The sequence below is a fragment of the Diabrotica undecimpunctata genome, chromosome 7 (genome assembly GCF_040954645.1).
Source record: "Diabrotica undecimpunctata isolate CICGRU chromosome 7, icDiaUnde3, whole genome shotgun sequence".
NCBI classification, from domain to species: domain Eukaryota; kingdom Metazoa; phylum Arthropoda; class Insecta; order Coleoptera; family Chrysomelidae; genus Diabrotica; species Diabrotica undecimpunctata.
Window position 1 is genome coordinate 66,067,535 of NC_092809.1, and position 72,089 is coordinate 66,139,623.

General features: G+C 33.8%; 1 protein-coding gene across 1 annotated transcript; it reads left to right on the forward strand.

The window, feature by feature from the left end:
- Positions 1-1,275: 1,275 nt before the first annotated feature.
- On the forward strand, positions 1,276-34,344 carry LOC140446808 (microfibril-associated glycoprotein 4-like). The gene is made up of 6 exons (XM_072539400.1): positions 1,276-1,406; positions 5,997-6,132; positions 16,635-16,856; positions 25,557-25,778; positions 29,164-29,397; positions 34,082-34,344. Exons 1-6 carry the CDS (start codon positions 1,338-1,340, stop codon positions 34,249-34,251), a joined length of 1,053 nt encoding a protein of 350 aa, XP_072395501.1. The 5' UTR covers positions 1,276-1,337; the 3' UTR covers positions 34,252-34,344.
- The last annotated feature ends 37,745 nt before the right edge of the window (positions 34,345-72,089 follow it).

Consider the following 72,089-nt stretch of genomic DNA (forward strand, 5'->3'; position numbering starts at 1 on the left):
AGACGATACAGTAATAATGAGGGATAACAACAATGATTTACAGAACGTAATGCAACGCCTTATTGAACGCTGTCATGAGTACGGACTGAAGATAAATTTAAAGAAAACTAAATGCATGATCATGACTAAATATGCACATGCAAATATCCAATTGACTATTGAAGATACTGCAATTGAGAGTGCTAATAACTATAAATACTTAGGAACATGGATAACCTCAGATGTAGACCAAACCAAAGAAATTATTACACGCATTGAAATAGCACGTGCATCATTTTTTAAACTTAAAAAGTTTCTTTGTTGTAGGGATATAAGGTTAGAACTACGCCTGAAAATGCTTCGATGTTACGTGTTGTCTACTCTTGTTTATGGCTTGGAAGCGTGGACACTAAAACAAGTCCATCTGAATAAGTTGGCCGCCTTTGAATTTTGGTGTTACAGAAGAATCCTACGAATATCATGGATTCAAAGAATGTCAAACGTGGAAGTAACTAGAATGATAGGAAATGGGGCGGAAATAATATTAACTATCAAAAGACGAAAACTTGAGTACTTAGGACATGTCATGAGAGGGCAAAAATACGCATTATTACAACTTATTATGCAAGGCAAAATCCGAGGAAAGCGAAATGTGGGAAGACGAAGAATATCCTGGCTTAAAAACTTATAGGAATGGTTTGAATGCAGTAGTGCAGAACTTTTTAGGGCGGCAGTCAACAGAGTCCGCATGGCCATGATGATTTCCAACCTTCGATAGAAGATGGAACTTAAAGAAGAAGAATAGAGAGGTCGAACGGTTGAGGAATTGTTTCATCTAGCTTCCGACCGAAAAGTATTTCAACAGCTTGTTAATATGACGATAGGCAACGTTTGAAAACATGCATACAAAGAAGAAGTTATAACCGAGCAATAGTTTAATAGTTTAATAGTTTAAGCAGACAAAGAGGTTTTCAGATTTACAATACAGCAGATGCCAAATTTAGACTAGAAATAGACTTCTCGACTATTTTTTAAATTAAAATGAAAAATTACTCATAAAAACGTTAAAAATTAACTTTTCATTAGTTCCACCAATTTTTTAATCACTGGATATCCGTCGACTACTCTTTTAAAGCAGATAATGACCAGACAAATAATGTCGCAAAATTAATCATATTTTAGAAACACAACAGTAAATTGTAGTTCCCGCATTTTTGCCAGATAAGAGAAACCCAGAATTTTTTGTTAGTGGGTGTTATCAACTGATAGAGTGTTACATTGTGATTTGTGATACGGTTTTCCTGTCTGTAGAATATTATAAATAGTTCATCAGTTTGATTTTATTAGAAAAAATAAAAATGATTTTCTTGGTGTTAGTTGCGTTAGTGTGTGTTGCGATAAGCAAAAATGCAATGTTCTTTGCTGGGGTAAGCATGGTGTTTTTATTTAGGTCTATTTCTGCTTAACGCATTCACCATTTTTTGAATATTTCTGCCAATATTTTCTATAATACTCATGTCGGGCTCAATAATAATTTTCTATCAAACTGTTGTTCAATGTATTTTATTGTTTTCCTCATTCTTTTAAATTTTTTATTTTAATCGAATTAAATCCGACTAAATATTTTACCTTTCATTTCAGATGTGATGTTTGTTTTGTGTGATTTGCTTTCTTCATTTTCCTTTATCTAATCTCTTATTCTTTTTTCTTAACGACAATAAGTTCAAATTTATAAATATGTACTCTAGAGCAACTTAACTGTAGGTACAAAAAATTGTAGGTAATATGTACATGTTCCCTCCCAATTATCCTTGTCAGTGGAAATATATAGAATTTTCATTTAAAGATTGCACAATTTACATCGTGGAACAACTTTTAAATTATCGAATAATTAATTACCGAAAATTATTTTAATGAATATTGTAGTTTGTTAAATCCTACAATATTGCCCACAAAAATGGCCGTTTGCTTCAAGTGTTGTTTCTGAAAGAACAGTTCATTCTAAACAAAACGTGCTAATAAACATTTTTATTCAAGATTATGTCACATTTTCTTGTTGAAATATTTTTTTCTACCGTGTACAGATTTTTGGTAAATCGCTGTTTTCCGTTTTCACCTCTCCCTATGAGGGACGGTGTTGGATAGAAGCCCAGGGGAAGGAGTGGCAAACTCTTTTGCTTTTTTTTTCGATGTCTCAAAATTGACATTCTCAGCAATATTCATGTTGTTTGTGTGCTTTTTAGAGGTTCAGTGGCATTTTGGCCTCTGATGACTGCGACTGGAATATTATTTTCCTGTTTTATAAGTATATACAAATCGTTGCAAGCATCACAATTTGACGAACCATATCTTGATTAGTGTAAGTTCTAGAATATTTTACAATAGACTATTTTAAAGTAAAGAAAATAAGCTTTCTGCTTTATTTTGTTCATATTTAAAATGTACAAAAAAAATAGTTATAATTAATAAGTAATAATTAAGTTATAAAGAAATTTAAAAAAATAGTCGTTAAACTTCGCTAAAAATCGTTAAAAATAAAACACCTTAAAGAACCGTATATTACCTAAAATTAGCTCTGGAGCCCTCTATTGTAGACCATTTTAAAGTTAATTGATTTTTGTTTTAACTAATTTTACCAATGCATATATCTAAAACTGCGTAGAAAAAAGTTATGAAAGAATGTTTACGAAAAAATAGGGAAAATCGACAAAAAATGGTTGCGAACTTTGAAAAATCAGTCTGTAATACTGTAAATCACAAATACTTTTTCCAACCGTCAGATATTTTATATAATTAACCATAGAAAATTTAATTTTAACCCTAAACGGCGTGGTGAATATTTTGTGCGTAAACGGCGTTCTGACGTATCGGGGATCGCGTATGTAACAATTAAAAATATGCATTATTGAAGAAGAAAAGCTAGTTTTTTATTTTTAGTATATTATGTTAAATATAATTAACCATTGTATACAAAAACTTTTCAGGACAAAAGATTGTTTTCAAAATTTCTCTTAAAATATATTTTCTGAAAATGTTGCCATGAAAAAAACGCGAGCAGACATTACTTCAAATAAATCAATAATAATAAGAAAAATTAATCAAAATTCATACATAAACAAAATGTTGAATGGCAAATGAACATAAAAATGCTACTTATGAAATAAAAACTAAATAAACTAAAAAACGTGCACACGTAATTTATTACACAAATCTAGGCAAAATTTTTTAAAACACTCTAAAAAATAGGTCTTTTGCAAGAAAAACACAGATATAAAGTTTTCCTCTTCTTTTTTGGTGGAAATAAGGAGCAAATTTTTCGATTTTCTCGTATTAGTTTGTCGGATGAACCAACATTAGTTTCATCATATGCCATATTTTTCTCCCCTAGTATACGACCGATTAACATTCGAAGTTCACGTGGTAGTCTTATATTATGAAACCATTCTCTCACATATGGTTCAATCAACTGTTTAGCAACAATCTTCATAAATTCCATCATAGTAAGAATATCTCTATCACGGTGTGATTGATGTATAATAAATGAATTTGTTGTACTCATGTCAAGAATTCGGAAAAAGATTGCCATTGTCCAACGACGGGTTTGGCGACTCGAAGAATAAACAGTACGTTTTTGATCCATTGAATCAACGCCACCTTTAGTGTTGTTATAAAATACATTTATTTCATCTTTCTCAGTAAACGGATCTGTTTCTATCGCATGATGACTTGTTTTTCGTCGGCACGTGTGAAAAAATTGTATAAAACTAAACTAAAATTGTATTTAGTATATCCATAAAGTAAAGAACTCACGTTTTTATTACGTGAGAGTAAAAATTCATTAAAAACTTCCCCATTATTTTTTTTAACGTTACGGTTACTGCCAAATGTTAGTTTGCACAATTTAATAACAGCTTGGGTAGGTATACCAAATTTTTTTTTGCTTCAGAGAGTCCAATACTATCACTACCCTTACCACAATATAGATATTATGTGTTATAAATATAACGCGTTGTGGCGTCAGCAAGAAATTGCAATTTTAATCCATATTTAGCCTGTTTTGATGGCATATACATTTTGAAGCTGCAATTGCCACGAAATGCTATTAGCATTTCATCAACAATTGTATTAGACCCTAAAGAAAATGAGGTTTGTGAGCTTAGATTAAATCTTTCGAGTAATTCCGTTATTCCAGCACCTGGGTCAGTTTTTTTCTGTTCTTATCGATTAACTGGATCATCGAATCTCAAATAGTTGATAAAAGCGGAAAATCTTTTTGCAGACAAAGAATGTCTAAAAATATCTTGTCCTGTTCCGTCTGTTGCAAACAAGGTGGCTATATCCTCATGGTTTGATTTAAACACAGCTGTATAAATCAGTAAACCTAGAAAGCAATTCATTTCTTCAATTATTATGACATTGCGGAGTTCCGTTCTTGAGGGATTTGAATACTTAGATCTGACATTTTCAAGTTTTTTATTTGTCTACTTAATAAGCTCTTATGTAATATCTGCTGTAAATATAGATTTCCAGGCAACAATAGGCTTTACTTTTGCTGCTACTAAAGTGGAAGTTGGTATTTTTATGAGATTATGAGCTGGTCTTCGTATATTTTTGTTAAGTGCAGTTGCCGACCGTTTGAATCTATTTTGGCCATAAAAGTATTTTGGTTATTTTCGGTCTTCAACATTTTCAGTATCAGAAGATGATTCCTTAAAAGTTTGAATTATACCTACTTCAACTGGTTCCTCGTCAGCAGATTCCTCTGAGTCGGTTTCGTGGTCACTGAGTATATAGTCAGCATCCTCCTAATCAGACAATTCCACATCAGAGTCAAGCGAATCAAATATTTCCATTACTGTCTTTTTAAAATTAGGATCATCGTATCTAACTCGTTTTGAAACAGGGTGTTTTGACATGTTTGACTACAAAAAATAAACAAAATTATTTTATTGAATATCCGATATAATTGTAGTTTGTAACATACCCACCCTCGTGATGTCCAGAGAACCACAAGCACAGCGTAACTTGAAAACTAAAAGGAACGGAATGATTACACGCCACCGTAAGGTTGACAACAGACTAACTTAAAGGTACTGGGAAGCGCAAATCTAAATGACCAGTAGTGGATGGGGTACTATCCACACACCTAAGTCGCAGCAGTCCGTGGGATGTAACAACGCCTGTTAAGGGTTAAATAACTTTTCTCCCGATTTATATGTACTAAAACTGCATAGAATTCACCCAGATGCACCCTAGTGCATAAGGGCAAATTCACGCTTTGCTAAAAAACGCAACCCTTTAAATGGTATCACTCAGTGATTTTTCATATTTGGCAGTCCATTTACCATATGAAATAATAAAATTTCTATAACGTTGCAGTTCCTTTTTGCCCTATTTTTTGAACATAGTCAATAGCCTTTGTTATGAGCAACGGATAAAACGTAACCACTGGTACGAAGAAATTCGTCTTGAATATTTGAAGGCTTTTATACCTTCAAAGAAAAGATCCAAAGATTTGCTAGATATAAATAGGAATAATCTGCAAATTATCGTAGGTCTTTAACAGGAGACTGTCACCTCAAGTGATACATGAATTAAATTAAAATGACAGAAACTGCGATTTGCAGATTTTTTTAGGCTAAAGACAAGACATTGAAATACTTTCTGTGCAACTGCAACTGCTTAGAGTTGGACATAACATGGCTCAATATACTTTATCATTATCATCGCGAGCCCTACGACTTCGTAGAAATATCACCAAATTCGTGATATATCTTCTTTGCTAGTGCAGGCTTAATGCCAAGATTTAATGACAGTCTTTTTGTATTGAATTTAACTTTTAAAATGCGTTCGTTAATCGGCATATTCCACTCCATATTATTACATTACTCTTGAAGTCTGCCATTCGTTTAAGTTTTGTCTTGGTTTCAGTTAAACCTAGGATATTTAATAATTATCGGAATCATTGGCAGCAGAATTTTGATCTTTTCTGTGATACGTACGTATTTAATTTCTAGGCATTCAATTCTGAAAATGATCCGATAAACATGAAGTTAACAAAATTGCTTGATGTAAAAATCGAAAGCAAATCTGATTATTGGAAGAATGATTTAAGCAGACTTCTTCAATCGCAAGCTGAGGAAAATAGTATAGGTATTGTATAGAAAACAAAGTTTTTAAATTATTTTAAATAAATAAATAAATTTATTTATTTATATCAAATAAAAATCTTTTTTTCATATATACATGGGAGAAACATTGTTCAGTTACTTCTATAATGTATGTATGTAATAAACTTAATTTTAGACGAAAAATTTAAAAGATTACATCCAATTTTGGTATAGATTCAAACCAAATATCTCCATATATTATTAGCCTATACTAATTCTAGAAAATTGTATTCAAATAATTTCTTCACAGTCTTTATTTATATTCGTAGTTTCTTTATTCTGATCGAAATTATTCCATACTTACTTACTTGACACAAGGTGACAACTTTGATAAAGAAACTATAAAGAAATTAAAGATATATAGGTCAACAACGTCTTTCCCGTCTCAATTTCCTTAACCTTTCTCTTACTAGCATTGTACGTCTATATTAATTGTCTTTTTACAAGCCGAAACTTATCGTTTATATGAGCCGTTGAAAACCAGAGTGGTCTAAGTCAGAAATGCTGGTATTCTGGAAACGATGACTTAAAGTTAACATGTTGGCTTTAAATAGGAACATAGAGACTGACTATGATCAGGATGGTTTTTAATAAAAAAAAGCTTAAACTTAAACAATTCCAGCGGAACAATGAGTCAGCATTCGAAATTTATAAATTGTTTTAATAGTTTGACTTTTTTTTTTTTTGGACTGAGGTGGAAACATTCTAAACGGACTAGGGAAGGTGTCCCTAGTACTGTTGGACTCGATCCAGAAGGGACACATGCTAACGCACGCTACCCAGTGTAGGGCCTCGTGCCCCGCATGCCCCCCTGGCCGGTCGCCTACCAACTAAAACCACCCCTTCTTCGACCCAGAATACCCCCGGACGAGTTCCTTAGAGAACGAAACATGGGAGTATCCTGCGCTGTCTGTACGGAATGTGCAGGACTATGCCAAGATTATCGTACAATTTACCTATGCTGCTATCCTGATAACGGGTAGCAGATAGGGAAGGTTCGGTTTCCTTACAGGCGAGGAAGATGTAATATAATACTTGTCGTTGTTAACCGGGAGTAGTGATGGTGTACACAGACTAATGAGAGAGAGAGAGAGAGAGAAAAGGAAAAAAGAAAATATAGTAGGGTACGTGCTTAATGGCTAGTAGGGCCATCACTTTTTTTAGAACCTTTATTATCAATACATAGCCCAGTTTATGCGTTATCACGTACTTACGTTATTATGTTACGCGGCGATTTTCGAAGATTGCGCAGCACGTGCCGATAAAGTGTAAGGTGCGGGAAGACACCTCCCTCATCTTGCTTGTTCAGCTCTTTCTATTATGGTCTTTCTTTTCATTATCTTTGTGATGTGGTCTATTATGTACTCAAAATTCTGTTTATTAAGCATCGCGATCTGCATTATGTTATTGGGCGTTATCGCTCCTAGCCTGTTCAGCAGCCTATTTTGTTCGGGTGCAAAGACATTACATTGGAAAATGCAATGCTCCGCGTCATCCTTTACGTCGCATGTTGAGCACCTATCATCGTTGGATTTTTTGATAGTATGTGTGTAAGACCTGAAAGATCCATGTCCAGTCAAAAACTGTGTAAAGTAGTAATTCACTCGTTTAAACTTACATTGGTACCACGCCACCACATCAGGGATGAGCGTTTTGGTCCATTGAGCTTTCGTCGTCTGTGCCTCCCATTCCGTTTGCCATTCTGTAAGCATTTGTTCCCTTATGGTAGCTCTAGTCTGTGGGATGTGGCCGTTTTGGTTTTCATAGAGCAACTGCCGCTCTCTGACCAGAAGGTGAATGGGGAGTGTACCCGCGATTGTCTGTAGGGCCACCGTGGACGTGGTTCTGTACGCACTCGTGACCTTAAGAAGAGGTTTTCTCTGTGCTCTTGTTAACAAATCTTTATACTTTTTATATCTAAGGACATCGATCCAGACGGGGGTTCCATATAGGAGGGTCGACTGCACAATATGTAGGTAAAGTCTTCTTTTATTGCTGCTTGGCCCTCCTAAGTTTGGTATTATTCGCTGGATGGCTGCTGTCTGTGCTTCCGCCTTCTTGGTCACTCTTGAGAGATGGCTTGAGAAACGCAAGCCTCTGTCCAAATCTATACCTAAATATTTAGCACAGTTGGTTCCTTTAAGCTCATTGCTACCTATCCGGAAGATCAATTCCGGTCCGTCTCTCGGGGCTTTAAGGATGACCGGTTCGGTCTTTTCACCCGACAATTCTAAGTCATTATTCATCATCCACCTATTTACTTTATCAAAGCAGTTGTTTACTGCATCGACGACTTCCAAATAATTGTCACCCGTTGTTAAAATGGCTAAATCGTCAGCATAGGCTATTGCCATGCTATTTCTACCGTAGTCTATGTCTAGTACCCCATTATATAACACATTCCATAACGTTGGACCTAGTACGGATCCTTGCGGTACACCGGCTGTCAGACTGATTTCTACATTTTTTGCCACAATTAGGTATCTATCACTTAGATATCTTTTTATGATATTTACCAGGTATGCCGACACCTCGGCGATCTCTAGTCTATTAATGATGTGAGCCCAGTTTGCGGAATTAAACGCGTTCTTCACATCAAACATTGTTAGAACAGCCCATCTTCTTCTTGTGTTTTTTTACGGTGTCTGTAATGTGTTTGACCGCATCTATCGCCGACCTTGATTTCCTAAATCCGTACTGTCTAGTCGAGATGATGCCTTTTTCACTCAACTCCTCTTCAAGGCGATTTTTAATAATGTTTTTGTATAGTTTCCCCATGCAGTCTAAGAGACAAATCGGCCGATAAGAGTTGGCTTCGTCCGGATCTTTGCCGGGTTTCGGTATGAGTGTCAGTCTCGCACGTTTGAGGTCTTCGGGAAACTCTTGTCTCACAAGCAGCTGATTAAAGATGCGTATTACCGTTTCTGGTTTTAGCATTGTGATTAATTTGATCGCCTCTGGTGGCACACGATCTGGTCCAGGGGATTTACCTATCTTAATGGACTCTGCCGCTCTGGTGAATTCTGCGGTACTAATGCCTGCCGGACAGATCTGTTCATTCTGTATGAAAGGTGTAATCTGTTTTGTGGGAAAGAGGGTACACACAATTTCCGGATCTCCGGAGCTGAGATCTCGGATCTCAGCGTTTTTGTGGCTATTTTGTACGCTTGGCCCCATACATCGTTTTCCAGCGTCTCGCACAGGTTCTTCCAACAGGTACGCTTGGCTCTTTTTATCATTTTGTTTAATTCTTGTTTGGCGCTTTTGTATTCCTCCTTGGTCTGCTGAGTCCTCTCTCTTTGTGCGATCCGCCTGATTCTCAGGCATTCTGCCCGTTTTAGTTGTATTTCGTCGTTCCACCAGTACGGTACGGTATATGTGACATATTTACTCTTACTGCTTAGTCTCTGTGCTCTAATAATCGCGTTTCTAAAGGTGGGAAAATCAGTAGCTTCTTCTTGTAAGTTTCTTACATTTTCAGTAAATCTTACTTTATTGAAAACGAGTGTCCTTCGGCCATTTCCTGGTGTGACCTTAGTGCCAATCTCGAAGGTGATGTATTTGTGGAACGTGAAAATATTATCCTCTAATACATCCCAGTTGTTTATTTTGTTGGCGTAATGATTTGATGCTAGGGTAACGTCTATATGACTCCGTGATACTCCTCTTTCAAAAGTATGTTTACCATTATTCAACACTACTAAATCAGCCGTAGAAATCCATTCATTCCATATTTCCCCTTTATTGTCATTCCGTGGGGACCCCCAAAGAATGGATTTGGCGTTTATATCACCAACGATTATAAAGTGTTTCTCTGTAGGTGACGCCTCAATGATATTGTCTACCTTCTCTCGGTATAGTGTAATGTTAATGTTAGGTGAGATATAACAGGCTATTATTGATACGTCGTTCATGTTTACCTTAACGAAACCTTCTTTCTTCGTTATCTTCCTGATTTGCACACGTTTGTTCAATAAGTAGATGGCAACATCTGACCGTGTATCGGTAATCCAACCAAATTTCTTAACGATATTCACATTTGGTTCGGGGACTATTATAAGATCTGCATTTATTGCTAAGGCTTTAGCGTAAATTAGGTCGTGTGCCACCTTGGCCCTACCGATGTTCACTTGCAGGATCTTAAGTGTCTTCAACCTGTTCGAAGCCATTTTGGAGTCTATACCACTAGCCGTTTAGGTCACTTGATGAGGGGGGTTTCTTCAACCTATCCGCACCGGTCAATGACCGCGCTCGCCTGAGGGGTTGGAGAGGTAGGGGCAATTGAGTCCCTATCCGAGGGGGGAGGAGGGAGGGAGTTCGAACGCGAGCGCGAAGATACCTTAACACGTGTGAGTTCTTCCGCCGTGTCCTCACATAATGAGTTAAATTCCTCCATTAACGAGGAGAAAGCAGCGCCGTTAAATACATCATCGTCCATTTTTCCCCGCTCCTCTCCAGAGGTGGATGGTTCTTCCTGAACGATACGGCGCAGTATGCTGCGCCTGTAATAAGGGGGCCTCCGTATCCCTATTCTGGGAACCGAGCTTCGCCCTCTACAGAGCCTTCCTAAAGGATCCACATTTCCCGCTTCCAATGCGGTGCTTTTCATTGCAGACCACACAGTGCTCCTCCTCTTTGCATTGCTCAAAGGTATGTCCTCCCTTTCCGCATCTGTGGCACATACCGCTACGGTCCGGGCCGGTACATCTGGTCGCTTCATGCTGATACGACCAGCATCTCTGACACCTTTTGACGACGTACCTTCTTTCCACTTCACATCTTACCAGACCCACCTTTAAATATCCCAGATCTAAAATCTTCTTAGCCGCTTGCGCCGTGAGGATGACAGTTGCAGCCTTAGTATAATTTCTCATTGGCCTAATTTGCTTTACAGAGAAGCTCGGCTCCCATCTACCGATCTCACGCTGAATGGCCGTCTTAATGTGTTCTTCCTCAACATTAGCGGTCATACCTCTAACATGTATAATCACGTTTCTTTCATTTCCTACCAGTTTCGCGGTAAGCCCATTCTCAGTTTTCGTGATGGCCTCTCTGATTTTCGTGGCAGCTCCCTGATCTTTATCTATTGTGATAAGTAGCTTTCCGTCGCAAGTGCTGCGCATGCTACGGATAGACTCTTTAGCCTCTGAGTTCCCGACGGCTTTCTCGACTCCCTCCAACAGTTGGGAGTAGGTAGAGTCACTCTTAGAGACGATAAAACCGTACGTTGGTCGTTCTCGTCGCGTGGCCGTCGTAAATATCTGAACAGTCGTGCCTCGGGTCTGTGCAAAGATAATCTCCGCCATTTTGCGAAGTTCCACTACTGGTATGTAGCTCACGTGGTGTAATGCCACGGAGTCCTCCGGCGAGGCCTCATCCCTGACACGCTCAAGTGCGTGCCAGAGTTCCTCCGCCGACTTAGGTCTTATTTTAATGACCATTTCTTTCTTGGAAATAGTTTATTAATAGTTTGACTTAGACCACTCTGGTTTTCAATACGTTTAATGTTGTGGAGTAAAGCAAAAAAAAAATAGAATTACAAACGATGGTGTATTTCTATGTATGATATACAAGATTAAATTCTTATTCATAAAGAATATCGTCGTCTAAAAGTCTTGATGAATGGGCGGTATAAATGCCAAAAGATCTTCCATATCCTTCTTTTTCTTAGTAGTAACTGGTATTGGAGCTTCATAAAGTTTTGAAAATTCAATATTTTGAAAATTGGCAATACGTCCTTTTCGTACAGGTTGCAAGTTTATGGCATCAAAAGGAAACTCCTCATCAAGTGTTTCTTTATAAAATATTTTATGGGGGTAACTTTTTCAAAATTGTAGCCATTGGATTTTCAGCCATGACACTGGCGCGTTATCTACATTTTTCTTTTGTCTGGTAACAGCTGCTTCTAGGTTTTGTGAGGATACAAAATTATTTCTGTCCATCTTGCAAACAAAATACGGTTTCTTTGTGCGACACTTCTTAAACACTATATACCAGTCGTCAGGAACATGCTTCACTCTATTCTTTGCGTATTGTACGATAACGCCAAAATCGCGATCATTCGGGAGAAAGGAATGTCCGGATACCTTAAATTTATGGTCGGTCTACTATTTCTAAATTATCGGAATCTGCACTCAGTTTCAACCAAAACAAACACTGTTTAAAGTTTCTATTCTGTCCCCCACATGCATCACTAAATGCAGTGATGTATCTTGCGTCCTTTGCGTGTTCTAGAACATGTTTTCAAATACAAGATCCTATTTTTTGTGCTCATCGAGAGGCTGTAGTTTCATCCCAGGCATAAAGAAACACCTTGTCTTCGTCCCTAAACTCGTGAATACCCAAATTATACACATACACGTTTCTTTTATAGTAGGCTACGGAGCAGGTCAAAGTTGGAAACGGTAAGTCTTTTTCCAAACCAAACGTGAATCCATGCACTCTCCCTTTTTCACGCATGTTTGTAATTTTAGCTTCTTTCAAAACCTTTCTAGCCTTTTCACCAGGCCTTAAATGCCGTTTATGTTGTGGTTGAAGCACTTTCTTTATATTTTTGTCTATTTCCTGGCTCACCTGATTTTTGTTTGTCACGCTTTACACACGTATCTCGTAATGGTACGTGAAAGTGAAGATTAAAGTCGCGATGGAAAATTTGTCTGTATACACTTTCTAACACAAGAAGAGCGTTGCTGCTACACATTTCTCTTCATACAAGTTATACATTGTACGTACATTGAGTTGTGGATCTAAAAACTTGTAAGTGGCAGGTTTAGACAATTTAACAATATCACATAGAAAAGCATTTTGTGCTGAACAATTAGCCATGTTCCAGAAATTTGTAAACATAGCTTTCCTTTCTTCCTAAGAAATTTTTTGACTGCATTTGCCCTGGCATGGATACTCCCTGTTATGAAGCTCTTTCGCCTTTATCAACTTTTAAATGTAGCAACATATTGTTCTCCACAGTTTCTTTTTTGTTTTCGAACATTTTTAATGTGTTTACTTGGCTCTCTAGTTCGATTTCTGTCGACATGCTTGGTAGTTGATCCCAGTATCAACTTCGGATGTTTTTTAGCTGAAACAAACGTGCAAATAAAATATTGCTATTCACGCATTTAAGGTTTTGAAAGAAAAATAGATATATGTATTCTCACCAAGACCAAGAAAAAAGGGAAAAGGAAATGAAGAGATAGGAGAATATATACATATCTACAGTTCAGTGAGTAAAGTGAGTAAAGATAACAGAGCTAACAGAGAAGTCTTTGTTGCCATTCAAAAAAATCTTAAAAATAATATTAAATCGTGAAATACAAAACAATGGGCACAACATCGTAATTGTCGAAGTGTATGCCCCAAATGAAGATGCAGATTCAAAAAATAAAGACGATTTCTACAACAAGATGAATAAAATATTCTCTGAAGTTAAAGAAAACTGTGACATCTTTGTACTAGGAGATTTAAACGGCAGAGTAGGGAGAGAAGAAAATAACAGAGTCGTAGAAAGATACGGGAACAAATAAGTAATGACAACGAAATGCGTCTTAGAGATTTTTGTCAAACAATGTCTCTTAAAATTAGAAATGGATTTTTTCAACATAGAGACATCCACAAATGTACATGGATACCACCTACTAGGAATCTGCGCTTGATAATCGTGGATCAGAATGTGGATTCGACCATCGTTTACTTATGGCCAACGTGATAGTTAATTATCCTAAAAACAATAACACTTAGGTACAGAATAAAGAAAAGGGACAAAAAGTAACATACCCTAAATATAACCTAGGTAGCTTAAAAGAAAATTCAACGAAATTTCTTTACAAATTACGATTGGCCACAAAATTACAAAATGTGGATCGAAAAAATATATCAGCAAAAGAATTATACCAGCAACTTAAAAAATGTATTCATGAGGCTACAAGTGAAGCTTTGGGGTATAAAGACAAACATGAAACAGAAAATCAAGAATGGTGGTTGGAGAATATGCAAACGTTAATAAACAAGAAAAAAATTGCTTATCAGAAATGGATGTCAACGGTAAAGAAGGAAAAATATAAGATATATAAAAAATTAAATCGAGATGTAAAAAAGAGAAGTAGTGAAAAGTAAAATAATGAGATGTGGGATCGAAGATGTGTATACTGCACTGATGGTATATTCGTTCTGCAGCAAGTAATCGAAAAACAATAGGCAAGAAATCTATCTACCCACCTATTACTTGTAGATTTAGAGAAGACGATACTGTTCCTTTAAAACTGTTTCACACATTGACGAAAGTAGGTCTCAGTAGAAAGTATGTGGATGTTATCACAAATATATACAAAAATTCAAGAAGTGTCGTTAAAGAAGGAAACTTTATATCTGAATTGAAGAATGTTGTCTCTCTTCGACCTTATTTAAAATATATATTTAATCATCGCTAAAGCAGTGGAGGAAACAAATATCCGAAATAGGAATAGATACAGGCGGTGGCAAATGTCTAACAATTTAATTTTTCGCAAATGATAAGGTAGTCGTAGCGAAGGATGAGGAAGACATGGACTACATGTATGGAAAAATAAAGAAAAAATATAAAAAATGGGACCTTAATATGAATATGTCAAAGAGAGAGTATCTTAAAATAGGAGATGATGATGGATTTTCTAAGGTGAGCATGTGGTGTATCCTAAAGAGATCATATCTAGAATAAAGATATTAGAAGGAGAATAAATACTGTATGTTCCCGTTTAGACAGAATTGAAACAGGACAACTAGTGTGGTATGGTCACGTGAAGCAAGTGAATGAAGATAAATGGCCAAAGAAAGCTTTAAATTACATACCACAACAAAGAAGACAATGGAAATGCCTTCAGTTGCCTGGGAAGAAAATATACTGCACATAAGGAGAGATAGAGCTATCAAAGAAGAAGAATGGATGGACAGAAAACGATGGCGGTCGAAATGCGAGAAGCGGTAGAGGGCTGTAGGAACCTCGCCCATTTGTAATATATATATATATATATATATATATATATATATATATATATATATATATATATATATATATAGTTAGTATGTTAGTTATGTTTCAACTTTTTTTTAAGTCACGTTCAATCAGACTACTATATTAATCTACCTACTACAATCAGACCTCTTGCATAAGGTGGATTAGGAGATTTCAGCTAAAGTTCCTGTTAAGGGTGGCGTCAGATAGCGATGTGCTATGACACCGATAATATTTAATATCTACTCTAAATTATTGTTGGAAATAACATTAAACAATCGTAGCGACGATGTTAAATTTTAGTAAACAAAAAGAGAGATCCAACAGACCTCAAGAATTATCGATCAATAAGCCTATTAACACCCTTTACAAGCTTTTCACAAAAAAAATAACAAATACACTGGTAACAAAATTAGATTTTTACCAACCTATGAGGGAATAAGCAGATTTAGGAAAAACTTTGGCACCAACGACGACCTCCACTGAATAAAAGAGATTATAGAAAACTTCATCGAATACAATTTTATTTACCAGATTATATGGATCTATGTTTCTTCGTTGTCTTTTTAGATAGTATACCTGTAGGATATATTTTTTACGAATGGTTTTTTTCTTATTTTTTTGGGTTAAAATAATTTTATTTATATCTACTTTTAAAAACCTGATGGCGCTTTGACGGTTTGCTTTGTTTGAATTTTAATTTAATAATAGAATTTCAATTTTATATTTATTTATGTGCAATAAATATAAAGCACGTGGTGTTCGTGTGTATTGAGGTATAAAAAATGCTTATTAAAAGCTTAAAATTTTATGAAATATAATTTTTAATAACTTTTCTGAATTATATCATTCCATCATCAGTTTACTAAAAGAGAGAGTAAAAATAGCAATATTAAAAAACAAGTAAGTCAAAATTTAAATATATAGAAAGAACACGTTGGTTTTTTACTACTTACATAAAAAGATACATAAAAAGTTTAGTAAACTGATAATGGAATGATTTAATTCCGAAAAGATCTTCTTTAAAATAAAAATTTTAAGCTTTTAATAAGCATTTTTTATACCTCAATACACACGAACACCACGTACTTTGTATTCAACAGGTATACTAGCCACTCCTGGATATTTCCACTTCATGGTTTGTTCCAGTTTCACTTTTATTTTTGCAATAAATATGATTATTTAATATTTTGGTTTATTTCTCAAAGCCAAACTTCTTTTTTACATTACTTCTAAGAGAAGACGTTTTCACACCTGAGAGACTGGGCTAAACGATGCCCAACTATTGGCTCCCAAAGAAAGGTATGAGTACTATTGTTCTACATTGGTTCTCAATAATTTTCGAAGGTAGTTATATTGTTACAAGTTTAAACTATTATTTTTATTCGTTTTTTAAACACTAAATATAAATATTCTAATGCAAATAAATATGTCATATTTAATAAATTTAATACTTTTAAATTTATTATTTAGTAAATATTTAGAACTTTGTGATATTTTAGGAAAAAACGAAGAATATGTACAAGTTCCTCTAAAACTGTCTTTTGGAATTGAAAGATTAAATAATAAACATTCTTTTGAGGAAGGAATAGAAAGTATTTTTAAGACTTGTGGATCTTTAGTTGGAAGAAGTCAGTTACCATTCTGCCGCTTTAATCCGTTTAAAGGCCACGAAGATAACTCCAATTCATATCCAAGGAGTTGTAGAGAAATACTAGAGAGCGGTAAGTTAGCTATATATAACATCTATCAGAGCAATAACGCAAAAACTATGATGTAATCGCTAATTAAATTTACGTCGAAATTATTTAGTTAATTTTTATATTTACGTGTTCTCGTCTATTACTGGATTTAAGTTCTTAATGTCCCTTAACTAATCGGAACTGCCTGACATTGTACTTTAGCCGAAAAGAGTTTAACTAGTTTATTAAAATAAAAAATATAAGCACAATGTTTATAAAGTAAAAATGTTTACTAAAAATGCTTAAAATGATAGATGTTTAAACTTTTAAAATACATATTTTAAAGAATTACGTTTCGAAACGAGAAACGTGTAACTTTGATTGCTTTTTGTTTTTTATTGTCATTTATTTCTTTTTTTTTATCGTCATTAAATATTCTGACACAATAAATGCTATATTTTCTTTATTCTTTAACCTTCTATAACTCAAACCTCAAAATATTACGCCATTAGATTTTATCTAAAATATTGATATAGGTCAAATAAATGAGTTATCAGTACTTTGGTTTATTGGCTCTTATTATTGGTCACAAAAAACGATAAACTAACATTTTATTAAAAAAAACTCAAAAAAATCTTCTTCTTCTAAATGTGCCTATATTATAGAGATGTGGGCGACTACATTGGCCCATCTTATTCTATTCGCAGCAGCTCGAAATAGTTCAGTTAACGTTAGACCAGTCCACTTCCTACGAGTGGCCAGCCAGGATTTACGTCTACGTCCAGGGCCTCTCTTTCCAAATACAAAATACAATTTACAGCATTCTACTATGATTTTGGCACCTTTTGCTGTTGCTCTTAACCCAGTTAATATATATATATATATATATATATATATATATATATATATATATATATATATATATATATATATATATATATATATTGCCTAGGTAAATATATTACAGGCTTTGGTCTTACTTTTTAAAATGTGTGGCTTATGTTTTAACCATGGTATTTTATATTTGCCACAAAATCTTGAAAAATCATAATCTTGACCACTTCCTTCCATGGTCTCATCTGGATCACTGAGTAGATCTTGTGCGGTCTGCTCAGGATCTGTATCGTGGATATTGTGTTGAGATCAAACAACTATTAAGTCTTGATCAGCAATTAGTGGTGCCACATCGCTATCTACCCCTTCATACTATTTTATTGACGGGTTCTTCATTTTCTTGTCCATATTTACCTGCAATAAACCAAAAAGGGCATAAAAATACTCAGCGCTTATAATACAGTATGTTCAACAATCCATATTTAACTAAAAATCTTACCTTTTATGATAAGATTACAACTTTTCTTAAGTGATCTTTTAAAAAATCAACACACGCTAACACTTGCGAAGTTAGACTTTTCTAACGTTCCGACGACCAACCGCTGTCGGCTATAAGTTAATAGATATTTTCAACACTATTTAACATAGTCTTACCAAAGTACATTGCTCAAGAATTTTTTTTTTTTTTTATTTAAAATTAACGTGTCTCGACAGCTTATGGTCATTGACACGGGTACAGTAGTTTACAACATATTTTATATAGGTATAGGTACAAGAATTTAATATGAACATTTTTTTTTATAGAAAGTTTAGAACAATAAAGCTTATCACTATGCACTGTTTATATTAGCTGAAATAAACTTGTTTCTTTTAAAAATCTAAGAACACTGTCAAAACGGTTTGGAACACTGAGAATGTCTTTTAGATTTCCTTTTAGGTTGTGCTTGTTTCTGGAAGAGTCATACTGGCAGCAGTCCACTATCACGTGTTTGATGGTCAGGACGTTATTTCAGTAGTGGCATACTGGAGGGTTTTCTGATGCCATAAGGTATCCATGTGTGAGACGTGTATGCCCTATTCGTAGTCGGTGAATAACTGATTTTTCTTTCCTGTTCATAGAGGAGATATTGACGCGAGATAAGCTGGGCTGAACTTCATGCAGCTTAGTTTTTGTTTTACTCCACAGGTCCGCCCATGAGCTGAGGATTTTTTGTTTTACCAATATTTTAAGATCCGTATGGATTTGGACCTCTTGGAAGGCTATGTCAGAAGAACATGCTGCTTTAGCGGCTTGGTCTGCTTTTTCGTTTCCCAATATACCAACATGACATGGAGTCCAGATCATTATGACTTTTATGTTAGCAGAATATAGTTGGTTACAGATAGTGTGGATTTCCTAGTGTGCATCTTATTGAATAAATCGAGGAAAGAGAATCAGTGCAAATGGCGATTTTTATGCTTTCATTTGAAGTAGGACGGATTGAAGTCTTTAATGCTTGGAGTATTCCATATAATTCTGCGGTATAGATACTACAACTTTTAGGCAATCGCACAGAGCTTATTGTCGTCGTCAGTGTGGACACAGCGGAGCCACAACAGTCTTCATTCTTGGACGCATCGGTATATAAAATTTCATCAAATTGTGTTAAGTTAAGGATGTTTTGGAAGGATTTTCTAAGGATTAAGTTTGGGGTTTCTGTTTTGTCGAATCTGCATAAATCAGTATTGAAAATTGGAAGATTGTGCATCCATGGAGCTGTCTTGTGGGTATAAATAGAAGTAGTATTGGAGAGGTTGATGGAATCTAATAAAGGAGATAATATTTGTGGTAATGTGAGAGACTGATTGGAAGCGTTTACTGGGGGAGGTTCTATGGGATTGATTAGATTTATTACCGGGTTACTTGGGTTTGCTGGTATTCTTACAAAGTATGAAAGTAGAAGCTGCTGCCTTCTTAGATGGAGTGGTGGCTCTGAAGATTCAACGCACAGACTTTCAGCGGAGCTTGATTTGAAAACACCGAGGCATAGTCGTAGGGATGTATTTTGAATCGTGTTTAGAGACTTTAGTAGGGAGCTACTAAATGTCATATAAAGAATACTGCCATAATCTAGCTTAGAGCGAATTAACGCTCTATATATTTTAAGAAGAGATTCTTCGTCAGCTCCCCAAGAGAAGCTAGCAAGAGATTTAAGTAAATTAATTCTTTGGGTACAGTTTCCTTTAAGTTTCTGAATATGCTGTCTCCAGATAAGCTTTTTATCAACGGTAATACCAAGAAGTGTCAAATAATTAACTGTTTGTAAACGAAGTCCGTTTAGAGTTATAGAAGGTGGATTAGGTCTATGCTTTTTGATAAAGTGAATTACTTTGGATTTAGGAGCTGAAAACACAAATCCAGCACGCGTAGACCAGGTGTCTATTTTGTTTATTGTGTTTTGTAGCAAAGTGCTGGTGGTAGCTGTGACTCTGCCTCGGCAGTATAATATAATATCATCAGCATATATCGAGTACCTGACTGGTGGTTCTATATATGAGGAAAAGTCAATAATGCTAAGTAAAAATAAGGTAGTGCTTAAGACTGAGCCCTGAGGCAAACCGTTGTCCAAAGCATGTGGTTTTGATATTTTTCCATTTGTTAATACTCTAAAATATCGACTTGTTAAAAAATTTTTTAAAAATAAATAAATGTTACCAGTTAAATTATATTCCGTTAATTTTCTTAGAATTAGAGGTCTTTGTACAGTGTCGAAGGCACTTTGGATATCTAAAGTTACTGCTATGACTTCGCTTCTATTCGAAAATGCATTAACAATGTCAGTATGAAGTGTGACCAGGTTATCCATTGTACTTCGATTTGATCTGAAACCTGTTTGGAATGGGTCAAGAATATTATTTCTTTCTAGATACCATAGTAAGCGTTTATTGACCATCTTTTCTAACAGTTTACATAGTGAACAAGTGAAAGAAATTTTTCTATATGATTTTAGAAGATTTGGAGGTGAGTCATTCTTTTTAATAGGAATTGTAGTTGCTTGTCGCCATAACGTTGGGAACTGGTTTTGAGACCAGATCTTATTATACAACTCTAGCAGTTTGAGATGAATGTGTGTCTGGATGGAGATTTTTTAAGAATATTGATGGGATATCGTCAGGACCGGCTGCTGAGTTTTTCAATGAAGATATTGCTTCGTTTAATTCTAGGAGATTAAAAGGAAGATTCATAGAGCTGGTGTTAGAAAATATTTTGGGGCTGGAAATGTTGGTATCTGAGTTATTGGGAAGATTCGGAATATTTGACTTATCTGAAAAGTGAGAGGCAAAGATATCTGCAATATGTTGATCATCGGTAACTGTATGATCCTGCAGGGAGATGGCGGCTATTTTGCTGGATGTATTATGACCTTTCATACGTCTTATCTTTGACCACATTTGCGCAGGAGAAGTATCTTTTGTGATTGAACTAACGTACTGATTCCATGAGGCTTTCTTACTTTTTTTTTAAAATACGCCTAGAATTGGCCGTAAGTTTTTTAAAATTTATTAAATCCGTGGTGGTACGGGTCTTCTGGAATTTATTTAATGCTTTTTTGCATTGTTTGACAGCTATTTTGCACGACTCATTCCACCACGGAACAGGTTTCTGGGAAGGATCAATCGCGCATTTACCAATACATTCCTCAGCAGATTCAGTTAAACAGTTATTTAATAGTTTTACATCTGTATCTATATCATTGTTAAAAAGTAATTCATCGGTTTTTCTCTTAACAGTGGTTTTGAAAAGATCCCAGTTTGCTTGAGTAATTTTCCATTTTGTTATAATTCTTGAGGGCATTTTTGACTGGTCAGAGATAAGAATAGGAAAATGATTACTATCATAGAGACTGTTTAATGTGTACCATGAAAGTAAAGGAAATATTCCGGGATTACAGAAAGATAAATCTATGGAAGAGAAACTACCTGATTGGATGTGAAAGTATGTACTACTTCCTGAATTTAGTAAGTTTATATTTACGTTATTTAGGAAATTTTCAATTGTTTTACCTCTTCCAAATGTGTTTTCGGATCCCCACATAGTATTATGTGCATTAAAGTCGCCTACTAAGATAAAAGGTGTAGGAAGCTGAGAAGTTAAATCTTCAAGATCGGAACTTATTAAACAGTAGTTTGGAGGGATGTATATGCAACAAATTGTAATTTTGTAAGGACACCAAGCTGTAACGGCTATAGCTTCGAGGTTTGTGTTTAGCGAAAATTCTTTATGGAAAATATCAGTGGAAATAAAAATTGATGCTCCGCCACTAGCATGAAGTTGGGTAGTTCGAATATAGTGGTAACCTGTAAAATTTTTAAGTTGTCCGGAATATTTATCAGTAAAGTTTGTTTCTTGTAGGCATAGAAAGTCAGGAGAAGACTCAGATATGAGCTGTTCAAGGCGTCGACGACGGGGATAAAATCCGTCACAATTCCATTGTATCAATGTGAAGGTTGAAATTAATATGTAGAGTGTTTGGATGTTTGCGAGGTTTGTGAACTATCAGACAGGTATTCTTTATCACAAGCATCCTGGGAATTATCAAGACTGTTTATACTTTCAGAATCATCTGTTGCAGAATGTATTTTAGTTTTAATTTTTTAAATTAAGCGTGTAATTCTGATTTTTGTAGACCTATCTTTAAAATTAGGGTTTATTGATTGCAAAGTTAGAATGAGTGATTTAATATCTGTTGTGAATTTAAATGCTTCTAAGACAGGGTCACAGCTGCCGTAAGCGTTCTCGATAAAGGCAATTATATTATCAGGAGGAACTGCAAAAGCTTGTGGGTTTTGTTTATAGGCGTTGTGTGTTGCTTGCTTGGAATCAGTGGATAGACTGGGGTCGAGAGAAGAACTACGTTTTCGTTTTTTTTTGTGTTGGAGGTGCTAGAGGAGCTAGGAACTGTTTGTTTGGGAGGAAACATAGTTTGTTCTGTTGCAGGGTTGTCCCCAGATTGAAGGTTCTTATCGCTTATAGATGATACAGATGAGCGTGGCCTTTTCTGTGAAAGATGAGAACTTAAACATAGTTTATCTGACTTTTCAGATATTGTATCATTTTCGCAATTCTCTGGGGATGAAGACAAATAAAATAGATTTGTTTGGGAGGGAGATGATTCAGAATGAGATGGAAATTGTGTATTCTGTTGCTGTGACGTTGATTCGGTGGGGGGATTTGGGAGGACATGGGAAACAGTAGGATTTTCAGATGATAAGTTGTCAGATGAAGTATTGGGACAATTAGAAGCAACATGTCCTGATTGTTTGCATAAGAAACATTCCATTTTGTCCGTAGACAGAAAAATTCTATTATCACTGCCTTCAAAAGTGAATTAACAAGGAGGTGTGAAGCTCAAAATTATCAGAGGGAGGAAAAATATATACTTGACGGCGGAAGCTAAGGATGTGGGAGTATTCATCACCTGGAATGCCCGCTTTGAGAAAGGACACGGGGGAGGCTATTTGGAAACAAGACTTTTCACTACATTTTCAGCCAGTTCATGGGGAATGTAAGGAGATATGTTCGAAATTAATATTCTTTTTGTTGGGGAGACAAGTTTACGAATACTTGAAATAAGGCGTCCGATTTAAACGGTTGGATGGCATTTCAGAAGTTGATCAACGAGATTTGAGTTCACTAGATATATGCAGATCCTATTGCTAGATATTCTGGATGCAAAGGAAATAGTTTTTGGTCCGATGATGTCACCAATGGCTTAAACGTAGTCTAGAAGTTTAAGGCTTTCTTCTGCGTGAAGAACTATCGCCTGTTCTTTTTTTGGGAAAGATGGTTTCGGTGTAGATTTTGCAGCGGTTACGTATGAAAGAGATGTAGTTGCTGGAATGTTGTTTGTAGCAGTTTGAAGGGCCATTGTTAAGGTAGAAACTGTAGGAGTATTGTTTATATTTGTACTGTTCATGTAAATACAGACAGTAACCTCGTTTTATTTCTCTTCTTTAACTAATTTTGCTATCCAAATTTGTATTAAAATCCATTGAATTGGATGGCCAGCAAGAACCAGCAGACTGGTAAAACCAGTCTCTGGTATGCACTTTGTATAAATTAAATATAATTTATATGATTTAATAATATAACAAAAGCAATACGTACAAAACTTGTCCAGAAATCACTTTTCGAAATTACACTATTAAATCTAAATTAAACACTAATTACTACCGATAAGGCAAACTGGATTTTAATTTTACTTGGCACACGTCTTACTCGTTCGAGTGCTAGAACAGGAATCTGCTCAAGAATTATTTTAGCATAAAACTGTGGTTTTATACGAGTTTTCATATGAGTATTCCTGGTTGAAGAACCCAAAAAGCAATAGTTTGAAAATTAGCGCAAAATATTTTCAAAATATGTTAGATTTTTTTAACGGTGCGAGTGATCTCTATCTCTCTCTCTCTCTCTCTTGTCATTTTCCCATTACTGAGTATCGTCATTTATTCTAATATTCCTAACAATATTTCTCCATTGGTTTCCATCGTCGGGTGCTCTGAGAGCTTCCCAGAATAAGTTTCCTAATTAATCTCTCCAAACTATCGTCACCTCTGCGAATCACGTGACCAAAAAATTGCAGAATACGTTGCATACAGATTGTGGATAGCCTTTTCACATCTCGAGTTGATTTATAATGGAAACGTTTGTCCTATGAGCTGTCCAAGGTATGCGCAGCATTCTTCTCCAGCACCACATCTCAAAGGCATTAATTTTTGGCGCTTCCATTCGCGAAGTGTCCAAGTCTCTGCCCGTATAGTATTATTGAGAATACCAGGGCATTCAACAGTCTCCACCTATTTTTAAAAATTTTTATGTGTTTTCACTATTATAAATTAATGAGTTTCAGCGCCATTATGTTAAATTAAAATAAGTCGCTAATTATTTTTCGTCGCTATGTCACAATAAATACAATAAATCACACATGGATCCTTGACCTGACTCTAAACTAAACAAACAACATCCGAAGAAAGCCATTCAAAGCGATCAAAGATGCAACCTATCGCCGGTGTATGGCACCGTATTTTGAGACTCGCAAGGAAATATTTTAGTTCACTATTTAAATGATAAAGATACAATCAACAGCGACTACCACATTGTTTTATTGGAGCATGTGATAATCAAAATCGTGTAGAAAAGGTCTCATTTGTTGAAGAGACAATAATTATTGTTGTTTCACCAAGACAAGGCATCGTCACAAGTCGATCAAAACGTTGGCAAAATACACGAATTAGGCTTGAATTGCTTGCGCTACAGATCTGGCCACCAACGACTACCACCTTTTTTCCGATTTAAACAAACTGTTCCATTGCAAAAAACCCTCCGAAGATGAAACAATCGCTAGAACTAAAGCCTATTTTTAAGGCAAAGATAAAACGGTTTACAAGTGCGGCATCGAAAAATTACAAAAGCGTGGGAATTATTGTATCACCGTTAAACGACAGTATTTTAATGAATAAAGAATACGTTTTGCAGAAAAATGTTTTATTGTTATTTAGACCGGGAGTTTATTGAGCGACAACTATGTACTAAATAATAATTATTTTTTATTTGTAAATAAAATTTAAATTATTGTTTGTACTTTTACTACCCTGTTCACAGTGCATAAATCTTCTTAAATGGTAAAACCAATGCATACGCATATTTGGCATATTTAAGCAAATAATTAAACATATTTTTGAGCTTATTTAAAGCATTTCTTATACATTAGAGTCTTAACCTTAATTATAAATAATAACGGATTTAGCAGAACGAAGATAATTTTTCCTATATTCTTTAAAGTTGCTAAACTGGCTGTATAACCAACAGTAAAAAAAACATTACCACTTCTATCGTTATTTAACCCTATATAATAATATTAATTTTAGGTAAAAATCAATCTGGAATATACGTTATTAAACCCAAAACAAGCAGTAAACCATATTCTGTTCTTTGCGATATGCAATCTAGAGGCGGCGGTTGGACTTACATTCAGAATAGATTTGACGGGTCCCAGGATTTTTATCTTCCGTGGAGAGACTATAAGTTTGGTTTTGGAGATCTAGATGGTGAATTCTGGATGGGATTAGAAAACATTTATCATATGACAGGTAAGCTGTATACCAGTTTTTTTCTTTCTACCATTAACTCCTAAAATCACCTAAAATTATCACTCATTATTCCCTTATCTTTGTTAAATTTTTTATTCTTTATGTTCTTTAGTAATTGTTTCTAAATACAATCAAAACAAAATTGTATTGTTTGTATTCTTGGATTTTCCTCCGCATATGCTTAGCGCTCAGACGACGTCCTATTGTGGGGAAAACTAGTAACGGTTTTTAGTAATCTACAACGTAAACTACTAAATGAACTGCATTCAATACTTATCAATGTCGTTATGAATTAAACAAAGTGTCCCAGCAACAAAAATTAAAATTGGTTTTAAAGGCAATTTTTGCATTTTTCGAAACTTTGAAGAACCGTATCCTGCATTAAATAAGTCCTAAAGCCTTCTACTGTATATTATTTTAAAGGTAATTTTTTTTTCTTTTTAAATAATACACCATTGAATATACGTACAACTGCGTAGAAAAAAGTTATACAACAATATTGACAAAAAAATAGGAAAAATTACCCAAAAATATTGTGTCACAAAATTTGACAAATCGTATCTCGGACACTATGAAACCTAAAGCCTTCTGCCAAACGTCATTTTAAATAAAAAGGATAAAGGTTTTTGTTTGTGAAGCAATGATTAAACCTTTACCTACCGGAAGTCAGTTATGAGGCAAAAAAATGCATGTTTTCGTTTTTTTATTGCTTTGTTTTTTGAAGATATTTTTGTCAAAGAAAAACTTATTTTTCACTTTAAACGGTAACATTTAGATAAAAAACTCTGAACTATCGCGATATCCTTGATTTCTGGATAAGCAAAGTAAATTTGTTTTTTTGACGACTTTTTCCCCAAGTATTGAAGTGTGACCTCCTTGTCAGAAATATCTGTAATTTTAGCAGCAAAAAATCAATCTCTTTTGTTCGTAAAAAATTTACCGACAACAAATTCTCCAAGCTGAAAATGTGTATCATCAGAAACCTGGGTGTGTCCTCTAAAATTTCCTCGTCATTTTCCAACTCAGAAAAACTTTGATCGTGTACTTCTAATCCTTGCTTACTTTTAGAACCTTCACTTTCTTGTACAAGGTCTTTATTATAAATACTTTTTCCTGCTGCCTGCTTCATCCTTTTACCTTTCTTTGAATTTTCACTTGAACCTATTCTTAGTTCTCTTAAATGATCGACAATGGTATTCTTCCATATTTGCTTGACACTAGTCTCTTCCTGTTCGCTATTTTCGTTTTCTCCTTTTTTCAAATGTATTTTTTTCAGCACTTGATCTGGGCCCAAAGGCAATATGCCACAAGCTTTAAAGCCTGCTTGGGTGTTTGAGGTTGATTTCAGACCCACTTTTTCAATTGTTTCTTTTAACTATCTTGGAAAAACAGTTTTGGGCAGGACACCCCTGTTTTTGAGTTTCCAAATTGTGAGCACTTTCCTTCAAGCATTCTTTAAAGGTCGAAAATAGGCAACGTCAAGTGGTTGTAATAAATCTGTGGAGTTTGAAAGTAAAAGTATAAACTTTATACCATTATTTTCACATTTCTTGATAATATTGACTGTGAGATGACTAAATAAATTATCCCCTATAATTACTTTAGGGCCTTCTAAGTTTCTGAAGTAGGGCAATGCTATCGATAAAAACCGATCTTCAAAAGTTGTGCTGTCAAAGTAACCATTGATCGTTCTATTATATCGTGCACCAGGAAAGCCTCCATCGGCCCATCCTTCATACATATGCTTTGCCTTGTACATTATATAAGGTGGCAACAGTGTTACATCATCAGCAACTGAAAACATAACGCTAGTGCTCGTTTTCGACGTGTCTATCACTTGATGAGCGTGTTTTGATCCTTTTCTGACCACGACTTTTACAGCTCCTGGATCGTCCGTGAAGTTGGTTTGGTCATAGTTTATCACATTTGACGGTACGACCCCTTTCAAAGACTCTCCAAGATGACGAAAATTCTCTTTATACTGTTCCATAAGTGACTGCAGAACTTACTCTTTTTGTATTTTCTGCCAATTTTACGGTGAGATCCTTATGTCGATCCATAAATTTGAAGAACCAATCTGGTCCTGGTATATTGTCTCTGAATCTTTTTTCTCTTTTTCCTGCTCTGTTAAGAAACTGCTGAACCGTATATCGAATGTCAATACTGTGTAGAGGATATCACCAGTCCGCGCACACTAGTAGACAGTCAACCAGCTTTTTTTCTTCCAGTTCAGAAAGAACTGGTGGCCCTCCAATATTGAGATGTTGCCTCTTTTTTTGAATTTTTCCTTGTAAGATGGTATAAGGTACTCCATAATTCTCAGAAGCCTTTCTTATAGACACACTCCCACTAGCAACAGCTTTCAATGCTCGTTCCATATAAATTTTATTGTACTGTAATTTTCTTCTAAAACAAAAAAATGATATGTTAACATCTTACACCAATTTGAAGAGGAGCTAGGTGATCACCAAACCATCGTCATACTCTGTGCTGCCCATAACGTTCATATCCATAAGAATTAGGTAGGTACCATCTATAAAATAACTAGGGAATTATTGTTGGTCGGTTTTACCCCACAAATTTCAGATTTTACAGAAAAAAATATACCAAAATTAACCCAAAAAGAAAAATCGCATAATTGGCCATGACTAATACTCTCTAAGAATTCCACAACAAAATAACACTTACCAGAAATGTTCTATAGTAATCACTTTTTCTGTAGACGGAAATCTTTTCAAGTTTTGTGAAAAACACCCGAATACGACGTTTTGTTTACTAGTCTACACTGAACCCACGCGACACTTTCAACCTATTACTTTGAGCTCACTATGGCGACTGGCATATCCTCGGACAGGTACGAATGTTGTTTGGCGGTAAATTCACATATACTATTAATCCTGAAAATATTAGTCAAAAAACCCTTAGCGATCGGTTTAACCAAATGTGATTGGTTTTACCCCGTTCGACGGTACCTCTCCTTCGCCAATTTTTACATTGAAGGACGCAGTAGCTAGCGATCTACGCAAAATGGGAATACGGCAATGGGAAAAAGCTGCTGAGGACCGACAACAATGGAGGCAAATTGTAAACGCGGCCAAGACTCACATAGAGTTGTAGAGCCAAATGATGATGGTGATGAATTTTTGCATTCAAATCTTCCAAGACAGAACTAATCTCGTCTTTGATTTGAAATGTTAATAGTCTTTCTAAATCGGTATAACATTTTTCAATGGTCATTGTCTTGTATTTATAAGTATACAAACTTGTAATACATACATTAATTGTGAGCTTTGTACGTGCTATTTTTGGCAACTTTTGCTATCTTTTTCTACTTTACTTTGAAATGATTTTATCACATTTTTAAAACATATTTTCTTGATTTTAGGATTCGAAACAAATGAACTCCTTATTGAATTAACAGATAGAGACATGAAAACCGCGTATGCACAATACAAATCGTTTGCAATTGGACCTGAGAAGGATGGTTATAAAATAAGCACAATAACTGGGTTTTCAGGAGATGCAGGAGATGCTCTGATACAACATTTAAATTTTAAGTTCTCTACTTTTGACGTAGATCAAGATGGACACGCTACAAACAACTGTGCACAAATCTACGGTAAATTTAATATTTTGTGTTACTAGATGGCGCTAAAGCGTGACAATTTTCTCAGTGTCATACTTTGTTTTTTAATATTTTAACAGGTTGACTGCGTTACCGATCCCCTGGTACCGGTGTCCGTTATTATTAAAGTGCGGTATGTGAAAACTGCAAACTTTTAAAAATTGCGAAATGCATATCTTTGTTAATATTCGTGTGTTTAAAATATTAAAAACAACATAATACTTATCTTAAGATTCGAAACATTTTCTTAAAGAAAAAAATTTACCAGGCTTTGGAGGCCTATTGCAATAGCAGGTGTGTTTTTGTTTACGTCCGTGTTTTACTAGCCTAAAAATGTCATCTCGCTTTAAAAAGATTTTGTTTTTAGCTCAAAGAGCTGATACAAACAACAAAAATTAAACAGTGTAAAGAACCGAGTACTTCAGTTAAAAATACAGAAATATAACGAAGATAACTAAAGTATTGTAAATGCGCGCCAAAGTACAACTGATTTCAGAGACCGAGTGCTTGCAGGGTTGCCAAATAGTGTGAATGAAAATAAACGATCTTTTTCATTAAAAACTATGTTCTTTCTTCGGATGAATCGTACAGTAATGTAAGTGTGAGTAATTTATTCAATGATGATAATAAGACAGAAATTAAAAACGAAAACATGGCAGAATCTGAAAACGACGATGAAAATGACGGACATGATATAGATGAGAGTAACAATGAAGCTTGTGAATTGAAACAATATTAAGATATGCCTGTATTACATTTTAAAGTTACCGAAATAAAAAATTCTATAGACACTTACAAGTTATTTGTAACCGATAATCTTTTACAGAATACTGTTACTGAAACAAATAGATTTTCTCGGGAAATATTGTCAAATACGCATCGATCAAAACCGAGTAGAGGTTCCTGGGTTGACTGCGATATAGCCGAGCTTAAAATATTTTTTTCAATATGTATAGTTATGGGCGTACTTGATGATCCTGCAATTAATTTATATTGGTCGAAAGATTCCATGTTCAGAAATGAGTTTATTGCGGATACCATGAGACGAGACAGGTTGCTTTTACTGCTGCGTTGCAATTATTTTTGTAACATTGAAGTTGGGTAAAGTTTTATAAGTATTTAACAAAAATTTTTAAGCTGCATTAACTCCAGGACAAGTTTTGGTAGTCAATGCAAGTAAAGTACTTTATCAAGGAAGACTGCACATGAAGCAATATCTGCCAAATAAAACAAACCCGTATGGAATTATATTATATAAATTATGTACAGTAAATGGATATATGTACGTACAACATAATCGTTTATCGTGGTAAAAATACGACTACTAATGTAAATATTTCTCAGAGTGAGCAATAGTGTATGATCATCTTGAATATGTTGAATGCGAAAAGGGCAACTATCGGTACTTGTAGGCTGATAATTATTATTCAAAAAACAAATAATTTATTGTGGACCCCTGAGGTCTAGCAGCAGAGTCATTCAAAAAACAGTAAACTAAAAAAATGAAAACGGATAAATTTGGGGTACTCAAATAAGAACCATAAAATGGATGGACAAACAGCCAGTTCTGAAGTTAAGTACTGATCCACCCATACAACTACCTAAGAACCAACAGGAAAGCTAAACTGGCAACGTGAGCTTGTATTAAAATCAAAGTCGTATAATGACATTTTTGTACTAGAATTGTTATAGAAATAGTATGCATTGATTAGCATAATTTGAAAAATATGTATGCCTATTTTTTTGTACCACCTCATAGTTTTGTGTTCGCAACTATAATAATTTAACATCTGGTCGTCTAAGTCAATGCCACCTTTGTTTTTGTTATATTCAGCGACTTAACGGGGCTTTTCTTTATCAATTCCTTTCCTAGATATTGTTGGAACCATTTCATGACCAAATTCGAAAGAAACCATTAAAATATCTCGCTTATGTTTCCATTTACACCCACATATCCCTTTATTATTGTAAGCACTTACCCGTTCATTTTGTTTTAATTTTCGAGAAACAACTTCGAGTGGATTTTCCGCTCTCCTGTTCTCAATGTTCCTGTCAGATAAGTTTTAACCGAAAATAGTTTTTTACACAATGGAACACTATTATAAAAATTATCCATATATAAGAAGTGACCAACATTTAGTTTCGAATCCATCAAATTTAGCACTACTTTTTCGGTATGATTACGTCCTCCAACTACGGGGTCACTAGCTCCACTATAAACTAATATGCATTGAATTATTCCAGTACATTCTGTTAAAGTATACAGTTTGACACCATATTTGTGTCGTTTGCCGAGAAATTGAAAAAAACTAAGTCTTCCTCTCCATAAAATCATAGATTCGTCCAGGGCTAATTTTCTTTCTGAATAATAAAGATTCTCCATTTTATTATTACAAAAATCTAACAATGATCTCCATTGTTAGAGTGCTAGTGCTAGTGTTAGTGCACGCAAAATTAACATAAAGCGATTTCGGTTCATGTATTGTCAAAACACTGGAATACTAAATAAATAGTTTGTCTTCCAATAATCATTCATACGATTAATTTTTATGGTTTAGATGTGAAATAACAAACCAATAAAAATTTTAAATTCTTCTACAGTTATATCTTTCCAAGCTGCAATTCTACTTTTCTCAGACTTACTTTGAGAAAGAATATCAACGGTATACAAATTGCTATTTTAAATAATCAGGTCATAGAATAAATCAGATGTCAATAAATTAAAGTAATCAATAGGATTGCTGCCACCCACATAAACTTTCAATCCTGATATTGCTGTAAATGGTAGCACTGTAGGATGTTGAACCTCTGAAGACTATTCAATAATATTTTGAGACTCATCGTCACCATCATCATCTTCAGATTCTTCTGGTAAATCAGGATCGTCTGCCCGATCATCTTCATCCCAATATAAATCTTCATCACTTGCGTCACTTGACTGTGGTCATGTGAATCTTCTAATATGTGTAATAATTCGTCATCTGAGATTGGCTGAGAAGTTTCCCACCTACCTTGTTTAGAAGTCGAAGGTTGGCAATATTCATCACTCATTTTAAAAATAATTTAAAACTGGGGTATTTAGCAAAACACGTGTAATGGCTCACAGTAAAACCAAAAGACATCCAACACCGAAGGCGTAGAAAATATTACTGAATGCATAGCAAAATAAACCGATGGGATTGGATAATGATAATACAACAAATTATTGGAAATGTAATATAATCTAAATAGATCTGGTGATTCTTTCAAAGCTTACCGATGCTTTTACTTTTATTACTTTACAACCATTTATTACAGTTAATTTTGTCGTTTTCGAGCACGTCTAGCATGGATATTTAAAAACTAAGTAATGAAATTGAGGATTTTATATTTTATCATCCAATTTATCAATGGGACAAAAGATATTTGTTATAATTTGTGAAAAATCTGAGGAGATAACATTCATACATTGTCATATACTCAGAATAAAGTTTAACATCAAAATTCGAAAACCAAACACAAACTCCAGTATATGCCAATGTTTCCAAGCGGCCAGCAGATATTTGTTCTTATTCGTGAAAAATCCGCTGAGAAAACGTTCATATATTGTCATATAGTGAAAGACCGCGCGACTCGCGTTGGTGGCCTCTGAGGCTATATTTACTGAACGCGACAGTCGCGTTGTCGGACTTGAACGTTGGACTTTTCGGTAGTGGCTAAATTTGTTGGATATCAAAACAAAGGCTAACAGAATGGGGAACACCCATTTTCATGTACTCATAAAATGCCTCTTCTTGAATGAATCCGCTTTTCAACCAATAGCTGAACCTTTTCAGCAGACCGTGCTGGTGCACCTTTAATTTGTTCTTTGAGAAGGCAGCACGTACTGCAAGTATCGAAGGTGCTCGTACGCACGTAAAACGTTTATTGTTGTGCTTACACTGTACAAAAACCAGGGCTTTTAGGAGCTGCATACCTGGTAATTTGTTCATTTTTCCTTTTTCCTCATGTAACTCTTTGCTGTTTATTTCCTTTATTTTGTTCATCAACACTTATACTTCCATCTGCACCATTCATTCTCCTTTAAATAATAACGTAATTACTACTTATTGCTAAATACGTTGACAATTTAAACAGTAGTAACAAAAACTTTTAATACAAAGCCCTTACATAACCTCCAACTTGCAAGACTCACTGGGTCAGTTGAGTGACAGTTGCAGCGCTTCTATTGATTGGTTGGAAATAAGCTGGTTTGAATGGACCAGTTTTACTTAATGGCCCCTCACATATAGATTTTTGTTACAGAGGTCCATACTACTCAAAACAATTATCGTTTGACTTGCCGGTTCAGTGTTACAAACAGGGTACTTTTTTTGTTTATTTCCCTGGTCTAAAATGGTGAACAATGTACATACTCATAACGCTACCAAGTCACACTATAAAAATATGGAAGAGAATAATTCATATTTTTTAATTAATATTTTTTTTAATATAAAATCTGCTTGTAAAGAATTACCAATTATATCAATTTGTATATGAAAAATATACTAAACTTTTTTTTGAAAAGTAATGTTTTCTAAAATACTATATATTTTAAAAACTAGATAATAATTTAAAGGGAAATATGGATTTTTTATCTTGATTTATTTTGGTAAATATTACTTAAATTAATGTTAAATAACTATATTTTTAAATGTAGAGGGCGGATGGTGGTACACCAATTGCCACTCCAGCAACCTTAATGGAAAACATATGAACAAACCCCTTCCCGATGCCTACAAATTTCATGGACTAAACTGGAATGGATTTAGAGGACATGATTATAATTTAGCTGCTTCAAAAATCATGATACGTCCAGTTGAAGAATAAATAATATACTATATTATATTTACTAAATAACTTTCAAATATTGTACCTTATATTTGTCTTAACCAAATAAATACTTTTATGGTGTTTACCGTTTATTTTGTTTAATTATTATATCGACGGCTCCTAAGTATACTGAGTCAACTAACAAATTAAGGTTTTTTGCATTTTTTGTTGTTATGGACATAACAATCCATTGCCTATAGACAGGTATATAAAAAAATCGAAAATTTAAAAAAATAGCCAAGATAAAGTGGCGTCAATTGGTATAACTGCAGCTTCATTAATTATTTTACGCCATATATCGAGCTAAGTACAGTAGTACCTGTATACGCCGCATCCGGAGGGATTCATCCAAGGTACAAGTGTCTGTTGACTCAGTGTACGATGAACGAAGGTTCGATACGTTATTGGTGTGTTAGTTATTCGTTACTAAAACTATAAATAGTGTTATGCTGTGTTTTATTATTAACTGTGAGTTGAAATAATAAAATGCAGGGTGAAAGGGGTCGAAAAATATTGACTTTACTTAAAAATGATTTTAACAGTATTGATGAAAAACCTAAAAATGTCACCGATATGAACGAAATACAAAATGTCACCGATATCAACGGAAAACCTGAAAATATCACCGATATCAATGTTCAGATTATGGATGACAGCGGTAAGTTACTTGTATTTTTTGTAAGCTCATTTAAAGGTACTTTACTTCGTATACTGGTGTAATTTAAGATACACCAGTATACGAGGGAAGTATTTTTCATAGATTGTACTTGAATCAGTTGAAATAACTAAGTGGGTATATTTGCAGAAGTTTTCTAATGTCTTTTTAAAATTAGGGGAAAAGCTGTAAAAGGAAATTTGTCCAAGTAGTACCTACAGAAAGCTCTGAATGAGAAACTAGACAGATGGTGTGGACATCTTAAAACTTTGTGATAGAATTGTTTTAAAATATTTTGTGTAGCCTGTTACTGCCGAACCAAAAAAGTAATTTATCTCTGTTGTTGAGTGGTTCCTATAAATAAAGAACATTTTTTATTTCCTTTTTTTTTAAATGGAACACCTTAACATTTTTAAATTTAAAATTTTTAATGCGTATTGAAATTACGGGAAAATTTCTGCAAGCTGATTCTATTATTTTATATTATTTTTCATCATTATCATAACTGATGTTTTTTGTTAAAACCGCCACTTAATGGAATCTATTAAAGTTACTTAAAATTAAACGCGAAAATAAAAATAATAATAAAAATTCCACTATATTACTTAAAAAATCTACAATTATTGTTTAACCACTAAAGGTGCATCGTCAAGATTATGACAAAAAATTGACAGATGATTATATACCTGATTTTTATTAATCATTTTTTGAACCAATCACATTATTATGATACTTAAGTACATTTTGATTGGTTAAAAAGTTGTAAAAATATTGTCAATTTTTTCTCATAATCCTAATGATCTCGCTTTAATTGTATAACAAATATAGATTGTTTTAAAAATATAATGAAAATTTTTGCGTTATTTATAAAAGATTACATTTTCCAGATCCAGAGTCTCCTTGGCCTGCTGGTGTACATTTCACGCGAGAGGAGCTATCAATACTAGACGATATTGATCTAAATGATCCTGAATCGTTACTAAAAATTTTACCATATAACTCTGACACTTTTCCGGACGACAACGTTCCTGATTACTCACAGAAACTGGAAAATCATGACGTCCCTCACAATGACGCTAATCGTATAATAAATTACTCACCATTGTCGGTAATAAAACAAACTAAAATTAGTGCATATATCCCACAATACTCGCAATCACCAAATAAAGACATTGAAGGCACTACAACTGTTAATGAACTGCTTAATGAGGAACAAACTAGATGTTCCAAAACACCTGAAAATTGTGACACTACTCCAATGCCATCATCCTATGTTTCATTTTCATCTTCACCTGTTAATGTCGATTTATTGTATAACAATAGTCCTGTGGCATCCACTTCGGTATCCAACTTTGATGACACAGACTCAGCAGTTAGCACTCCTACCTTAAGACGTCGTAAGCGATCATCAGTGGGCAAAAGAGATTAAGGCAGGTTAAGAGAGCGTTTTGAAAAACAATGGAAGGATGAACAACGAAAATATAAAGTTAACAGAGGTCTTGAATATGTTAGTCGAAATAGGAAAGTACATAATAAAAAAACGCTAAAATCACCTTGTGCTCAAACTTGTATTGGTAACCATTCAAGGCAGTGGGATTTTTTAACCAAATATGCTAAAATGGTGCCAAAGAAGAGATTGACTGTGGACCGAGAGAATTCAAAAAGAATTTATACTATTTACTATTACCTACCAAGCGGTGAAGACGAAAGCACTGCAATTGTTAAAATACCAGTCTGCAAAACAATGTTTTTGAGAACTCTCTCGATAAGTTTTAATTTTGTTTACACCGCATTAGAAAAAATAGAAAAAGGAGAAGGATTTGTTGAAATTGATCAACGTGGAAGGCACAGCAGTCATCCAAAAATAATTATAGATGATATGGAACGCAGTGTGATTGATCATGTTGGGGTTTTTGCTCCTATTGAATCCCACTACGCCCGCAAAGAGTCAAATAAAAAGTATCTTGACGCTTCTCTATCTTTTCCAAAAATGTTCAAACTATACAAATAATGGTATGATCCTAATGTCTATCCTTCTAAAGTTAATAATGTAAGACAATATCGAGACATTGTGAACAAAAATTTAAATATTGGTTTTCATAAACCAAAAAAGGATGTTTGCGAAGCGAACCACGATCATCACCTAATAGAGAAAGATAAAGCTAGAAAATTAAAAGCTAAAGATAAAGAATCAGCGGAGCAGGATGGATACATCCTTTCAGCAGTTTATGATCTCCAGAAATGCTTAAACGTGCCTCATGGAAACGTAAGTACCTTTTACTATAAGAGAAAACTTACTTTATACAACTTTACTATATTTGATCTGGCATCACGACAGGGTCACTGCTTCTCAAGGCACCAGCAAACAGCGAAAAGAGGAGCGAATGAGATTGCTAGCTGTATATATAAATTGGTAGAAGACACAGTAGGTGCAGGTATCAAAGATTATCGATTCTGGTCCGATAACTGTGGAGGTCAAAACAGGAACAGGATCGTTTTCTTAATGTACATGACAGCTTGCTCTAAGTTTAACATCGACATTAGGCATCGCTTTTTGATAGTTGGTCATACTCAAAATGAAGGTGACAGTATGCATGCGTTAAAAGAAAGATAGACCAAGAACAAAATATTATATACTCCTGACCAATGGTACACGGCTTTCAGATTTGCTAAAACAGATGATAAGCCGTACAAAGTCACAGAGATATCACAAGATTTAATTAAAAACTTTAAAGCAGAACTGAAAGGAATTAATAACTGGACAACTACAGGTGATGGATCTAAAATGCAATGGAATAAAGTATGTCAAATAAAAATTGAAGCTGCAAATCCTTACAAATGCTGCTGCAAATACTTACAAATGGATAGATTGCGTGAACAACACTAAAGCTACACGAAAAAGAAAAGAGTTTAATTTTGATGTTAATGACATAAAAACCTGTTACGACAAACCTATTCCCATCGACAAAAATAAACATAAAGATCTAATGGATCTTTGTAAAAATTTGGTAATTCGTAAAGAATACCATTTATTTTTTAACCATTTATTAGTAACAAATTCTAATAGAGAGGAAAGTGATGAAGACTAATTAAGTTCTGAGGTTGATGCTTTGTAGATGTTACATTGTTTAACTTATGCTAAAGAATTATTTTTAATTTTTTTTTATTATACCAACTTGTTGCAATAAACCAAGTTTCTACTTAACCTAAAAATAATAATTAGTTTAGGGTCTTTTTTTGTTAAAAATTGTTGATTTTTGTTTATAACTGCATTTGGACTTCTATTGTTTATTGTAAAGAAATATTGTAATAAACTTTTAAGTTTTTATTAAAGCCAAAAGTAATACTATTTTTTTATTTTTACTTTTAGACCAGTATCCAAATTTTAACATTATAAGATTATTTACCTCGTATAGTAAGTTAAGTTTTAAACAAAATCGTATAAATAACTTGGCAACAGCCCTACTTATTTTAAAATATTATGAAAAGGTAAGAAAATTTCTAGCCAGTGTAAAATAATTATCTTATTCATTTTAAACCACATTTACTAAAAACGGCGTATATAAATGTAACTGGTAGTTGATCCAATATTCATTATAATAATACGATGTATACTGGTGTATATGCATGATCTTTTTATTAAGTAAATAATTTAAAATAATTTTTACACACATAAAAAGGTCTTATATCATTATATTTACACAGAAAAAAATCTATATGTTTGCTTAAAAACAAATCGAAATATCGTAATTGTTATCAAAATTGCTCTTCTCCATCAATTACTATTCTAGCAGTTGACTCAGTATACTTAGGAGCCGTCGATATTACGATTGTAGAAAAAAACCTATTGTAGAAATCAAATACGAAAAATACCGGAATATGACAGAATAACAATCAACATGATAAAAAAATAGGATAAAAAGAACAGAATTATTACTACAGATATTTAATATTGGAAAGAAGAACAGATACCAACTGAATGACAGAAGGTTCAGATATACCAATTTATAAAAAGGGTGATAGAAGAAATTACAACAATTACGGAGGAATAACACTGTTAATAACTGTTAAAACTGTTAAACTGTTAAAAAATATTGAACAAGAGAATAACCAGAAAAATTGACAGCACACTTAAGGAACCACAAAGCGGATTTAAAAAAAAAAACAGAAGCACTCATGCTCATCGTACGTTAAGTTTTGGATTAGATATTTCAAACTACATAAAGCGCTAAAATTGGTAATATTGCCTCGTACGAGGTAAATTCTCCTATCCCCCCTACACCTAGACTCCTAGACAGAAAACGTGAAAACAGTTTAGTAACACATAACAACGCATGGTATATGTATCATCGTCCGTCGATTTTTATTTTTCTTACGTGTACCCGGTTCATTTCTTATAACATGAACTCGATAAAAATACACTGACCTTTATAACGCGGTGCAGTTGTATCGATTTTTCGTAATGTGTTTAACAATTTTATGTAGTTAAAATAAAAATAATAGCGCATTACTTTAAAAAGATAAAACAAGAAATATACTTTTATTGAAAATAGAAAATAATTCCTAATAAAATAAGAAATAGTTCTTTATGTCCCATAAAAATGATTCAAATATCTGACTTTTTAAGGTTGAACAGTATCCCAATCTGTCATAAAAAATTTATAAAACTTGTCATAAAAACTTCTGCTGTAACACAATTGGAGACTTCTCTTATTCAGTTTTTTAATTCATCTAAATGTTGGCCTCTAGCCTGAGAATGATCATAGACGATACTTTTTAAATGTCCTTAAAAAAAGGAAGTCCGTGAGTGTAAGATCTGGAGATCGCGCAGGTCACTTAATATCGTCTGTTCCACTAACAACTCGATTTGGGAAAGTATTGTTTAAATACTGCCTAATAATTCGAGCGTTGTGAACTGAACAGCCATCTTGATGGAACCAAACATTCTCCAGATTTACATCAGGAAGATTGTGATTTTATAAGTACTCGATGAAGAAGACAAGTTAATACAGATATAAGCATAAGAGAGTCTGCATGCAAAGTGTACATCTTTGAAAGTAACAATACTACCTTATCTTTTTCTTCACGTGCCATGTTAGAGTTATCGTACGTTGAAGATCACCATTGCGAAGGCTTTTCGATCTTCTGTCACATGAAATAATTGTCCTGCATTAGATATCTCAGTCCATTCCAGTTCGTACTACCTAATGGTTTATTAAACTCAGTGAGTACAGTGTTAGTCAAAGAAAGCATGATAGTCGCTTGGTCTCAAGAAAATACAAGGAGAGGCAATTTTTGCAGAGCTAGCAGCTTCATAAGATCAGGAAGCAAGATTGTTATTTGTATTATTTATATTAGATCGTTTATCGGAAGGTGATGGCAGGAAAATTGTGTACAATTATTTTATTTACTGAATATATGATCATATAATTTTATAGATATGCGTTTGTTCTATTATTATATTACTTTAATTAAAAGTTAGCTAGTTTTCATAGTGATCCATTAATATATAGAAAAAAACTTATAAATTAAAAAAAAGTTTTTGAATATTGTTAAATTTGTTTACTAGAAACTTAAGAAATACACAACAAAACAAAAGTAATGAGTAATTTCAACAAATAAAAAAAATAAGAATTATTAATATTATCATTTTCATAACATAAAATACATTTTGTGAATATTTGGCAATAATATTTTGTTCTCCTATTTTCGCCAATCACAAACAGCACAGCGCCCTAGAGTCTCAGGTGTTATGACTGGTACTTGTTCCGCTGGCAAGTCACATATCTCCCTAAGTCTCACACTGGTGGTTCTGGGTAAGTTGGTAGACATAGCCCGAAATTTTTGATAGTTCCTGGTTAGTAACATCAAGAGTTGAAGTAAAAATTCGTTACGTGGTGTTTTAGATTCTTCATTAAGACTATTATAAACTGCAAAAGAGTTAGCCAAAGTAATGCCATCGTCTTGTTGGCACGAGCGGAATTATATTGCGCGCAAAATTTATCCATCACATCTACTCCGCTGTACCTTCGGTACAGCAATAATAGAGACTCCAGTAAACCGCCCATTGTTTGAACTTAATACAATTAATATTGTGCCTTAAATTGTGAAATTTCTGGTGTTCTCACAGCAATATAGTTTATTGAAACACCTACCATACGAGTGTCAATAGCGGGGGATATCCCCTGATCCCAAAAAACCCACAAAACCAGCTATGTCTGAAAATATATTCGAGAATCAAAGTGATGCCAAAATGGGCCTTTTTCTTAGTATTCCAATTCCAATCAATTTGATAAATGATGAACAAAAAGTAACAAAACAGGTAAGGCAATCATTTTTATTCATTAGTAATGGTCAAGACCCATATCATGTATATACCGAGAATAGCTCGACTGAGTTAAAAGGTAAACTAAGCCCTTTAAAGATTGGTAAAATTATTTTGTCTAACATTTTTGTAACAGACAATATGATTTCAAGTATAGACACCATTGGCCGAATTAGAATTAGAGTCAAATGCAAAGATTATAAAACTGCTAATAACCTCAATAAAAACAAAACTCTAGAAATATTTCGTTTAGATAATTTAGATCTGTATATTCCAAAATTTATTTTACACAGACAAGTAGTTATTGGGGATATAGACACAGATTTATGAAAAGAGTATATTAAAAATAGAATTAAACAGTATGATAGTCATTGCAAACGTTAAAAGAAATACGCGTAAAGTAGAAAAAATTGTTAATGAGCAAAAAATTGTCGAATATGTCCCTACTAAGTCTTGTACTGTGACATTTAAATCGCAAACTTTACTTAAATATATAGTCATCAATAAGGTTATTAAAGAACTTAAAATATATCAACAGAAAGTTTTATTATGCTTTAACAGTCTTAGAGACGGTCCCTAAAGGAGAACTAAAAAATATATACCTTTGGTAGAAAGCGACCTAAGTACGGTAAAATATAACGATATTTTCTATAAAAGCCAAATTTCGCTCTACTATGGTGAAATCACAAAAACACTATTTTCTAGAAAATTTAGGATATGTTACTTAAACTCACATTTACTCCCAAACATATTTTATATAATTATTAAAATAATGGACAAATTATCAGTACATTTTTACTGATGGGTCAAAAAATGCAAATGGAACGGGCTGGGCTGTGTAATGTTCCAAGAAAATAAAAATTACCATCACCAGTATAGCTGATTCAGTGAATGATCAATATAGGTACACAGCAGAAATGATATTTGCTCGTCAGTATGTAGTACTGAATACGACTAGCAACTACGTTATATTTACTGAAAGTAAAAACGTGGTCGGCAGATTTAACAACATTCAAACAGTCAAACAAATAAACCACGTCAGAACCACATCAAAAACCACAGAATTTTCAGTTAAAAAAATTCCTTAAATTCTTTATGAAACTATACAATTAGGATTAAATGTAAAAATTACACGGATCAAGGGCCATTCGGGAATAAAAGGCAATGAGATCGTTGACAATTTAGCAAAATCAGCATATATGCTTGGAGAAAATGTAAACAAAAATTTAATTCCCGCGACAGATTTTGACACCGTTAGTAGACAAAAACTTAAAAATAATTGGCATTTACATTACAGAGAATGTAAGACTGGTTTAAACTTTTATCATTGTAACACTAGAATACCCTCAAGAAGATGGTTCTACACAGAATCTAATCGACATTTTATAAAGACCATTAATCGGCTGAGAGCAAGTCTTGCTCTTACGCCATCTTACATGCACGGAATCGGCTTATCAAATACTCCCAATTGTACTTGGGGCAAAATAGGCAATCTAACACATTCTTTAGGAGAATGTGATTAACAAGTTAATAATATAAACGAACGTTAGAAGAAATGAATAAATTCCAAGTGTTGTTTTCCAATAAACCTTTTAATAAATCCAATAAATCTTTTAATAATTTTTAAATAATATGGAAATTCTTCATTGCATTAGAAAACAAGTTAAAATATATGTAAATACAAGTTGTAAACAGTATATAGGCATAATCTGTTAATATGGTTTGAAAAAAAAAACAAAAAAAAGTATACCACAAATTAATAAAAAAAACATAAAAGAATTAAAAAAATAGAAAGAGAACAAAAAACAAACAAAAAGTAAAAAACAAAAAAAGCAATAAAACAAAAAAACAAAACAAAAAAAAACAAGAAGATAGTAAAAGAATAAAAAAACGAAATAAAAATATATCGTAACAAAATTTATGTATCCATAAAAATATTAGGTATATGTAGTACCTACTAACATTGATAACTGATAACAAGAAAATTTTGACTCTGAATCTGCAATCAATAATAATTAAAATACAGTCGATTTTAATAATAAACACAAACAAGTCTGGCTAATTGGCTCTGCCAAAGCCATTTTCCAGAAAAAAAAATACTCGGCTCTTCGTCTCAGTATATGTAATTATTATCTCAGGTTTATTTGTGGTAGCATCAATATCATCTCCATGGTGCATTGTAGAGATGAGTAGGACGTTTCGATTTTTTTTTTCGATTATGCTAAATTAATGTTATTCTGTCGTAAAAATATTAAAGAATCATTTGGCATCGGAATTTTTTTTTTATTATAACTAATAAATTAACAATCAGAATAAAACAATGTATTCTATAAGTTAATGTGATGAGTTTAGGTCCTGTCCCTTGGTTTTGGCGTGATGTGGTCCCCTCCAGTGAGAGAATCACGGGTCCATGTTACTGGTCTGTTGGCAGAGATGGGCATCGACACGTCGACTTTAACTGTCGACACAGACGTGTCGACAATGTCGAGAACGTGTCAACAATGTCGACAATGTCGACAATGTCAGCAACGTGTCCATAATGGAAAAAAGTGAGGTTATGTTATGAAATTATTCAGTTGTAAACTTTGAATGTGATCTGATCTGATCACAATCAAAATGAGTGGCAGAAAACTGAATAAAAACTATGATATATTATCATTCAAAGTATTAAAGATAGAAGGAAAGCACGCGGCTAAATGTTGTGTATGTGGAAATGTGATAAAAAATACAGCTGCAGCAAGATTGCAAAGTCACAGGTAAGAAGAAATATTTTAATTAATTTTAGCTTGATAGCTATAGAGATTTATTCTCTGAAATTGATATTTGTATCGGCTGATAACTAACCCCGTCCCGTACTTTCATTTTAAGAAACGTCTGCATGTTAGATCGTGGCAATGGTAATCAATCCAATAATGAAATGTCGCATGTTTCGATATACGAAAATACTGCCTCAGACACAGGTTTTACACCTACAGTTAATCCACAAGTGAGTATATAGGACGTATGTTCTACTACATATTTAGCAGGGGCGGATCTAGAAAAAATTTTGGGGGGAACTTTTTGAAATTACATTTATCTATAATATAAAAATGAATCGTAAAATGTGTTCGGAGCCGCATAACTCAACAACGCATAGATCACAATTTCGGTAGTAGTATATTGGAGAAAACATGGCGTACAAAACGCTGTATCTATGCCAACTTCTGTATACAGGGTGTCCGTAGATCCGCCCTTCATATTTAGTCACCTTAGAGTTTCTTTTTATTTTGAATTTTAGAATACAACGAACGGTAGTTACGAAGTTATGGAAGATGGTTCGCTAGCTATTGTGACTGGAACTTCACCTGAAAACATGCTAGATGGAATTATAGAAAATTCATTAGATACCGATGCCGCCTTATTGGAATTGGAAGAAAACAATGGTGTAGCAATTCAAGGCACTCATAGTATTGTTGAAAATATGATGTTATCAACTACTGATACTGAGAGTAGTAATTTGACTAACTTAAGTACTCCAACTTCCTCCAGCACAAGCTACACAAGCACGAATAAAAGAAATTTATTCGCTACATCTCAAGCTAGACCAGCCAAAAAATCAAAGAAAATCACCGACTATATGGACATATTACAAGAGTATGAAGAGGAGAAGATAAGCACTGCACTAGCCAAATTTATATTCGGCTGTAACTTACCATTTACTGTGGTAGAATCACCTTTCTTTAAAAATTTTATAAAAACGATCCGTCCTGCTTATTTAGACAAAATTCCTGACCGGAAAAAACTTTGTACATCGCTTTTAAATAAGTGCTATGAAGACTGTATTGAGATTTCACGTAAAAAAGTGGAAACCGAGTCAGTCATTTTGTGTGACGGTTGGAAAAACTCATCTACTAATTCTAAAACGGTTGTGACAATGTTGCATAGTGCAGACGGAAAAAATGCCTTTCTTGATGCTTGGGATTTAACCACGGAGTCTGAGACTGGAGAAAAACTTGCCGAAATAATAACAGAATCTAAAAAAATTGCAAAAGAAAAATACGATGTAGATGCGTACGGTATAGTTTCGGATAATGCTAGTGCAATGATTAAAATGGGATCCCTCCTCAAGCACAACATGTGGCACTCTACGTGCAGTAGCCACACCGGCAACCTTTTAGCCAAAGACGTGCTGGATAAAAAGTTAGTCGACAATGTGGTCATTGTCCTCAAAGAATTTAAGCAACCAGATTTAGAAAAAATGATAGTTGATAAGGGAGGGCGCAGAATCAAATTGCCGGCCGAAACAAGATGGTGCTCTTACCGAGATTCTTTCAAAAGTCTCCTAGAAAATCTGGTATATATGAAACAAGTAGCCGCTGTAACGAAAAAAAAGATTAAGCCGAAAGTCAAGGAATTAATCTTCAACGATGAATTTGTGGATGAGATTCAACAGAACATAGAAATTTATGAACCCATTTGTAATCTGATCAATGTTTGTCAGAAATCTGACACATCTGTAGCAGATGCCGTTCATCTGTGGCTCAATTTGAATCTGCCAGATAACCTTAAAGAAAAATTGAAACACAGACAACAAATGGCGTTAAACGTGTACGCATTAACTGCGTACTATCTGCATCCAAAATATGATAATTCCAAGCTTACGTCAGAGCACACTGGTATAATAACTCAGTTCTTACTCAGAAAGTTGTGCAATCAGGGCATAGAAGAATGGGACAAATTTAACACTAAATCGGGTAAGTCTTTCAGACAAAATTATCGCTCTTTTGATTTTTAATATATTAGGTTTACAATTTCAGGAATATTCTCAACACTTTGGGAAAAAGGAGTTGAAAAGCCTCTAGTATTTTGGCGAGTGGTCAAACTGGAATGCCCAATTCTTGCTAAAATGGCTCTCAGACTTCTAAAAATGCCAGCCTCCTCAGCTCAAATCGAGAGACTCTTTTCAAATTGGGGACACATTCACAGTCTGATAAGAAATAGATTAACGTTCACTAATTCCAAGAAATTGGTACATATTTATGTTTCATTAAAGGGAGAGTATCCTGATAAAAATAGTTATGACCTGGACGAGGAAGAAATTGTAGATATGGACGGGGAAAGTACAACTATTTGATGTATTATTGGTTAAATGTTTTCTTTGGTTAAAAATTAGCAAAACCGCAAAATGTTGTAATGTTTTTATTATGCAGTCTCTGCCAAACCACGAAGAGATTCAACACTGTTTCAGTAATTATTATACTATACAGAATGAATTCGGTTTCGCTAAGTAGAAATCGTTTGATTTCTCTTTTTGTTATTATACTATAATTATTATAATAAAGAGTTAGTAAAATTTAAAAAAAAGTAAACGAAATGTTAGGAAACAAGGTAAGGTTTCAATGTACTGAGATATGTTTGATTGTGGTTTTGAATCTTACCTCGTTTACTGACGTTTAGGTTTACGTTTCTTTTTAATTTTTTTAAACCTTTCCGTAAATGTTACGAGTTTACGAGTAACGATAGAAAATTAAAAATCTATGAAAATTTGTTTTGCTGGTTTTTTCTGGTTTTGCATCTATATGGTAATATTTTAGATTCATTACATTGCATTACTCTATCATGAGGTTTGCACATAATAAATTGTCTCTATATGATTCTATTTAAAATTCATTTACACTTGAAAAACCTGCAATCAAACAATTATGGAATATCCTATGAATTTGACAATCGCAAGTTAATAGTGAGGTTAAAAGTTTCAAAAGTTTGAGATTATTTGGTCTCTTTGCAACTTGTCGAAACATTAATGCATACTTTTTCAATAAGTCAGCGCAGCCAGATTAACCTAAAATTTCAAATTAGTGCGCACGGAACGTCATTCTGATCGTTTGCTAATTGTCGACATACTCGACATTGTCGACATTGGCAACAACTTTAAATCACTCGACATCGACATGATTGTCGACATGTCAACAATCGAATTGTCGACATGACATTATCGACACCGCCCATCCCTGTCTGTTGGCCAACGTCGCTTAAGTCTTCTGATAACTCGATGTTGAGGTATTGCGGAAATTAATGGATTGGAGTGTGTGTTCACTTTTTGAATGTATTGTAATTTCTTTTGCTGGTATACTTCTTTCACTGTTGAGATATTTAGATCCTCATAGATTCTTTGGTTGGTTACGTACCAGGGTGCATCAACAATTGCTCTTAAGATTTTTGATTGGCATCTTTCCATAATAGCAATATTAGATTTACTACTACAGCCCCATAGCTCTATGCCATATGTCCATATTGGTTTGATAACTGTTTTATAAATTAGAATTTTATTATTTATTGACAGCTTGGAGTTTTTTCTAATTAACCAATTGATTTCTTTTTGTCTTAGTTGTATTTGTTTTCTTTTTTTGGTGATGTGTTCTTTCCAACACAGGGTTTGGTCCAGGTGTAGCCCTAGGTATTTGGTTGTTTTAGTCCTGGGTATTTCCTCATTGTTGATATATATATTGGTGGTGGTGTTTCTCGTCGTAAAGTAAAAGTTACCTGGGTTGACTTGTTTTCATTTATTTTTATTTTCCATTGTTTTGGCCAGTTTTCAAGCTCATACAAATAGTCTTGGAGTTGTTGTGTAGCTATGTTAATGTGTTTGTGACTTGTAAGTCCTACTGTGTCATCTGCAAATGTGCCAATTGTTACGTTATGTAATGTTGGTAAATCAGACGTATATAATATATATAATAAAGGTCCCAGGACGCTTCCCTGTGGAATTCCCGCCTTAACGGGATGCGTTTTGGATATTTCTCCATTTACTTTTGTTCTAAACTGTCGGTTTTCCAAGTATAATGTAAGTATTCGAAAGAATGGTGGTAATATTTGTTTAATTTTATAAAGAAGTCCTTTATGCCAAACCTTATCAAAAGCTTGACGTACATCTAGTGATACCATTGGGCAATATTCCTTTTCTTCTAATGCGGAATTGATTTTATGGGTTATTCGGTGGCATTGCTGGATAGTTGAGTGTTCTCGTCGAAATCCAAACTGATAATTTGGTATCCAATCTGCGCCTGTAAAGTCTGGATCTATTCTTTTTATTAAAAGTTTTTCTAGTAATTTGTAGATTGTTGATAATAGACTGATAGGTCGATAGGATAAGACTTCACTTGGATCCTTTCCTGGTTTTGGGAATAATAGTATTTCTGCCATTTTTAGATTGTTAGGCCAATAATTACATCTTAATATTGCGTTAAATATATATGTAAGGATTACTATACCCTTTTTTGGTAATTCTTTTAGCATTTTCGGTGTTATTAGGTCAATTCCTGGTGACTTTTTGATATTCAGTCTTAAGATTTCTTCTTTAAGTTCTTTGGGTGTTGTTAATTTTATTGAATTTACTGATGGTTGTTCTGAGTTTAAATAATTAATAATTTCTTGATCTTCTTCATTGTTGTGTGGTTGGAATACTGTTGCTAAATGTTCAGCAAATAATTCTGATTTTTCTTTATCGCTTCTTGCCCATTGGTTCTGTGTGTCTGTAGTTTTTCTTACTGGTGGGGATATTGCTTGAGGTTTTAAGGATGATTTGATTGGTTTCCATATTGAATGGTCGTATCTATTAAGTTGTGTTACATATTTTTTGACTGACTCTTCTCTTGCAATTTTTAGTTGTGTTTTTAATTTATTGGTTAAGCGATTGTAAAACGTTTTATCCGCTGGGTTCCGACTTTGTTGCCATTTGGCTCTTGCTCTTGTTTTTTCAGCAATGAGCTTTTTAATTTCTAATGTAATATTTATTCTTTTCTCGATTTTATTTTTATCTGCATCGTTCGGTGTCGCTTTTTTTGCAGCGTTTTGCAATAAAGTTATAAGATTGTTTGTAGCTGCTTCTATTTCTGAAGGGCTTTTTAGTCTTACATTTAGTTTCATGTTTTCATCCAGTATTTTTCGGTAAAGGTTCCAATCTGTTCTAGGTCCATGCAGTTTTGGAGTAGGTTGTTTGTTAATAACGCATGTGCTAATTGTTGCAATAATTGGTGAATGATCTGAAGATAGATCATAACTTGGAACTATGTCCATAAAGGTGTTAGATATTCCTTTTACGATGGCATCGGAAATAGCAAAAATTTTTATGCCATATTTAGTCGGTTTACTAGGAATGTACTGCCTGAAACTGCAATTTCCTCGAAAAGCTTCTAGCTTCTCGTCAATGGTAACATACAAAGAATGAGAACAGCATTTTTTAATGTTGCTGTTAAATTTTTCTTGCAATGTTCGTATTGGAGCCAGCTTATCTACTTGTATTCTTTCATTTATTGTGTGCATGTTATTAAATCGCAGATAATGCAAAAGAAATTGAAATCCAGGCTTACTTATTACAAGCCGAAAAGTTTCAATGCCCGTACCATCTGTTCTCCAAAGATCCCCTAAATTCATGTGGTTTGCTTTTCTAATACCAGCAAGATAAGGAAGATCAATTAGGGCTTTGATTTCGGCAATATCGGTAGGTTTCGCATCTCTTTGTCTGTTGTTATCATTTGTAATACTCTCAATTTCTATATTTGTACAGTCAACAACTAGATTTAGCATTTCTTCGTCAAAAATGAAATTCCAGATGTCAATACGAGTTTTAAAAAATTCTTTTATAGCTAGCAACCGTACAAATATATTAATACTGCGTATTCTTACATCCTTCGGTGGTCAATATTTTTTCCACTTTGTTAATTTATCTTAACCTATAATGTAAGGCTCCCTTTTGAAACTAACATTTTCTTCCTCTGTTTAATCGTCTTTAAATTCTTGTTTAGTATCAGTACATTCAGATCGTTCTTCTACATGGTCAATTTCATTTTGTTATAAATATACAAATATATAAACATTGAAAATAAAAAAAACCTATATCACCTAACAGAGTAAAACTTTCGATGTCTGATCCAAAGCAGAAAAATGTGTGCACAATACTCGCACCCGGTGTACTGGACCGTGTTGCCTAATATTAAAATTACAATGCTCTTTTTACACTGCACATATGCTTCATCAACAGTTGAGAGTCGACTAAAACTAATCTCTAGAGCCTGACGCACTACTCGGTGCAAACTTGCGCAGTTCATTGCTTTACATTTCTGAATGTGTCAATGGGGTTTATGTGTATTGTTGGTTGCAAACATTTTTTTATAAATTAATAATAATATAATTAGTTCAGTCTATCTATTTAACCCGTTTGATAAATTTAATAATATTTAAATTATAGCAATAACTCTAAAATTAATAGTAAATAATAGCAGATCAAAATTAAAGGTCGTCATCATCATGCACTGAACTAAACAGTTTTTACGCATTTTTTTTCAATAAAAATTTGTTTTTTATGTACACAATGTTGACTGATGTTATTTATTAGTTATTACCAACATTTTAAATGAAACATTGGTTATATTATACAATTTTTGGATTCTGCACAAAATTCCGAAAACTTTCGTATATTGCATGTTATAGTTTTAATTAACTTATTTTAGGATACAGGATGGTTAATAAATAGATCACTCTCTGTGTGTCTCCTTATGACTTTAAAAGGTTCTAAAAATAAATTCAATAAAGAAGAAGGAGTTTACTTTCGTATCTTAACTTGTTTTAAATAATGTATATATGTATAGTTTGTTTCACGAAAAATGGTTGACTGCTTAATGGTTACCTGAGTTGATCCTATTGTGTATACAAGAATCTCTCAATAAACTACTGAAGTACACAGGGTCGCACTTCAGAAAGTTTGTTATTTAATATATTTCATTGGTAGCTGTGTAATACACGATTATAAAAATTTATTGAATTATTTCATATGGTATTTTCAGGTTGTTCAAGTAAATATACTTGATAATTAAACAATTTTTAACATGAAGAAAGTAGTTTTTTTGTTCTACGTGAATAATTGTAGTATATGGATATAAATTCAGAAAGGTACTTTCCTTCACACTTTTTACAGGCTTAGGACTGTCAGCAAAAAACTGGCGTGTTTAAAAGTTTTCGCTCTTCCTAATCGGATATTGTTAAAAATGTACAGTAATCATAGTTCTATTTACAGTATATACATACAAACGAATACATAATGTATTCGTTTGTATGTATAAAATAGATGAATTAAAAAAAAAAATAGAAAAATTAATACAAGTTAATATTTACAAAAAAAATACCCAAAATAACCAAAATATATTTATGAATTGATAAAAACCTAATTCTGTTTCGCTGTCGCTATCCTCTTCAAGATTAATAACAATTGGTTTAATTATGTGATTCAAAGTAACATATGAATTTTCTACATTCATTACATGGCTTACTGAATTTTTCCAACTTTCTGGGGAGATATCATCAACACATTTCCTTATTAATTCGACTACACTACCACTTAAAGTCAGAGAAACATTTTGTGACCTACATTTGACTTTAGTTGGTGCCATATATGCTCTATGGGATTAAATAAACAATAGTAGGGCGGAAGCCTGTATGTCCCATGTCCTCGGCCAATGCGTCACAAACATATACTTTTTTATTAGAAAATGATTTTACCACTTCTAACAGTTCATTTTTTAAATAACTTTCTTCAAAATATATATCGTTTTCTAACAGGTAGTTTTTGAATTTCAATTTTCGTGTTATTTGCACTTGGAGACTTATGTAATTGACGACTGTGGTAACTTGTATTGTCTATTACTATCACACTATTTTGAGGAAGGTTAGGTATAAGACAATTCTTAAACCGTTGCTCAAAAAGCTCTGCCGTTATATCCTCATGGTAGTCCACGCAGGAATTTAATGTTCTTTGCAGAAAGCCGTAAGGTATTTAGAACCCAACCATTTTCTGATCCTGCATGTAAAATTGTTATTCTTTTCCCTTTGTTTGATCGAGCTTTTGTTTGACACCTGTTGGAAGAATCGGACCATCCTTTGGATGGTGTTTCATGAGTGTCAAACCAGATAAATTATTGGTCGATATTCTGTTTTTACGATTTCTCTAGCGTCAGCAGATAAATGCTTTTTCTTTGCTGGAACACTGGAAGAAGCACCATCAATGTTTTTCCACGGACGCCACATAATGCTGTTTTATAGGTATAAATAGGTATAACACTGGTAACACCTGTAATACTTTCAACTAAATAAAACAAAATGTACATTTAAAAATTTCTCATCGGTTTTATATACTTATATTACAAATTATTATTATTAATTATTACAAATTATACAGAATAGAGAAAACCTGTATAATTATTCCAAGAAATACTTAACGATCAACAAATTTATTGTGGTCATTAAAAGATCAAACATTGACAGTGAAACTCACTGTTAAAATGTTTACAACTTTATGAAATAAAATGTATTCTTATCGTTTTTATAATTTTATATGATTTTTTATACGTTTTTATATTACCAGGAATTTATTATACAAACAAGATAACGATACTCCACAGTAGCTTTAATTTTACCTGAATACTTACCTGCTCAACTAATGTTGACTAAGCTGGGGTACTTGCGGTCGGGTTTTATTGCAATCATTAAGCAGTTAACCATTTTTCGTGAAATAAACTATACTCTAAGATATGTACCTATATTCTTTTAAAATACATAATATGTCAAATAAATGAAACCTGCAAATATTTTTACTAGATGTTATATGAAATGTAAGCGCATTAGGTAAATATCTTAAAAGTTAAATATTTAAAAGTTAATATATAAGGGATTGTGCCTTTAATACATTGTATATTTAAAACAGTTAAATAAAAGCATAACTTTCTAATACATTAAAGTTTTTTGAATTTTTTGTAGGATAGAATAATTAAATAATATACCTGGTGTTTCATCTAAAATAATAAAGTTGGCATCAGTATTTACATGACATCACACTCTGTATAACACGTTTTTATTGGAAACATAATGCGCAACAAAAAATATTAATTGACGAGCAAGAGCTTTTCAAGAAACGATCCATTAACTGTGCTGTATAACGTATTGCGAAACGGGAAAATTATTCATTTATAGATATAACAAAGAAAAGGTCTCTAAAACGTTTTTGAGCAAGCTAAAAAAATTCACATTATAAGGCATGAATGAATCAAATAAATAAATGTTCAAAAAGAAAACAGAGAACTGTGAACGATAGAAATAATCGAAAATTTATCAGTGTAGTCTGTAATTGTAATAAACAAGATAAGAAAACACTAAGTTGTCATGTCACTAAATACATCATGCGTAAGTCTGTCAGGAATTTCCTTGAATCAAATTCATAATAGGCAACTTACATTACGCAGCTCGACATTATGGGTCAGGCTCTAGACATTAATCCGATTGAAGAGGTATATGGAGTGGCAATTCCAAATCCCCGCTACAATCAGAGTTACTGGAAACTATTTACAGGGCCGGAAGTAATTGTCAGCTCAGATCACACTCTGCAACTGAGTAACAGGTCTATTAAATTCCAACAAATAGATAAATCTAAATAATCTTCGCCTATTTTGTAGATAACAGCTAATTTATCGTACTTTTACTACCAAATTTTAAAGATGATGCAAATCGTAATAATTTGCTATTAACTCAAGGATATAAACTCAATTGTATTAAACACTTGAGTGAATTTAGGATTTGTTAGAAACTACCAATGTTAAAAATATACCAATGTAAGATTTACAACGTATGTATTTATGCCATAAAGAGATTTAACAAAATTTTAATAAACGAAATTGAGAACAGAATATGAACCTAAAAGTTTGAACAACCGTAAACTGTAACGTAACAACCCGTTAGCGAGTAAAATGGAAACTTTTGTTCATAACAATTCGACAAAACTGTTATTTACTTGTACTAGTTTTAATATTACCTGCCAGATAAAGTTTATTGTTTTACATTTTAAGCAGTCATAAAATCACATTGCATGTTTTTATGTATTGTAACAAATAACTGTATAGTGTATAATTTAGTCCCTATATAGTTGTTTTTGTCTTGATCATACCAAACATGGATTTAATATAATTGTTAAACTATTTGCTCGTGGCACGTTTTACATCGACTACTAGTTGCGACTGCTAACTCCAAAACGTGGTGATTCTGCTGCTATATATGTTATGTTTTATGTGCTATAATGAAAAATCTTCACTCTTCACCATTTTTGTAACGTTTAAATAATGCCACTTGCAAAGGAGAATTCTTATCGGTTTCGACAAATACCTTGTAGCCTACGGTAAGGTGTTAACTCATATGTCGATATTTCGACGCTATGTTGTTGCTAGTTACTTGGCTGATCTCATTCAGATGTCGTCCATACAGAGGTCTGCCTATCCAGACTTAAATTTTTTTCTAATCTACCTACTGACTTATCTTGTGATACGCCTAATGCGACGAATATAGATTAATTCGTGTGATGACGTTCAAGAAATATTTTGCCTACCACATAGGATATTATATAGGGGGTTGAAAATTGGAGAAAAACGGCACTCAGGGTTTATTTGGAGCAGCTGGGTCGTGGATAAGTTGAATGGCAAAGGGGTTGGATTGCCGCAACTACAAAAATAAAACAAGGGGGTACTTACATGAATCTCCTGGAACAAATGGACAAACAAAACAACAAGAAAGACCTCTAGCTATTTAAAATAAGGACGCCGCCTCGAGGTGACAAAATATAGCGATTACAACAACTAGTTGTAATTATTGAAATAATTATTATTATACGAGGCATGTTTTTTAAGTAAGTACGTTTTGCGACTCCGCCGCCGCAGCGCTACGGTCGGCATTCCGCGCATGAGCGCTGGTTACCTACATATCTTGTTTACGCACTGACGCCATTACAGTCTGATTGTCTGATTCTTCATTGTATACTTGTTTACTCCAGTGTTTAAGATGCCTCCAACAATCGTGAGTCACGCTGATTGTGAAGTATGGGCTGTTATACGATTTCTTAGTGCTAAAGGCGTAAAACCGATCGATATTCATCGTGAGATCGTTGAAGTTTACGGACAAAACAATATGAGTGATAGAATGGTAAGAAAATGGGTGAGAGCATTTAAAGATGGCCGCACAAATGTGCATGATGAAGAACGGAGTGGGCGTCCTTCGGTCGTTAATGAAAATTTGGTGCAGAAAGTGGACGAAAAAGTGATAGAAAAAAGACGCTTTACAATTTCATCATTGTCCGACTGCTTTCCTCAGTATTCTCGTAGTGTTTTGTATCGCATTGTTACCGAGAACTTGAATTACCGGAAATTGTGTTCACGTTAGGTTCTAAAAATGTTGACGGATTTGCACAAAACCCAACGTTTAGGCAGTGCATTTACTTTCCTTGAGCGGTACCACAGTGAAGGTGAAGATTTTTTAGACCAAATTGTTACTGGTGACGAAACGTGGGTGGCCTACGTGACACCAGAATCGAAACAACAATCCATGGAATGGCGACATTTATCATCACCCAAAAGAGTTAAGTATAAGCAAACAATTTCTGCCCGGAAAATCATGTGCACAGTTTTTTGGGACAGAAAAGGAGTATTGCTAGTGGAGTTTCTGCCTCGTAATGAGACAATCAATGCAGCGTCTTATTGTGAGACATTGAAAAATCTGCGTCGTGCAATCCAGAACAAAAGACGTGGCAAGTTGAGTAAGGGTATCGTTTTGCTGCATGACAATGCCCGTCCACATGTGGCTAATCAGACCAAAGATCTCATCAAATCATTTAAATGGGAAACTCTAGATAATCCTCCATACAGCCCTGATCTGGCGCCCAGCGACTACCATTTGTTCCAGCACTTGAAAAAGCACCATGGCGGTCAGCATCTTCAAGACGATAACGAAGTCAAAACATTTGTGGTGCAGTGGTTAACAAGTCAGGCGGCAAAATTTTATCAGGAGGGTATTCAAAAACTGGTGCCACGTTATGACAAGTGCCTCAATATTCACTGTAGAATTATGTAGAAAAGTAGATTAAGGTACAGGCTTTCATGTAAAAATAAAATTATTGTCATATCTTTGCACGTCTTTTTTTAATTCCAAAACGGTACTTACTTAAAAAAACACGCCTCGTATTAAGGGTATGCAAGTCATTTTTTTAACTACACTTGCCATCTCTGAGAAAGTAGTCATAAATTCAATATAGAAGAAAATTAATAATGCGACTGGGTTGATAATCAGTCACCATGTACCTAACCACCAAATTCCAGAAGAGGCAAAACAATATGTTATGAAACACATAAAATTGTTTTCCAAAAATTGAAAGCCATCAAGCAAAAATACAATTTATGCACTGATTGAAAGGAAGAATAAAATACTGCCTGCTATGAGTATTTCTGTACTACTTGAATGAGCACAGTTTCTAACGACCTGCAGAAAACCATTAAAAGCAACAAAAAATAAAGTTGTCGTTAACGAAGACAATCCTTCATGTTCCTAAGATGATTAACTGCTTTTTAATTTAAGTTTTATATTAGGTTTAGGTAATTATTTATTTATAAGGTTGGTTTTCTAATAAAATCATACCAAAAGGGCGGTTGTCCTGTTTTTTATTAACATACTACCATAGAACAAAAAAAAGTTGTAGTCTTAAACAATTTATTATTTCAAGACAAAACAACTTAACGCCTATTATGTTACTGTAAAATAAACAAAGCATTGCTGTACAAAGCATGATTTACCACTTTCTTTAAAAACACAAAGCTGCAACAATATTTGATGATTTTAAAGGCATTTTAAATTAGGGTGTACAAATTAAGGGCACTAATTTTTTTATCTACTGCAAAACAAAGTGAAAGTGACTTCCGCCCTTTTAATTCTAAAAAACAGATTTACGCTTAGACAGAAATACACAGCAAAATTTCATACCTAGAGCATGTTTTGAGAGAAGACCAGTACCGAATCCTTCAGATTATCATGAAAGAACAAGTTGGCGACCACAGAGAAATTGGAAGAAAGCGGATGTTATGCTGAAGAACAAGTAAAAACATACACCTACCTTGGTACAAAAGTCAATGAAAATAGGGACCATTCCCCAGAAATGAAATGTAGGATAGAAAAAGCACGATCTGCATTTCAAAAAAGGGCTAAGCTATTTAAATGTCATGATTTATCAGTACTCATAAAAATCAGGTTACTACGATGTTATATCATTCTTAAACTGTTGTAGAGAGTCGAGTCGTGGACTCTCACAGAAGCTTCTTCTTCTTCTTCTCGTAGCACTACAACCCGTGGTGGGTTTTGGCTGACTGCACAATTTGCTTCTATCTTGACCGGTCGTCCATAATAGTTGGGTCAGTGGGCAGTCCCATTGTTCTTAGATCTGACCATATATTGTCTCTTCATCGCATTCGTGGACGTCCTTAGGGTCTTCTTCCTGTGGGGGCTTCCTCCCATATTAATTTGGCAAGGCGGTTATTAGGGAGTCTATGGACATGTTCAGCCCATCTAAGACGTTGGGATTTAATCTCTTGGACTATATCGCTCGCTCTATACATCTGCTTGACCTCAGCAGTTGTTCTCATTCGGTATTGGTTGCTATTAATGTCGTGATAAGTCTCAAAGATTCTTCTGAGGATTTTCCTCTCAAAACATCAAGAAGTTTTCTTTCGGTTTCTTTGGTCAGGGTCCACTTCTTACACCTATACATGAGCACCGGTCTTATCACCGTTTTATATATTCTAATCTTTGATGTTCGTGTTGGGTTTTTAGATTTAATAGTATTGTGGAGGCTGTACATACATTTGTTTGCTGCCTGAATTCTTCCTTTAATCTCTTCCGCGATATTGTTATCTGCAGTGATTGTTGCTCCAAGATATTTAAAACTCTCCACTCTTTCAAAGTTATATGGGTCTATTGTCACATTTTGCCCTATTCTATCTCGTCCTTTTTGTCTGTTGATGCACATGTATTTGGTTTTCTCTTCGTTTACCCTTAAACCAGTTTTCTTTGCCTCTACCTCCAATTTATTAAAAGTCTCCTTCACATTGGTGACAGTGTTTTCCACAATGTCAATGTCATCTGCGTATGCTAGTAGTAATTTTGGTCCATTTACTGTCAGTAATTCTGTTTTAAGGTGTGCTACTCTTGCTACTTTCTCCAGGATGATATTAAAGAGGAGAGGTGACAGCGCATCTCCTTGTTTCAGGCCATTGCTTATTTCGAAAGATTCTGAGAGTTTGTTACCTATTAGTACTCTGGATCTACAGCTATTCACACATAATTTCTTCTCACACAAGCTACGTGTAGAAAAATTGAGCCTTTCGAAATGTGGTTTTATCGTCAAACCCTGAAAATATCCTATACCGAGTACGTTACTAACTAGGACGTTTTATTAAGAATACAAAAAGGAAAAGAATTGTTTACCACAATAAAAACAGCCAAAATCGAATACCTCGGTCACATCATAAGAAACAGGGAAAGATATAGGTTGCTGCAATTAATTTTACAAGGAAAAGTAGAACGAAAATGAAGACCAGGAAGGCGCAGGATTTCCTGGCTGAAAAATCAACGTACGTGATTCAACACAACAACCACAAATCTTTTGCTGCTTGAGCAGCAGTTTGTAAAATACAGATTGCCATGATGGTCGCCGACATCCAAAACGAATAAGCACTACAAGAAGAAGAACAAAAAGATGTCATGGCTCATGGACATTTACGTTTAGACAGAAATACGCAGTGCCGAACAACTATCTAACCTATTAGCTGAAGACCGTAACAAATTCGCCAATGTAATTGACAACGTTAGGGGGACCTAATATGGCACCGAATAAAAGAAGAACACGAAGTGTTTTTAATTTTTGCTTTCTTTACTGCGGTGTATTTTTTTGTGGTTATTGTTATGTATGGTTTTCATGTACGCATATAATTGGCAACATTTCACTTGGTAAACGGAACCACAAGTGATAGCTGTGACATGACAACCAGACATTGACAACACACTTAGCTTAGGGACTCCATGTCAACATGAATAATAATGCTAATTTATATATCCTTATAAAGCTTAATAAAACCTATCGTAAGTAGCTTTATGTCATATTATGTCCCACAGTCCTAAAGAGGCATACATTACATGGTGGCAGCGGAAAAGTGACGATAGGTTAACTTGTGTTAAAAGCTTTTAATTGTAAAAATAACCTATAAAAAATATACGTAAGTAAAGAAGCTATACTGTGCTCGAATCAAGATGACAGATACTAGTAAAGGCTTAGAACCGTTTAGTTTCCAAGGAAATAATATTTCACACCAGTGGAAATTTTGGAAGCAAAAGTTCCAGTTATTTTTAACAGCCTCCGGCAAAAGTGAAAAACCAGACCACATAAAAATCGCTACAATACTGTTTTGTGTAAGTTTGATACATACTTAAGAATGGAATTTATAAACATTTTAAATTCTTTAACAGACCAAAAATCTAAAATCTATAATAGATTATAGCATTGTAAGAGAGACAACTACAATTAAAATACAAGATGTGCGAGTAGCCAAAGGGCCATCATGTGGCACCGATCAGCACCTGCTAAAAGTTAAAACGGTACTCCCAAACAGATACGAAAAAGAAAGAGAGCACATCGAGTCAAGTCAGTTAATAAAACAAGTACGGTACAACCTAGACAGTTTAAATCATGAGAGTGTAAAGCTACTGTATAAAAAACGATTAGACCAAAAATTAGTAATGGGTAGTTTTGAAAATTCCTAAGGACACTACGAACACACCAAAAAAGGTCGATTCATTTAGCACCAGAAGAAACACTGGGGAAATGTCACGAAAAACATAAAGGAATAAAACTGTACTGGTGGAATGGAGAAATATAGAAGGAAATTAGAGATAAACGTCGGAAATACCAAACATTATTAACAACAAAAACAGAAAACGATAAAACAATTTACAAAGAAGTACAAGCCAAAGTAAAAAAAAGATAACTCAAAAATAGAACGAATCATGGGAACAGAACTGCCAAAATATCAACACCTACATAGAAGATAGAAGAAGCACAGAGAGTTGGAGATTGATTAAAAGTATGAGAAATAATAAGAAAAAAGAGGTGACATCACCAATAACAACAGGAAAATGGAAAGAATATTTCAAAAAATTACTAACACAACAAAGACCAGAATTTACTAACATGGAAGACAACACGGTAGGTATACGTATAAATTCATCTCCATTACAAATTAGTAAATCAGACATGGAAGAAATAATTAAATCCCTGAAAAATGGAAAATACCCTGATCCTGGTAACGTCCCTGCAGAATTAGTGAAAGCCGGCACAGACAAACTCCAGAAACAGTTAAGAAAACTCTTTCAAAACTGCTTGAATGGGGCCGAATTACCAAAAGACTGGAAATTATCTATCATATCAACTATCCACAAAAACAACAACAAAGATCAGTTTGAAAATGACAGAGGAATTGCGGTAAACAGCACAATAAGTAGGATATATGGGAAACTTATTAAGAACAAAATAGAAAATGACTATAGAGATTACGAAGCAGAAGAGCAATCTGGTTTTAGACCTGGGCGATCCACAGTAGACCACTTGTACTCTATTACGCAAGTTATTGAGAAAAAAACAACCGTCAATAAAGAAGTTCACCTGGTATATGTATACTTACAAAAAGCATATGACAGTGTACCCCTCAGTAAACTATGGCCAACCCTACAGCAAACCAACCTTAAGCATGGTCTTATCAAAGCAGTCCAAAGTCTGTATAATATAACGACTGCAAAAATTAAAACTGGATCAAGGATATCTGAGAGATTTAAGGTCCCGAAAGGATTAAAGCAGCGTTACTGTATTTCGAGTACCCCTTTCAAAATTTATCTGGAACAAGCCCTGAAGCTGTGAAAAAGAAAATGTAATGGCATTTAAATCCCTCTCAATGACGACAGTACACTGTACACCTTATGTTTCGCTCAATTACAAAATGAAAGTATCGATCAGTTTGTAACTGCCTTGAAACAATTAGCATCAACATGTGAGTTTAAAGAAAATTTTGGACAGGATTGTTTTGGGTACACATGATCTACGAATTCAAGAAATATTATTACAATGTGCTGATTTAAAACTAGCACAAGCTATAGACATCTGTAGAGCTATGGAAAATAGTGCTGTTATAGGTAAAACAAACACTCCTGACCATGGAGCTGCGCGAAGGCGGAGTCAAATTCACGTAAAGGCAGAAAGGTTCTATTGTAAGTGGAATTATACAGTGCACAGTACAATGCGTTTTGCATGGAAGTGGGGACTAAACCAAATTTCGTCTACTGCGCCGTGGTCAGGAGTGCTTACACTATCTCTACTCAACGTGAAATGTCCAAAGAAAGTGAAAGTGTTAGTGTTGTGAAGAAAAGAAATGCAGAACGCAGACCTGGATCTATAGGACAGTCAAGGAATTGTTGAAAGTATAAGAAGGAGCAGTCTACTAGCCACAAAGTTACTGACAACAATACAGGTAACCATTATATTCAGTGTTATAAAATGTGGACTTCAGCATATTAGTGGTAAGTGACCTGCATTTTTCAGATATTGTTCTTTGTGTAACAAAAAAGGACACTACCGTAAATTTTGTCCTGATAATAAAAACAAAGTCAATGAAATCAATGATAACGATAGTAGTCGTAGTAATTCTGATACTGATTTAACTGATAAACAGGTGCTAGTGTGGAATGTTAATAAAATTAATCCGAACTCTTCAGAATGGTCCCAAAAAAATTTGATTAATGGTAAAGAGAGTATTTTAAAAGTTGATGCTGAAACTAAAGTCAATATATTGAACAGTAGTGATTTTAACAATTTAAATATTGATTATATTATGCTTGAAAATACTAATAGTTCATAGTCTAGCTACACTGGACATGTTAGTAATGTTATTGGTAAAATTTATATACCTTGCTCTTTTAAGAACATATTTAAAGATTGTCTGTTCTATATTTTAGATAATGATTAACAAAAATCTCTATTAGGCCTAAAGGCAGCAAGAGACTTTAAAATTGTTTGTGATCAGCCTAGTGTTAATATGATAGACAATCAAACAAAATCATATTATAAATAGTTATAAGAGCATTTTTTTAGGTAAAGGAAAGGTCAACAAGTATTTTAATATAACTTTATCTATTGATGCAGTGCCATTCATAAGTGGGACACAAAAAATTCCACTGGCTATAAGGAGCCAAGTTAAAGATAAACTTGATGATATGATACGTAAAAACCTTATCGTACCAGTTAGTGAACCCACAGAATGGTAAAATTCTATTTTAGTTAAAATAAGGGATCTGATATTAGAATATGTATGGATCCTGTATATCTAAATAAATATATTAAAAGAGAAAGTGAAAAAGACAGTCAAGATTTCATTTTACGTACAAAGCGTCTATGTATCTGTTTCTACGTATTTCGCTTTAATAAAGCTCATCAGAACAGTTATTCATAGGCGTTCTCAACATGAAAAATAAATCTTTCCTGTCTTTAAGAAGCAACAATAAAATGGCTTCGAAACGGACGCAATAGCGACATCTGATATTAAATCCGTAAAATAGTTTCGAAACACAATTCAGATATCTGCCTTAATCTGAGCCTTCTAAAAATTGCAAGGCATAGCAGACGTTGATAAAGATGTTAATAGAGACATGGGGAACCTAAAATTTGCATTCCACGACATGTCTCAACTAAGCAGAAATCATTAGCGAATTGGTTTCTTGTACTCATACAGAGTAGATCCGAATAAAATGAAAAAGACAGTCAAGATTTCATTTCACGTACAAAGCGTCTATGTATCTGTTTATACGTATTTCGCTTTAATAAAGCTCATCAGAAAAGCTATTTATAGGTGTTCTCATCTGCCATGCAATTTTTAAAAGGCTCAGATTAAGGCAGATATCTGAATTGTGTTTCGAAACTATTTTACGGATTTAATATCAGATAATAGATATAATATATAATAAAATAATATAATAAATAATATATATATAATAAAAGAGAAAGGTTTCCAATTCCTACTCAAGATACTTTATTTGCTAAGCTTTCAGGGGCTAATTATTTCACATTATTAGATGCATCATCTACTTTTCTTCAGTTGCCTTTGAATTATGAAAGTTCACTTTTATCTACTTTTACTACACCTTCTTTTGGTCGTTATAGATATCTTAGATTGCCATATGGCCTTACCTGTCCACCAGAAATTTTTCTAAAATATATGTCTGAACTTTTAGATAGTGTATCAGGAACAATAACATATTTTGATGATATTTTGGTTTTTGGATGTACTAAAAGTGAACATGATAAAAATTTGAAATGTGTTTTAGAAAAAACTAAGCAGAATAGCTTAACTTTAAAGTTAGGGAAATCTAAATTTTGTCAAACAAAAGTGAAATTTTTAGGTCATCAGATTAGTAATATTGGTATTTCACCTGATCATGATAAAACGGAAGCTCTTACAAAAATGACACCACCAAGTAATAAAAAAGAATTACAACGTTTTTTGGGAACCATAGTATATCTTGCAAAATTTATACCAAACCTGTCAGAACACACTAGTCCTCTAAGATGTTTACTTTCTAGTAAAAATGAGTGGCATTGGGGACATAATGAACAGGCATGTTTTGATAAATTAAAGAATGTTGTGGCGTCAGCCACTAGTTTGCGTTATTTTAACCCTGACAAAAAGACCATACTCTCTGTTGATGCCAGCCCATATGGTTTGGGGGGCATGGTTGTGCAAGATAGGTTTCCAATTGAATTTGCATCAGTGTCATTAACTTCAACCCAAAGGAGATATAACCACATTGAAAACGAGCTTCTTGGTATAGTGTATGGATGTGAAAGATTTTCATTTTACCTTTATGGCATAGATTTTGAAATAGCGACAGATCACAGACCTCTTTTAGGTTTGTTAAAAAAACCTTTAGATGAAATGTCACCTAGGATTCAAAGACTGGCAATGCAATTAATGAGAAATATGTTCCTGGTAAGAATCTCAAAGTTCCTGACAATTCAAGTAGAGATCCTTTAAATAAAACCATAAATACTAATTTTATAGATGAAGAAAATAATTTTAAGGTGTATTCTATTGTAGCAATTGATCCTGACCCATCTTTACAAAAAGTTAAATATTATGTTTTAAATGGATGGCCTGAGCACAAAAGCTCTGTACCTTCTGAGGTAAAAAGATTATGGTCTGATAGACACGATATATATTTATTAAAGACTGTATTGTTTTATAAAAAAACGTTAATTATTCCTGAATAATTGAAGGGTGAGTTTCTTGATGTTATACATCAGTCTCATCATGGTGTAGTATCATGTAAGAAGAAGGCTCAAGAAGCAATTTTTCATCCGGGATTGATACAGGATATAGAAAACATTTTTCTGAACTGTCTGACTTGTCAAATCAGCTATAAGAGCAACAGTAGGGAGCCATTAAAATCACATGATGTACCTGAAATACCTTGCCAAAAAATTGGTATTAATTTTATGACAGTAGCCTCACAAGACTTTTTAGTTGTGGTTGATTATTTTTTGAAGTTTGCAATTGTTAACAAACTAATGAACAAAACGGCTAGCAGTGTTGTAACACAATTAAAAACTATTTTTGCTCTTAATGGACTGCCTTGTGAATTATTTTCTGATAATGGTCCTCCATTCAGTTCTCATGAATTTTTAAATTTTGTCCATATGTACAATATTGAAGTAACAACATCAAGTCCACAATATCCTCGTATAAATGGCATGTTGGAAAGAATAAAACAAACAATAAAAAACTTGTATTTAAAATCTGTACAAACTAAGAAAGATCCATTTTTAGCTGTATTCTTTTATAATACAACTCCAAAACAAAATTTACCTGCTCCTTGTGTGTTGCTAACTGGAAGAAATTTCAGAACCAGCTTAAAAGTTAGTATGGAATTTCTAAAGCCCAGACATTCTAGTAAAAGATATTTTACACAAATGAGTAAAAGTCAAAGAAAACAAAAACACTATTATGACAAAGGAACAAATAGATTACCAGAATTAAAATCTGGACAACAAATTTTACTTCAAGAAAAGAAAAGGAAATGGAACCCTGGAGTGGTTGTGGCAAAGAAAAGATGAAGGGATTATGTGGTTAAAGTAAATGATACTGATTATAGACGTAATAGACACTATCTTAGACCTGTACGGTCAGAAGCACAGCAACATGCGTATGCAATTGTGAGCAAGCATATGTAAAAGCTAGTCATGAAAATGATATTGTGATACTGGAAGGACAAGTTTGGGAGATACGAGAACAGTTCTTTGTCCAGATGTACCTGATGATATAAGAGACTGTTAAACAAATAAGACTATCAAATATATTGATGTACCTTCAACATCTAATAGAACATCAAACATCAATGGCATTAATGTACCTTCTACATCATACAGTACTTCACCTGGTTTGAAAACCTCCAGAAGTGGTAGAGTTATTCGCCCTCCTGATAGATTTACCTATTGATATATTTCTGAATTATTGTTATTTCTGTACCTATGATATATTATGTGAAATATTTTTAGTTTATTTTGTTTTATTAAAGGGGACGTGTTATGTATGCTTCTCATGTACGCATATACTTGGCAACATTGCACTTGGCAAACGGAACCTCAAGTGACAGCTTGACATGATAACCAGACATTGATAACACACTTAGGTTAGGGACTCCATGTGAACATGAATAATAATGCTAATTTATATATTCTTATGAATATTGTTGATTATGCATCCTTAATAAAACCTAGCGTAAGTAGCTGTATGATATAATATGTCCCACAGTCCTAAAGAGGCATACATTACAGTTATATCCCCTTTCCTTTTTTTTTTCTACATACAGTCTTCATAGATGGAATACTATTAATTAACTTGTAGTTTCTTGTATACTTTAAAATCATTAAGAATGTTGCGAAAAACGTATATTATTGCAAATTTATAGTGAAATGTTAAACATAACTACCTATAATAAAATTCCATAAAGACTAAACTACTAAAATAGCGTTTCATATGCCGCTATGATGAAAAGTTTAAAGCTAGATTAAAATGATCTGCTTTGTTTTACCTAGAAAAACTCCGCAAAACTTTTTTAATTATTTTAAAGTCGTGACAAGAACAGCTGGTCTAAATCGAAAGCGAGCAATTTCAATTTGACACTGCATTAAAAAACCCTTTTTCCGGAAAACACATTTCTTTCCGCGTGGCCAAAAAGGAAATTATTTTTTACGGTGGGTCAAATTTATGAAAGCGAATTAAGAAAAAGACGATTCGCAAGTTGAGGGTCGAAGGGTTTTTCCCTAAACGGTCATCGTGGATATTGCTCTTAAAAAATTGCCGAGAAACGTTCAGTAACGATGCATGGAACGACCAGAAATGTGAAGTAAAAGGGCCGAAAGGTTTTAATAAATGAATGAATTTATGAAGGACATTTTTACTGTTTCTTGGCTCATTTTTTACCTGAAGGGAAAGTTTACTATAAATCGATAATATGTAGGTGCAAATTTTTTTTTTATTTATTTGTTTTAAAATGTGTTTCTGGATGTATTTTAATATTATTTAATATTTTTATTGGTAATTAACCACAATTTATGGTAAATTTTGTATTTCTTGTGTTTTATTTTTATCGTTTTCTTTTTTTGTGCTAATAACCAGATCTCTCTACATTCTACCAAGTAATTTGAGACACGTTTGGTTTTATTTAACGTAATAAGAGCAGTTTTATAGACTCTTCTCTTTGTGCCATCTGTTTCCTTCGGGGCTATACATGAATCGTTTTATTTAAATTATTGATTTTGTATTAGTTTTTGCAAAATTCTTAATGAACTGTGTTTAAATAATAAAAAACTTCATAAAATATTTTTTCTGAGATATTAAGTGTAAGCAGGGATGCACAGACTTATTAAGACTAGGGGCCACTCGGGCAAATCATGAACTGATGGCGGGCCGGCTGCCAGAAGTATAGGTAATTAAAGACAATAAAGAATTGATAATAATTTATTAAAATTGAAAAATAATTTATTAATTTGAAGCGTGGCACTGCATAGTGTTTACAATCTTTTTTATATTTGGCTCAAATTTACTTATAGCAACACGTAAAACTGCTTCCAAACTTTCATTTGCAAGGCGGTTTCGATTTTTTGTTTTATTATTATTTAGTATTGAAAAAGTTTGTTCACATATATAGGTAGAACCAAAGAAGCTGGCACATTTCAGAGCGTTTATGCGCAACTCGTCGTACATATTTTTATCAATGTAGCGGTAAAAGTTCAGCAAGTCTCCTTCGTTGAACTTGTTGCGTAAATCTTGGTCATTTTTTCAATGTCGATAATTTCTAACTGCATTGATTCTGGCGCATTTTCAACTGAAATCGTAAAAGGATTGCTGAATATGTCCAACAGAGGTTTCACTTTTTTAAACTCCGAAAATCTTTCTTGAAAAGATTGAATCAAAATATCTAGCTTTTCTACATAACTGAAATTAATCGCAGTTTTGTTGAATTTTTCTGCCATTTCCTTATAATTCGGAAAATGATTGTAATTTCCAGAATTCAACTGTGATCTTAAAAGTGCCAGCTTGCATTAAAAGGATGATACATGAGCGTAGAACTGGGATATCAGTTGATTTTTGCCTTGAAGCCGTGTGTTCAAGACATTCAAATGATTTGTAATGTCAACTAAAAAAGCCAAATCACACAACCAATCAGGATTTTTAAGTTCCGGGACATCCCTTTGCTTTTCCGCCAGAAATATTCCAATTTCTTCTATTAAATTTAGAAATCGTTCCAGTGTCAATCTACGACTTAGCTACCTTACTTCTGTATAATACAGTAAATCTCCGTATTCGCTTTCGATGTCATCAAGGAATTGTTTGAATTGTCTGTGATTGAGTCCTCGTGATTTTATGAAATTTACAATCGAAACTACCACTTTCATGACATTTTGAAATTCAATTTTTTTAGAACAGAGTGCTTCTTGGTGTATAATGCAGTGAAACTATATAAGATCTTCAGCGTTTATGTTTCTTTCTTGCAGATGCTTTTTCAGCAAAGTAACTAGCCCGGAATTGACACCAATCATCGAAGGAGCACCGTCAGTCGCAACTCCCGATAAATTTGAAGTCCAAATCAGTTTTTGAACACTCATCCAAAAGAACATTGAGTATATCAACTCCTTTGGTTTGACCTTTCAATGAACACATTCCTAATAACTCTTCTAAGACTTCAAAATCTTGAGTAACACCTCGTATGAATATGAGAAGTTGAGTATTAGAGAGTTGAGTTAAATATTACCTGACAAAGGTTTTTTCAATTATTTGTTCCGCAATATTACCTGACAAAGATATTATTCGTCTTTGGAAAGTCATACGATTCAGTTGAATTTTCTCAAACTTTTTTGATGCTTCTGGACACATTTTCTTAGCGGCAATTTCTATGCATTCTTTTACAAAATCGCCATCATTGAAGGGGCGACTTCGCTTTGCTATCATTCGAGAAATTTCATAACTAACTTCTGTAGCTGTTTCTGAATCTTAAATGGGTTTTGTAAACATAGCTTGCTGACCAATAAGCTCCCGTTTTAAAGACAACATTTTTTGCTTTCTTAATTCGCCTGTAAACTTGGTGAAAGAAGGATGCTGCGTTTCATAGTGCCTTTTTACATTATATTCCTTTGCAATCGCAACAGAATTCTTGCAAATTAAACAAACGACTTTGTTATGCGACCATACAAAAAAGTATTTCTCAGTCCAAATTTCTTGAAACTGCCGATTTTTCATCTTTAAAATACGTTTTTTACTAGGTCCTGGCTTCTCCATGTTGCGTTCTAATCCTGGCTAGGATTAACACAGCACCTGAAAACAATAACAGGACCTACTTAAATTACCCATCCTTTTTTAAATTATCAAAAATAATTGATTGAATATTATTCCTAAGAAATTTTAAGATTTTTATACAGATTTTATATCTGAAATAATGACGTAATTATTACAATTAGAGAAATTCTGGTAAAAATAGTAATTTTTTTGTTTTATTTTAGTATTTGGCCAACATTAAAGCTAAATTTGATTAAATAGGTAGGGAAACACTTATTAATAACAGAGTTTTACTTACGATTTCACAACACAATTATACACGGCACTTGACGGGTTAACACTGCAATAGTAAATCGACGTGTAACTGTACTCTGTGCATACGACTCTGGAAGCTTCGTATTCCTACGCGAGCAATCGGGAATTCGGGACTACTGCTATCTCGCTTGCTCGCACCGCGCTAGAACATTCTTGATTTCTCTGCTATTTTAAACTTTATATAAAGGCAGCAAGCGATGTTACTTGACTTAGCATTTTTGGGCACTAGATTCAAATAGCGCGCGCGAGATTCAAATTACTTTTCGAACATATTTTTTTTTGGTTTTATTCTGGAATAGAATTCAATAGTTTTCGAATGTACAAGAGTATTATTTTTGCTGTCGGCGGGCCACCAGTATTCGGCCGGCGGGCCGCGGTCTGTGCATCCATGCCTTAAAGCAACGCTATTAAGGCGCTTACATTACCTAGTTTTTGTTGAAAATAATAAACCAAAAAATTAAAGCATTTGGGGTACAGTAAAGTAGGCAATAAAACAAAAATAGAGATTTGTTCATAAAAAAATGTAATTCGGTGTGATTAATTAAAAAAATTTACACTATAGAGAGTGAAACGGTGTAAAAGTTGGAACATAGAAGAAGTACATAGTTCAGTATCACATTTTAAACACATTATTCTAACGATAGGTTTACATGTTTTAGACGCACATCTTCTCTTTTTCCCATCTAGAATGTACTGTATCAAATGATTGATGGCATCAAAACGAATGTTACCCGATAATCGGCTGTCGACAGATGCTGTCAAGGGTGCCGACGGTCTTCCACTTTCTTTACTAAGTACACTATACTTTACCAAATATATTCTTACAATCTCTTTTGTAAAATCTAATTGCGATACCTTTTTCCTGCCAGTTTTAATATACAATATCCAACTATTTTGTAATGCAACATCGAGCATCCACCTAAAAATTGGCCATTTGGTCAGTTCCTCCCATAAATGTATTAAGCTTGGCAATCAATTTCGGTCTAGAAACGATAATGTTTCGTTTGAGTTTCTGAGAAAATTTTCTTACTTGACCTACTTCTTAAGTGCCGCAGGATGATGAAATCATTTCTACTGCTGCATTATCCATCCACCGGACATATAATTGTCCATTATTTCGTTCAATAGCTGTTTAAAAATAATCTCGATCTTTTTTCAGAAACTAATTTTTAGGAGTTAACGGATATCCTCTGGGAACTCGGTTTTCGCGAATGGTTCCTATGGCGTTATAACCGCGAAATTTTAAAAATGAAAATAAAGCCGTTCCAGAAAACAAATTTCTCCATATAAATATTGTTTCTTAGATTGCTTTTCTGAGCTGAAAGATCGTCTAATAGTAATAACAAAGGACTGGCAGCTTTTCCAAATAGTTTTTCATAGTTATTATTTCATTTTGGATTTTGTCCTCAGTCAAAGTTAACTAAATACTAATTTTTTTTGTTAATACACCACATTTTGTATCCAAATCTAATGTTCTTCTGGTGCAAAATTTTTAACACAACTTTCTTTATGCATGTCCATAAGAGGTCGTATTTTTTCCACGCCTTGTCATTTTGGTTGATTTTGGTATTATCTGAACAGGGCAAAAACCGTCAAATTTGTAAAAATCGATCTCTTCGCATGGCCTTGGATACTGCATAATTTTTCATATCACCATTATAATCCCAATAATGCCGCTTGGATGGTAATTGATTATACCCACTTATATATTATAAAATAGTAATAAACAAACGGATCTCCTCACCTGTTATCTTGGGATCGGGACAATTTAAAAATAATGCATAGCGACGACTTTCCTCCACTAAATGTTGGATAAATGCATCATTTACAAACTGTTTAAATATTTTTGTTGGAGACGTTTGTTCATATTTAGAATAGTCGGATTTTGGAAATACCGATGCACGTTCTTTGTCAAAGTCTGCTCCCGTCAGCCATTGAGGTTGATTTCGAGGCTGAAGAAGTCTATCTGAAATCCAATTTTTTACCACTTCAGAATCAAAATTATGGCCACGGGCAGGAATGTCTTCATTCTGTATATCATCTTCGTTCAAACCAATTCTTTCATTGTTTGGTAGTCGTATTTCTGCTCCGATACGTAATTAACGGGATGAAAGGTTATCTACTAGCCTAAAAATGGTAGGTATTAACATTACATTACACTACCAAGGCCATGCGTTTTTATTATAAAAGATATGATTACTATATCACTACATACCCTCCTCCATCTTCATCTCCCGAATCCTCGTCAGTGTTTACCTTTGTATCTGGAGGTTCTACAAAAATATCGCCATATAATTCATCATTATAAATTATATCAAGGGCTTGAGTAAGCGAAAAACCTCGTCTAGAACAAACATGATAAAATTTAAAATATAGGTAGTACCAGCGTCTAGCGTTGTTTTAAGGCAACGGCTGTATTCATATAAATTATTTAAAATATGTTTTATTAAAAGTACAATCAACACAAATTTAACATATATAAATAATAAGTTTCATTTATATCGAAATTATGGGACTCACTCAAATCGAATGTCCATTATTTTCAAGTTCTAATATTATACTTAACTTCAAATGCACCAAACTAATAAGCAGTTTTTAACACCGCAAATAGATACGCATAACTGAGTGTGGGCGTTTATGGTTGATGAAATTTGCAAGGTCACACCTCTTTTATGACTGTCTTATGATTTCAAGCTCCTCCCAAATACTGCCGTTGCTTTAATGCAACGCACGGCGCTAATGGGTTAATATATGTTGATGTTTCCACGCATATTTTAAT

What these genes read in the sequence shown, in the direction of transcription:
- LOC140446808 (XM_072539400.1), top strand. Translation starts at nt 1,338, where the DNA reads ATGATTTTCTTGGTGTTAGTTGCGTTAGTGTGTGTTGCGATAAGCAAA. An exon ending in AGCTGAGGAAAATAGTATAG is followed by an intron (nt 6,133 to 16,634) that starts GTATTGTATAGA and finishes GTGATATTTTAG; the next exon opens with GAAAAAACGAAGAATATGTA. An exon ending in AAACATTTATCATATGACAG is followed by an intron (nt 25,779 to 29,163) that starts GTAAGCTGTATA and finishes TCTTGATTTTAG; the next exon opens with GATTCGAAACAAATGAACTC.